We start from the raw sequence: 72,089 nt of genomic DNA on the forward strand, positions 1-72,089 counted from the left end.
CATGGACAAGGAAGGCTCTGAATTGGTGGGGAGCTATATTATATCTGCTTTTTTCATGACATGATAGAAAATGTAGTGCTGGACTAGGTGCCTGAGCTGTGTTGCTTGTCTATGCAACCCACAGCTATAGATTGTGTATGCTTCGGTATGTAAGTACACATTATAGACAGAAAATGCAAGACAATTAAACTGAGCGCTGCATCACTATGCATTTCCATACCAGCTGCAGCTCAGGTTACATCTCTAAACAAGTCACTCACCCGTCTCCCACAACAACGCATTTGATGGCCTGCATCTCCCGAACAGGAAAAGAAAGAGGGGCAGTTAGCAATAAAACCTTAATCCAGGGAAAACAGCCGATGAATAGTTAGTTTAGGTGCCATATGTTAGCAAATGTAGGGGGGAAGGAGGGTACCCCCAAAAAAACATTTACAATCTTTTTCAGTCTATCATCCTGAAAAAGTAAGAGTTTTTTGGGACTTAGAAAAATGTTAAGCTTTTTTTTGAGGAACTCCTATCTACTCTATTGCACTTCGCCTGGTCTGAGGTGGTGAAGGCAAGTCTGGCAATAGAGGTAACAGTCAGTAAAAAAAAAAAAACGTAGTGAATTTGATTAGTAAAGCTCTTTTGCTAGACTGAAAATTCGCCTGGCGTTAGAGTGCGAAGTTGCGCGAGAGTCTATCTACTTGGCGAAATTACGCTACCATTAGTAAATCGGCGAAGTGCCGAAATGACGTCACGCTGGCGACGCCAGCGTTAGCCACTTCACCCTTTAGTAAATATCCCCCTTGTTGTTTTTGGCTAGGCTGCATAATGGTTCTGATCCTTGCAGCCCACCAAGGATGCCTGTCCATATTTTTGCTAATCTCAGCTTGTTCCATCTCAATCCACAATCATATTATTACGATAAGAGCTAGTGACTAAAAGGGACACCTCATACAGTTGAAGCTGGATTTATCAGACCAGATATTTTTTTCTTCCAGAGTGAGAGGTCCCTTGTGGAGAACATAGATAAAAATACAAAATGGAATGTGTGGTTCTATGAATGTTTTTGAAATACAGCGGTGAATATCCCAAACACAGCTGAATACTCTGGATAATGAGAGTTGTAGCTCAGTATCAGCAGGACATTAAGTATTTTTTTTCTGTCCGCAGTTGATGGCTGTGTTGTGAAAATTCAAATACCGGACCAAAGTTTATTTCACACAAGCTCTGTGTATTCTGAATTTACAAAGAGACAGAACCCCAAACAAAGGAATTACAGAGTTCTTATAGACTTGGGAATGCATGACATGAGAACATACACATACAGGAAGAAAAGGGAGTTACTGGTGGGAGAGCATAGAGATATTGCTCAACAGCACAAAAAAAACAAATAACTAATTGTGGAGGCCAATTTATTGAAGGTCGATTTTTAGTGTTTTAGAGGTTTTTGAAACCACGACTAAACTCACTCTAAAACCACCAATGTCATTAACATTCTTTAAAAAAATCACATTTAAAAAGCACAGAAGAAAAAAAACACTGAACACTGTACTTAAAAATACAAATACCTATAACAATTCCTAGCAAAAAAACTCTAAAAACATCTAAAAGCCAGAATTTATTATTTTCAATTTATATACACTACAAATAAACAGGATCTGTGTATCGCTCTGATCCTCAAATTCGTATTTGGTGCACTAAACAAGTCATGATCTAATATGAATTTTCTCATTTGTTTCCAGAAACGATATGTGACTGCTATTGCATGACTTTCTTGCAGATATAAATAAATGTACATGAGTAATTATTATGCAAGCTAATAGCTATGTGTACTGTATATGATTGTAATGATATATATGAGAATAAACTCAGAAAAATTGAAATTGCAAACATTAGTAAGGACACTATACAACCCTCTATACTGGGCAAACTGGTCTTCTTCCCCCTATTGTTAACTCATTAATACTTAAAATAACCAAAGAAGAATGTCTCAACCGAGGTAAGACATTTGACGGCATTCAATGAGTTGTGAGATAACTTTATAAAAAATATGTAAGCATTATTTTCTCTCAGTTTGAAAAACTAACTAAAAAAAACCAAGTGGAAGATAAGATTGAATATTTAACAAGAGATATTTACTGCATATATTATTGATGATTTGAGGGTCTTGATTATACAAGAAGATGTATTGTGCAAAGAGTATTTTCTATTGCTGTACCCCTTAATATTACCAAAATCTAAACCTTGTTGAGCACAGTTTGGCTACCTTCCTGTGAGGTGCACAGAAAATTATAAGGAGTCCTGCACTTATCTGCTTCTGAAGCATATATTGGCTACAGTCACCCCCTGTAATTTCTAAGCCTTCCACAATGGGTTTGTGACATACATAGTAGCTTTAGAAGGTTACCAATATGATTTAAATATCTAAGTAGTTGCATAACAGAACCCAGTGGTACGTATCCCCAGTATAATTGTATTATCCAAATTATACTGGGCATAATGGACCCTAGGTTTGGCAACATTTTATTTCCCATGCGCAATGGCAAATTATAATAGATATCTGATACTGGTAAATGCTCACATGCATCAGGGTAACTTGAGTATTGATTTCTCATAGACTGCTATAATGCAGTACAGGTATGGGACCAGTTATCTGGAGACCCATTATCCAGAAAGTTCAGAATTACAGGAAGGCTTTCTCCCTAGATTCTACTTTATCCAGATAATCAACATTTTTAAAAATGATTTCCTTGATACAAACTAAGATCTAATTAATCCTTATTGGAAGCAAAACCAGCCGTTTGGGTTTATTTAATGTTTACATGATTTTCTAGTGGACTTAAAGGGATTCTGTCATGATTTTTATAATTTTTATTTTTACATTACACTGTTTACACTTCAAATAATTCATTCTACAATATAAAATTTAATTCCTAAACAAGCAAGTGTATTTTTTTTTAGTTGTAATATAGTGTATGCAGTCATATCAGGTAATTTTGCCAGATCATATGCTTTCAGAAAGAGCCAGCCCTTTAGGATGGAACGGCTTTCTGGCAGGCTGTTGTTTCTCCTACTGAAAGTAACTGAATGTGTCGCAGTGGGACCAGGATTTTACTATTGAGTGCTGTTCTTAGATCTACCAGGCAGCTGTTATCTTGTGTTAAGGAGCGCTATCTGGTTTCCTTCCCATTGTTCTGTTGTTAGGCTGCTGGGGGGAGGAAGTGGTGATATCACTCCAACTTGCAGTACAGCAGTAAAGAGTGACTGACGTTTTTCAGAGCACAAGTCACATGTGGGGGCAGCTGGGAAACTGAAAAAAATGTCTAGGCCCATGTCAGATTTCAACATTAAATATAAAAAAAAATCTGTTTGCTCTTTTGAGAAATGGATTTCATTGCAGAATTCTGCTGGAGCAGCACTATTAATGCATTTTGAAAGTTCGCTATGAAATGTTCACGCTGACGAATTCACGCAAGTGTGGCGAAGCCTTCCAGACAAAAATTCTCCCTTTATTGAATTTGCCCCCTAGAGTGTACTGTTACGGGAGCTATACCTGCCACTATCTAATGCATCAATCACGCTGTCTCTGCTCCCCGACTTATCTCCAAAGGTACCGGCCCCTCTAGGGCAGAATGGCTTTACTGTAACATACAATAGTTCAAAAGACTGCAGCTGTATCGCTGTGGTGCTCTATCCAGAAACCTTGCTGCTCAACTGGGTACCAATATCCATACGTTAGAGAAGTAGGATGGCACACAAATTTGCAAACGTGCTTAAGTGCTCAGATCTCAGAATCAGAATAAAAGCACTTTAACTTTAGCATGTTTGCAAATGTGTGTGCCATCCTACTTCTCTAACGTACAGAATGGCTTTACTGTGCCTTGTTGTACCCAGGCTCCCTGGAACACATCCAGCTGGATCAGCAACCAGAAGCCAAAGATCCACCCCTTCTCAATCATTATATCAAAGTGTAACATGAAGTGGTCACAACTCCTCTTGGCCAATACTACAACTATGCAAAATACAACTAGCTACAGCAACTAGGGAGATCAGGAAGTGTAGGGATTTAAAGCCATAGGGGCACATTAACCCTATGAGTCCAACGATGTTTCACTCATCTTATATTGCATAGTTACATAGTTACTTAGTTAAATCGGGTTGAAAAAAGACAAAGTCCATCAAGTCCAACCCCTCCAAATGAAAACCCAGCATCCATACACACACCCCTCCCTAATTTCACACAAATTATATATACCCATACCTATACTAACTATAGAGCTTAGTATCACAATAGCCTTTGATATTCTGTCTGTCCAAAAAATCATCCAAGTCATTCTTAAAGGCATTAACTGAATCAGCCATTACAACGTCACCTGGCAGTGCATTCCACAACCTCACCGTGAAGAACCCCCTACGTTGCTTCAAATTATAGTTCTTTTCTTCTAGTCTTCTAGTTCTTTTCTTCTTTTCTTCTAGTCTGGTACGGTGATCCTCTTTATGGGTAAAAAGGTCCCCTGCTATTTGTCTATAATGTCCTCTAATGTACTTGTAAAGTATAATCATGTCCCCTCACAAGCACCTTTTTTCCAGAGAAAACAACCCCAACCTTGACAGTCTACCCTCATAATTTAAGTCTTTCACACCTCTAACCAGTTTAGTTGGACGTCTCTGCACTCCCTCCAGCTCATTTATATCCCTCTTAAGGACTGGAGTCCAAAACTGCACTGCATACTCCAGATGAGGCCTTACCACGGACCTATAAAGAGGCATAATTATGTTTTCATCCCTTGAGTTAATGCCCTTTTTTATGCAGTTTGCTGCCCAGTTTTCCAACTTACACAAATCACTCTGCCAAGTGGCAGCATCCTGCATGGAACCTATAGCTCTGCACAATTTAGTATCATCTGCAAAAATAGAAACAGTACTTTCAATGCCCACCTCAAGGTCATTAATAAACAAGTTGAAAAGCAAGGGACCTAGTACAGAGCCCTGTGGTACTCCACTAACAACACTGGTCCAATTAGAAAATGTTCCATTTACCACCACTCTTTGTAGTCTATCTTTTAGCCACTTCATTATCCAGGTACAAATACTATATTCCAGGCTTACATTCCTAAATTTAACCAGTAACCTTTGGTGTGGCACTGTATCAAATGCTTTTGCAAAGTCTAAGTAAATCACATCCACTGCCATCCCAGAATCGAGGTTCCTGCTTACCTTCTCATAAAAAGAAATTAAGTTAGTCTGGTACGCATAAAACCATGCTGGCATACACTCATAGTATTATGATTTGCTATAAAGTCCAGTATCTTATCCTTTAATAAACCTTCAAAAAGCTTTCCTACTACTGACGTCAGACTAACTGGCCTATTATTTTGAGGCTGAGAACGGGATCCTTTTTTGAATAGAGGCACCACATTAGCAATTCGACCAGTCTCTTGGCACTATGCCAGACTTTAATGAATCGTAAAAAATTAAGTAAAGAGGTTTGGCAATCACAGAGCTAAGCTCGCTAAGTACCCTGGGATGAAAACCATCTGGCCCAGGACCTTTGTTTATCTTAACATGTTCTAGTCTCTTTTGAATTTCCTCATGTGTGAACCATGCATCATTAGTTTTATTACTAGAATTTGGACTATTAAGAAAGAAACCTTCAATAGCTGGTTCCTCATTTGTGTAGACAGACGAAAAATATGAATTCAGAATCTGCGCTTTTAATTTGTTTTCATCAACCAGCTGACCCCCCTCTGAAACTAAAGGTCACACTCCTTCCTGCTTAATTTTTTTTACTATTAACATATTTAAAAAATAATTTTGGATTCTTTTTACTGCTTGCTGCAATATCCTTTTCCATATCAATTTTAGCTTGCTTTATAGCTTCTTTGCATGATTTATTGAACTCCTTGTACCTTATCATCATCATTTATTTATATAGCGCTGTCAAGATACGCAGTGCTTTACTGCAGTTATAGCAAACAGGGAATAAATGGTGGATAACAAACAAGGATTACAGAGTACAATAGGGTTAGAAGGACCTAGAGATTAGAGTTTACAAACTAAAGGTTAGGGTACAATTGAGACATTAGGATTATATAAACACTTTTTCATTTTTGACACAGCAATGATTAATTAAGGTTCATCGAATAAGCCTCTTTAAACAGGTGGGTCTTTAAGGAGAGCTTGAAAGTTTGGAAAGAAGGAGAAAGTCTGACAGCTTGTGGCAGAGAGTTACAGAGAAAAGCAGAAGCCCGAGAGAAGTCTTGTAGACGAGAATGGGCAGAAGTGATCAGAGGAGAAGTGAGGCGAAGATCAGAAGCAGAGCGAAGGTTTCGTGAAGGAGTGTATTTGGAGATTAGAGATGAAATATAGGGAGGGGTTTCATTATTAAGGGCCTTGAATGTGAGTGTAAGTAATTTGATTCTAGAAGAGATTGGGAGCCAGTGAAGGGACATGCATATGGGAGCAGCTGATGTTGAGCGGCGAGCTAGATGAATGAGTCTAGCGGCCGCATTTAGATTGGAGTTGTGAAAGGTGACTTGTTGGAATACCTGTGAGGAGTAAGTTGCAGTAATCAAGGCAGGAGATGATGAGAGACTGAATCAGTGTTTTAGTTGATTCTGAACTGAGATATGGTCATAATCGAGCAATGTCGCGCAGTTGAATACGGCAAGATTTTGCAAGTCTCTGAATGTGTGGTGAAAAAGACAGATGTGAGTCTAAGATAACTCCTAGGCAGCGTGCCTGTGTGGTGGAATGAAAGGTGGTGTTGTTTACGGTGAGTGATATCTGAGGGATAGGGGAAGATCTTGGAGGAAATATAATGAGTTCTGTTTTTGAAAGGTTCAGTTTCAGGTGGCGTTGTGACATCCAGGAGGAGACAGCAGAGAGAAAGTCTGTGACTTGGGAAAGGACAGAATTACAAAGATCAGGAGTAGACAAGTAGAGTTGGGTGTCATCAGCATAAAGGTGATACTGAAGTCCAAATGACTGAATAGGTTTTCCTAGTGAAGTTGTATAGAGTGAGAACAGCAGGGGGCAAGAACAGAGCCTTGAGGAACTCCAACAGAGAGTGGGAAAGTAGTAGAGTTAGAGAAGGAAACTTTAAAGGAACGGTCAGACAGATAAGATGAAACCATGAAAGAGCAGTGTCCCGAATGCCAGATGAGTGTAGAATGTCAAGGAGGAGTGTGTGGTCAACTGTGTCAAAGGCTGCAGAGAGATCTAGAAGGATTAGAATGGAATAATGACCTTTAGACTTTGCCAATAGAAGATCATTGGTTACTTTGGTGAGTGCAGTTTCAGTCGAGTGTGATGGGCGGAAGCCAGATTGCAAGGTCGAGGAGGGAGTTGTGAGTGAGATGCTGGATCAGGCGTTTGTAAACAAGCCTTTCTAGTAATTTGGATGCGAATGGAAGAAGGGAGACCGGTCGATAGTTAGTGGGAGAGCTGGGATCAAGGGAAGGTTTTTTGAGGATAGGAGTGATTAGCGCTTGTTTGCATAATGATGGAAAGGTACCAGTAGACAGTGAAAGGTTAAATAGGTGGGTAAGTGGAGGAGAGAGTGTATCAGAGATTGGGTGGAGGAGGCAAGAGGGTATGGGGAGGGAACAGGTCGTGGGTTTTGAGCAGGCTAGAAGTTTGCTGACTTCATCTAGAGTTGCAGGGGTGAAGGAGTGCAAAGTAGATGTGAGTGGACTGCACGTTCGTCTGAGATTGTTGTCGGACGGTATGCTCAGCCTAATGAGATTGATTTTTTTATTAAAGAAATGAGCCAGGTCTTGGGCGGTAACATTAATAGGTGGAGGGGGCATAGGAGTGAGTTAAATGTGGCAAACAGCTGCTGTGGTTTGGAGGACATAGTAGATATTAGAGAAGAGAAGTATTGTTCTTTGGCTAATGATAGAGCTTGGTTATAGCAGGAGAGCATGAATTTGAAGTGGATGAAGTCAGGATCAGTTTGTGACTTTCTCCACCTTCGCTCAGCTGATCTACTATATCTTCTGAGGTACCGTGTTACACTAGTGTGCCAGTGTTGGGGTTTAGCTGGCCGGCTGTGACTGGTGGTAGAAGGTGCAAGGGAGTCAAGTGCTGTTGAAAGGGCATCGTTGTAGAGAGAAGCTGCCATATTGGGACAGGAAAGAGTATTAATATGAGATATGGATTGTGCTGATACTGTTGATAATTGTTGTGGTTCAAAGGCATTAAGGTTTCTATACGTGTGGGTAGAGAGAGATGGTTGTGAAGGTGCAGATGAAAGTAGTATCTGAAAGGAGAGTAGATGATGGTCAGACAGAGGGTAGGGAGAGTTAATTAAGTAGGATGGGCAGCATGAGTGGCAGAATATAAGATCAAGAGCATGACCCTCGGTGAGTCGGTCCACTGAGAGAGACCAAATGAAGCTGTTAGAGAGAGAAGTTGATAAATTATTTGGCTGTCCCAGCTAACTTGAAAGCCTTAAAAGCATGCCTTTTCATACCCACCTCAACACCAACACTTCTATTGAACCAAAAAGGTTTTGCTTTGCAACGTCCTAAAAAACAACCAAAAAAAGAAGGGTCAGGTTGGCTAAAGAAAAATGGGAGTTACAGATGTGGAAGTAGCAGATGCAAGGTGTGTAAACATATACTTGTACAGACCACATTCAAAAGTAACATAACGAGATATTTTCCCAATAAAAAGTTATATTAACTGTAATTTTAGAGGGATTGTATATCTAGCCATATGTACCTGTGGCAAACAATATGTTGGGGAGAACCTACAGATCTCTCAAAGAACGAGCCAGAGAGCATCTCACACCTATTGACAAAGAAAAACTGGAACAGGTATACTGGATTTTTACCCTCAAAACACAATTTCCATTGGGATTAAATAATGATTGGGAGGTATCCTGTTTTCTCTATGCCATTAACAATGTGTATAAATGTATTGCAGTATGGCTTGAATTTATATTACCTGTTTGTATACAGAAAGAGTGTTTTTATGCTTAATTGATGTTTTTACATAGTCATAAAAGGCTAGAGTAACTGCTGACATCACCTCTGATGAAGTGCCAGAACGAGTTCTGTGGGTATTTAACATAACACTTTTTTCTGCATCTACTTGCAGTTAAATATTTTAAACATTAAATATGTTACTAATGATATGATATAACACTGATTAGACTGACAATGACAGTGTGTATATAGAGAAGTCTTTCAAAAGAGAGGAGGGGTTGCAAACCCAAACTTCTGCAGTTGGCTATGCAGTGAGATTGTCTGCAGTCACCACAGCATCAGTCCAAGCATATGCTGCTCATAAGGTCTCCAATTGGCACTTTAGTGGGTTTTAATGGCTTGAAGTGTCTTTTTAATGACACTAAAGGTATGACTATGAAGATTTTCATTCATCCAGGTCATGGTATATCTAGTATAGGTAAATCTAAAAACAACTGGACTTTCTGAGTAATCAATGAAGACGTTTCACTACTCATCCGAGCAGCTTCTCGGCATATAAACTCTTCCACTAATCCAATCACAATGGCACATTTTATCTCTTCAAAGAGGTGACATCTAAAGAAATTCACAGAGGTGTAGATTATGTGTAGTTACTGTGATAGGATTATCCAAGTGTGTCATGCAACTCCTAGAAAGAGGTGTTACTTGTGAGAGTTGCATGAATGGACAGGGTACAGATGTTAGAACAGCTTTGTATGTAGCAGACAGGTGGTGTTGAAGGCCCCCGCCTCTGTTTAATGATGGTTTCTCCACCTTGACATGAAACGCCTCTTTCGCGCCTCGTTCAAACCAGCGGTTTTCTTTATCCAATATTTGGACCTTGCTATCTTCAAAGGAATGTCCCATGTCTTTTAAGTGTACAAATACAGCTGAGTTTTGCCCTGTAGAGTCCACCCTCTTATGCTGAGCCATTTGTTTGGTGAGCAGTTGTTTTGTCTCCCCAATGTATAGATCTGTGCACTCCTCGCTACACTGGACTCCATATACCACATTGCTTTGTTTTTCTTTAGGGGTTGGATCCTTTGGGTGTACCAGTTTTTGTCTCAGTGTGTTGCTAGGTTTGAAAAACACAGGGACGTGGTGTTTGTTAAAAATCCTGAGTTTCTCAGACACTCCAGCTACATATGGGATGACTATGTTTCGCCTACTATGTGTATCCGGGAGGTTATTTCTATTGGTGTTCCTGTTGGGCTTGGTTGCTGCTGTTTTGACAAAGGCCCAGTCTGGGTAGCCACACGCTTTCAAAGCTCCTCTTAGATGTTTTTGCTCTTTGTCTTTCGACTCTGTATCAGTTGCCACAACTTATGACACCCAGTTTGTGTTCCAGTGGATGGTGGGAATCAAACAACATATATTGATCCGTATGAGTGGGTTTCCTGATTACTTCCGTCTTCAAGTTACTCCCCTCTTGGATGCATATCAAACAGTCCAAAAAGGCAAGTTTGTTCTCGTGGACATCTTCCCTTGTGAACTTGATGTTACTGTCCACTGAGTTAATGTGTTCTGTAAAGGCCGCCACTTCATTGGATCTGATTTTAACCCAAGTGTCATCCACATACCTGAACCAGTGACTTAGTGTAGTTCCCTGGAAAGTAAGTAAGGCCCTCCTTTCCACTTCCTCCATGTACAGGTTTGCTACAATAGGAGAGACTGGAGAACCCATTGCACAGCCATGTTTCTGTCTGTAAAAAAGGTTCTTGTACATGAAGCATGTGGTGTTAAGACACAAATCTAGCAACAAACATTCTTGGTTGGGACTGAGCTTCGTTCTGCTGCTGAGGGTGTTATCTTGTTGCAGTCGATTTCTTACAGTCTCAATTGCCTCTGTAGTAGGTATACATGTGAACAAATAAGTGATATCATATGATACCATTGTGTAAGGAACGTACCTGGTGGTCTAGTGGGGGGACGGCAGGGACGCCCGCCGCAACGAGCAGCTTCCTTTAGGCCGCAGACGCCGGCGTCTTAGGGCGCATGCGACACGCTCTTGTGTAATTTAAAGGCGCAGGCGCGCTGACGTAGTGACGTCAGCACGCAATGGCGCGTAATTCAAACCCTATTTAAAGCCCATTAGGGCTGTGGGACCTTGCCCGTGATAGGATATTGTTTCCTGGTGCTTCTGAGCCTTGTGCTATTCATTGCTATTTTCTGAACCTGTTTGATTCCTGTTTTTGACCCCTGCCTGGCTATTTTTGACTATTCTGGCTTCTGGATTCTGACCCTTGCCTGATTACCGACTACCTCTTCTGATTAACCCTCTGATTGACTTCCTGGTTTGACCCTTGCCTGCCTGATAACGTTTATTCTCTGCCTGCCTCGACCCGGCCTGATCTGACTACTCTTTTGCTTAACGCCTTGTACTACGATCTTCTGTCCAAAGACTTTGCTTTACAGTCGTGCCCCTCTGCCTATCCAGAACCCTCATCTTGCACCTCTCGTTTAAGTCCAGGTGGCATCCAAGTAAGCCGAGGGTTCCTCCCAAGGCCCAAAGGCGGTCACACTACTGGTGAAGCACAAACCGAGACCAGGGTACCTGGTGTTTGTTCTGGTGTTGGGTGCCGACCGTGACACATTGTTTCTTCTGTCTCTAGAGTAACGCCGTGAATCTTGGTTACAAACTCTTTGGCATTCTGGATATGATGCACTGTATTGCCTACCAACGGGGCTAAGATGTAAGCCAAGAATTTTGCAATGTTGTATGTCACTGAATTTATGCTGCTGACAATGGGTCTTAGTGGGGCTCCTTCTTTGTGTATCTTGGGGAGTCCGTATAAACATGGTGTGGCTTCTCTGGGGTATAAAGCTCGATCAATGGCTTTCTCCTTTTCAAGTTGTTGACAACCTATTACCTTTTTCTTGTAACCGCTGGTTGGGTCTTTCCTTAAGGGTCCTTAAGGGTTCATATGTATTGCTATCACTGAGTAGAGTGGTTATCTTGCAGTCGTAGTCAGTTGTGTTGAGCACAACTGTGCTTCTCCCTTTATCTGCTGGCAGGATAGTGATGTTCGGGTCCTTACTCAGAGAACTGAGCGCTCTCCTCGCTTGTGTACTAAGGTTAGAGGGATGTGTTCTGGCACTTGCCAAAGCAGCTGACACTTTTAGCCAGAGTTGTTCTGCTTCTTCCTTGTTCAAGTGATTATTTTTTATAGCAGATTCTGTGGCTGTAATGAGTTCAACTACTGGGATGTGTTGTGGTGTCACTGCATAGTTTAACCCCTTGGCTAGCACGTCCTTTTCCGGCTGAGTTAGTACCCTATCTGATCTGGTTCCCTATCTGATCTGGTTCCTAACCCACGTGTCTTTGGTGTTCTTTGCTGTTCTTTGCTGTCTCATCTTTCTGCCTCCAGGTTAGTTCTTCAGTCCTTTTCCAACTGCTGCTTTGTGACAGTAACCTGGTGAATTTGCTTATTTGTCGCTCCTTACTCTTAATGTGTTGGGCAATCTGTGCACGTTCAACAAACACAACCACCCATTCCAGGGTTCCATCAGGCAGTTCTTTTGCCAGACTCAGTTTCAGATGTTAAACTTTCTGCTTAAGGGCATCAATGGTAAAGTTGATCTGTCTGACCCGTTCATTTAGTAGATGTTTTTGGGCTTTTTGTAGAATCTTGTTGGCTCTGTGACTTTTCACGCTCTGTGACTTTTTACGGTGGAACCCAGGCGTAGGGTACAAGGGGTGAGTCCCTGATGTCGGCATCTGAGATTAAAGTGTAGATGGTTTCGATAGTCCGACACTTTTCTTGCTGTTCTTTCATATTCCCGATGAAAGGTCATGGTATATCTAGTATAGTTAAATCTAAAAACAACTGGACTTTCTGAGTAATCAATGAAGACATTTCACTACTCATCCAAGCAGCTTCTTCAGTATACAGGAAACCCACTCATACGGATCAATATCTGTTCTTTGATTCCCAACATCTGCTGGAACACAAATTGGATGTCATTAGAACTCTGCACCACAGGGCGGAAGTTGTGGCAACTGATACAGAGTCCAAAGACAAAGAGCAAAAACATCTAAGAGGAGCTTTGAAAGCGTGTGGCTACCCAGACTGGGCCTTTGTCAAAACAGCAGCAACCAAGCCCAACAGGAACACCAATAGAAATAACCACCCGGATAGTCATCCCATATGTAGCTGGAGAAACTCAGGAGGATTTTTAACAAACACCACGTCCCTGTGTTTTTCAAACCTAGCAACACACTGAGACAAAAACTGGTACACCCAAAGGATCCAACCCCTAAAGAAAAACAAAGCAATGTGGTATATGGAGTCCAGTGTAGCGAGGAGTGCACAGATCTATACATTGGGGAGACAAAACAACTGCTCACCAAACGAATGGCTCAGCATAGGAGGGTGAACTCTACAGGGCAATACTCAGCTGTCTTTGTACACTTAAAAGACAAGGGACACTCCTTTGAAGATAGCAAGGTCCAAATATTGGATAAAGAAGGCCGCTGGTTTGAACGAGGCGTGAAATAGGCGATTCATGTCAAGGTGGAGAAACCATCACTAAACAGAGGCGGGGGCCTTCGACACCACCTGTCTGCTACATACAAAGCTGTTCTAACATCTGTACCCCGGCGGTTTCAGAACACTTCACACGTCCATTCATACAACTCTCACAAGTAACACCTCTTTCTAGGAGTTGCATGACACATTGGATAATCCTATCACAGTAACTACACAGAATCTACACCTCTGTGAATTTCTTCAGATGTCACCTCTTTGAAGAGTTACAATGTGCCATTGTGATTGGATTAGTGGAAGAGTTTATATGCCGAGAATTTCCCACACCAGTCAGTTGAACTGAAGCTGCTCGGATGAGTAGTGAAACGTCTTCATTGATTACTCAGAAAGTCCAGTTGTTTTTAGATTTACCTATACTAGATACACTAAATGTAGGGACTTGCTTGCATGTACAAAAAAAGTTTCTGTCAACAGGCTTTGCCGCTGCAGCTATAATGATAAAGATACCTGGAGTGGGCAAAGGCTGATAACTATGTAAACATTTGTGTTTGGGAAAGGCAGCCAGAGCAGACATTCACCTCTAATAAAATCAAAACAATTATTTGGTCTCTATTTTCAGTTTTTAATGTATTTTGAGACTTTCATATAGGGCAAAGCACTTTTACTGCTTGGAACCATTTCTGCACCAGTTGGTCAAAAAAACTATTCTTTCCTTCTAATGTACAGCTGATTTCCTTTCCCTACATAATAGCATAGAAGAAATGCTTTTTTGAAACTTTTACTTGGGCCATCATACTTAAGAATAAATAAAATCTATCTTACTAGGCATGCCAAGCAAATACCAGGCCCTATGGGGCCAAATACATTCTGTTTAAAAAACTATCCCTAGTACAGAGAATGAATGTCTCTCATGGTACATAAGCATTTGTGACCATATACACACAAAACAAAAGACTTATTTCTATAAAGAATTAGAACAGTATCTGATTTTTGCACAAAAGGATATCATTATGTTACAAACTCCATTCTGTAAACGTATCAAGCATCTATCTCACAAATGTATAACATCCATGTAACAGGTCACTTATGTGTAAAGTTACTCTGCCCTACAGAGTATTGATTGGGGCATTAAGTTTTCAGATAAAAACACAGAACAGAAATGGTTGTCATTTAAAATGATATTAAATCATTACTGTTCTCAATTTATTCCCTTAAGGAGTAAATGTAGAAGCTCTAAGAATCATCCTATGTGGCTTAATACAGAAGTAAAGAAGTAAGTAAAGAAGTTAATAGGAAAGAAGAGAAAGGCATTTAAAAACTACAAATCTGTTGGGACAGAAGCTACATCAATGAATATAAACACTGTAATAAATGTTGTAAATCAGCAATGCGGAACGCAAAAAAATGAAGAGTTATTTGGGGTGGAGGTGAAAACTAACCAAACTAACTAAAAAAGTTTTTTAAATATACTAATAGTAAAAAGATGCAGGTTGAGAGCATTGCTCCATTAAATAATGGTACCAGTATGGTTGTAACAGATACAGAAAAGGCAAATGTGCTAAATCAGTTATTTTCTTCGGTGTATACAATAGAGGAGTCTGAGTTCCCAGGCTCACTTTATAGCTGCACTAATGGGTCAGCTCAATCTAGTCATTGGCTGACTCAGGATATGATTCATAAAGCTTTAATAAAAATTAATGTAAACAAGGCTCCAGGGCCTGATGGCGTACACCCCCAGGTTCTAAAAGAGATTAGTTCAGCCCCTATTTCTGATTTTCTCAGATTCGCTTTCATCTGGTATGGTGCCTATGGATTGGAGAAAAGATGATGTTATTCCAATATTTAAAAAGAGATTACGACCTCAGCCTTTCAATTATAGGCCAGTAAATTTGACATCTGTGGTGGGCAAATTATTTGAAGTCTTGATAATAGATCACATTCAAAATTTTGTCCAAGTGAATGGCATTATGAGCAGCAATCAGCATGGCTTTATGAAGGATAGACTATTTTAGTCAAATTGGAAGTAGAAGCCAGTAAACATTCATTGTAAGCATGCTGGAGACCTCTAGTGACCAAGCAGATGTATAACCATATACTTAACAAATTCTCCAAAGCATGCTAATAAGTAAAAAAATATACTTTATTTACATCAGTTATTAAAATACATAAGAGATAACCCCTCTAGCGCCTAATGCGTTTCATGCTTACCCAGCACTTAGTCATAGGCAGAATCTAACTAGTTTCTTTTCCTTTGTTCCTTAAATACTAGCTCTCATTGTCCCTCCCCTCAATAAAACCAATTACAATCCAAAACATGTGTTACAACTGCCATATATCATCCATAGGGCTAATGGCTTTGTTCAAATACAATGATCTATGTGTTAGATAATTCATGTTACAGGGCATTTGTAAAAGTATAATTATACAATATAAAAAATAGTATACATATAGTCAAATATAACAAGTCACATCAAACATATAATTGAGACCGAGTGGCAACCTAGTTTGTAGGTGAAAAATCCAATAAACCTCTCTTTTCTTTAGTTTCGTCAGGAGATCTCCCCCTCTAATGCCTGTCTTAATTTGTTCAATTCCCTGTATGGAAAAATACTGTAAATTACTATTATTGCATTCTTGAAAATGTCTAGTGACATTGGTTTTGCTACTTAGTTTAGTATTACTTACTTGATTGATATGTTCCCTAATACGTTCTTTCAATGATCTAATGGTGCAGCCTACATATTGCTTACCGCACTTTGTACAAGTAATGCAGTAAACAATCCCCTTACTGCAACAATTGATATTTTAATTTTGATGTTTAATTTTGTATATATTTGTTGTCACAGTTGACTTGAAAGTCTCTAAAGAATTCAATTCAACTGTGACAACAAATATATACAAAATTAAACAATATATCAATTATATTACTATCAATAATAGTAATTTAACAAAAGTTTCGGGATAAAGGCCTGCTCAGTTCTCTAAGCGGACAGGGGAGGGAAGGGACAAGTTGGGAAGTTATGAGAATTTAATGTTTTATATGTTATGTTTATAGTTATGTATGCAAAAATGTGTTTGGCAATCATCTTAGTACACACATGTGGCCCTGAGTAGCTTCAACACAGTTATTACTTAATAATATGGCTATCTGCTCCTGGAATGTACAGGACTTTGGCAGACATTCCAGCCTTAAGGTGAATTGGGATAAATCACTTATAATGCCAATCGATAACATTCCCCTACAACAGCATACAACAGGCAATATCGTAGTCTGGGCTTCCCAAATAAAATATTTAGGAGTTAGAGTGGCACCAAATGTATCTGAGTTCCAAGATCTCAATTTAAACCCACTGCTGGCTAAATTTACAGCAACAACTGCTAAATGGCAAAACTTGCCTCTCTCACAATGGGGGAAAATTAACATTTTTAAAATGGTCTTTCTTCCAAAATTTCTGTATTTCTTTAGAAATACACCAAGTACAATACAGAAAGGGTTTTTTCGGAAAATCAACACAGTGTTGTTATCATTTATATGGGCAGGGAATCAGGCCAGAATCACCTGGGAATCTCTTACAGCCCCACTATCATGTGGGGGCTTAGGTCTCCCAAACCTGTGGCTGTATTATATTGCGGCCCAGCTGTCCCACATCCAGGACCGCCATCAGAAATCACAGGGCCCCATACAACAAAATTTCCTGGGCCCCCTGGGCTGCGCCCACCGCAAGCCCCACCTACAGGTCTGCATTCCCCACCCCACAGGTCCGCCCCCCACCACACAGTAAAAAAACAAAAAAAATATTGGTGGCTAGGGTTCCCACACGTTAATAAAAATTAAAAAGATATTGGTGGTCAGGGCCCCCATTAAAAAATATTGGTGGCCAGCCCCCCCACATTATAAGAAAATTGGTGGCCAGGGCCCCTTAAGCGTCCATGCCTTCCCGAAGTCAGCAGCTCTCACAAACATGGGGGGCCCGGCTAATCCAGTAAGTGTGGCGTGGCCGGGCCCCCTTACCCTCGGGGCCCCCTACAACTCTCCCCCCTGTCCCCCCCTAATGGCTGCCCTGCCCACATCCATGAATGGTACAATCCCAACCCTGAGAATCCAAATATGCTGCTGCATGCACTAATTCTGGGCTCATTTGAGGCTTTACCGCATTGTCCAATGTGCAAATTGAAGGACTTACCCCCGCTGCCCCCTGTTCTATACGCACCATACATGGCCTGGCAGACGGCTCTACGAGTGTGCAAGGTGTCCCCATATTTGATCACCCATCACACCCCACTCTGGGGCAATTCTAACCTTCCGCATCACTGTTACCTCACAGATTTCATATACTGGCCCAATGAACAGGTTAAAAAACTTGCGACCTAATGAGCGAAGGGGCCTCATCCTCCCCCAATTACAAGAGATACCCCCATAGACCCCTTCAGATACATGCAATTAAAGCATGCATTCAAAGCTCAGTTTAATGGGTATAGCCCAATTTATCACAAATTTGATGTCAACACTACGCTGCACACAGAAAATCCATATAAACTGGTATCACTCCTCTAAAAGAATCTGCAAGGGGTTCTCCCTTCCAGGCAGCCCATCGGAAGTGGAAAAGGGCAATATCTGAGTATATGGATAGAGCCTACAGTTACCTTATCTCCACAAGGGATATACTATTACTCCCCTCTTAGACTCAATAGGGTTTTCCCTAGTAAATCTTCAGCTTGTCCAAGATGTATTCAAGCAAATGCGGATTTTATACATATATTGTGGGAATGCCCAGTAATTTTCAAATTTTGGAGGAGAGTGGTCGGTTTGCTCAGCGATACTCTAGATCTACCTCAGGTGGTCTCCCCTGAAGCCTGTCTATTGGGGGTAATAGACGATCTAGTCCCCTATAATTGTACTAGAGTACTGTACTGGTCTCTATTATTATTATGCTCGGAAAGCAATTATCATACACTGGCTCCAACCAAAGCCTCCTTCAATTAACCAATGGCTTAACCTGGTAAACCATATGCTCCCATTAATAAAGCTGACATATGAAGCGCAAGGCCTCCCTGACAAGTTTGAAAAGGTTAGTGTCATTGGGTAGACATCTACCTATAGTATCAGATAATGAGTTAGTCAACCGATTTGTAAGGAATGTGTAATTTTATCTTATTAAAGTTGTAAAGTGTTGTCTGTGAAGATGTGTGAAACTATGTGACACTACACTGTCCAATGATAATGGATGTATTGCCAATTTGTAAATAAAATACTTTAAAAAAATATATATTGTGCTGCTTTTAAAACAGCCTACTGCTTAATATATTACTTTTCAATATACTCAATGTATTAAAGCAGCTTTAGAAAGTATTAATGTATACATTTCTGCCTTATTTACAAAGAGATTTAAAAACAATCACTAAACAATATGACCCTTATTTATGACTGAAATCTTTATTCCAATATGTTACTGACAACAGAATAGTCCTTTTATTGAATAAATAATCTTTTTGGCCTGAAATGCCATTTATTTTCCTTTTTGGCTCTCATAATAGAGCAGGTGCTAAATGGTAGTGAGGAGGTTGTTTTAGACTAATAAAATGTTGTTTAAAAAATCACAAGGGAGATGGGAAATAATTAAGAGAAAAAAACGGTAGTTTGGGCATTTTGAATATCATTAAAAGTGAAATATGCAAACTAAGCAAAAGCGTAACTAAACGATAATTTGTATCCTAATAAGTGACCTATTAAAGAATCATATCTAGTTGGTAAAAGATAATTTGTATTCTAACAAGTGACCTATTAAAGAATCATATCCAGTTGGTATAGATAATCACTAAACATTGCCCTATTACATCTTTATTTTAAGCTACTATTTTGTGATGTTCTGGATGCCACTTACTAAACACCTGAATGCAGATTCAAACTGTAACAGGAAGTAGCATGGGAATAAAAGACATGTCTCTGTCCATTCATTGGCTGATGCAACCCAGCATGCATGTGTGCCTTTGGTTTGTGTAAGTACAGAGCCTCATATTAACCAAAAGGTCAGACTTTAGACTGAAATAGCAGTGTGTCAATATGTGATTATACAATAGCACCTACTATTAGAAAATATTGCTCAAAATTTGCGCATGCACACAAGTAAAGTGAAGGTCCAGGAAGCAGTGGTGTAGGAGCATAAGTCCAATGGCCTGGACTGGTAATCTGTGGGTTCTGGCAAATGCCAGAGGGGCTGCTGTAAGTTGCCATAGACAGTCACTATATACTGGGCTGGTGGGAGTCTGTTTGGGCTGCTGTGTAGGGATGTAGCGAACTGCCGATTTGGTGTTCGCGAACGCCACTCGCGAACACCGGCAAAAAATGCGAACGTTCGCGAACAGTTCGCGAACTTCGAACACCCGCTAAAATCGTTCGATTCGAACGATCGAAGGATTTTAATCGTTCGATCGAACGATTTTCATTCGAATCGAACGATCGAAGCATTCGATCGAATGCTTTTCATTCGATCGAATGCTTACAATCGTTCGAACGAATGGAAATCGTTCGATTTTTAGCGGTCGAAGGAATTCGAATGGTCGAACGATTTGTATTCGAATCGAACGCGAACTCAAAATGCGAACGTCGCGCGACGTTCGCGAACATTCGGCGGACGCGAACGGTCGAAGTTCGCGCGAACAAGTTTGCCGGCGAACAGTTCGCTACATCCCTACTGCTGTGTGGCCTGTTTGGGCCTCTGTGTACCTGAAATGCCAGGGCCTATTTTGAATCTCAGTCCTGGCCTACCAACCTTGTAAATGCTTCAAATTCCGTGGTAGAGAAACTCTATATAATACACATACAAAGTATTGTAATGGTTATATGCTATAAATCATTATGCAGCTTATGTTTTTGTTCAGTCTGGTGCTTTCTTTCCTTCAACTACAGAGCTGCCTCTTTTATAGCCAGTAGTTGTTTCCCTGCTCTGGCATACTTTTCCTTACCGAAAAGCCCTTTACAGAATACAGATCCATGCAAAGTGGGGCCACTATTTTTTCCTTTATTTCCCGCCTGTAGATTTTGCCTGGAAATATTCCTAGTTTTGACCAAGTACCAGTGCTTGAATTGAGGTGAAAGAGGTGGAAGAGTTGGCCACCAAAGGAGTCGATTGACAAGATCAAAGGTCTTTTAGCTTACTTGGAACAGTGGCTTTGCTGAAGGATTGGAATGCGGAACTCAGGTGGCACGTATATCATACCTATGGGATATCAGCAGGAGCGGAGGACTGGACAGATAGGATCTGGCTGGCCAGTTGAGGAAATAAGGAAGCAATGATTTTCGCAGGAGGAACAATTGGTTCTTGATCTTCATTGATGCGCCCCTCTGAAACAATGCTTCTGGATAGGGCATCTGCCTTCCGATTTCTGGAGCCAGGGCGATATGTAAGGACAAAGTTGAATTGTGCAAAGAAGAGTGCCCATCTTGGATTGCCGTGACTTTAGAAGAACCCATCTCAAATCCCTCACTAATTAATCTAGTTGTTTGCACACTCAAAATCAAAGCAGAAACAGTTCAACGTATGAGTGGTTTGAAAAAAATAATTTTTACTTTTTGTTCAGAAACATTTTACATAGACAACGCCTTACAGCATATGGCATAATTTATACAATTAAAAAAATAGCATAGAATATCAACCACCCATTAGTTATATGTAGCAAGCAAGAAATCAGCAAGGGAGCGGATACACCTATACTTTATAGCATCATAATTCATATGGCTTGAAAGTGTTAGAGTGCAATAAACAAGTGTAGGCAGTGTGCCATATCGTATTAAATTATTTAAAAACATTAAAACACACACATTCAAGGTCAAATGACATCCCCTATTGTTTTATATACCATGACCCATCTAGTGACCATATCCATAAATAAAATTATAAATTAAAGATAATATATAGTTAATCATGTGTAAAAAATTCCTAAAGGTCTACCTTATGTATCATATATGCATATTTACATGAGAATAGTGTGCAATCAATCATATCTGAAAATTCATAGACCCATCATATATATATACATAAAAACTAAGATGATTACATGCTCCATAAGGCGCTTAATATTTAATTATTATACATATCTATATAAATATGAATGTGCAATATATTTAAAGTGACAGTGCCCATTTTACTCATATTGTGAAATCTTCATGCCATACTTTGCGAAGGTTAGCATCTGTGCATGAAAAAATTAATTTCAATTGATATTGTCCCATAAGATCTGTAAAAATAGTGACATAAGAGAAAATTAAAAACATAATTAAAAACATCAGACAACAAACAACGTATACTCATTTCACCACAGGCTGAGGTCATTTAACCCTAAGCAGGAAATCCTGAAGAGAAATACTTCCCAAAGGAAGTCTCTGCTATCTCCTCTAATTCACCAAAAGATTATTATATACAATAAATATCAAAAGAACAGGGACAACTCCCTGTCTTCATTGAGGCCATTGGGGGAAAGAGCCTGCAGCTTATATATCCACTTCAGTTCCCGCTGTTTAAGTAATGTTTCTCTGTTTCCCCCCCGAATTGGCATTTTCACTTTTTCAATCCCCATGAATCTCAATTGATTTACTTGGTGGTGCGCTTCCACAAAGTGTCTCGATAAGGGAGATGCAATTTTCCCAAGTCTCACATCACTTCTATGTTCTCCAATACTAACAGTTAAGGATCTGGTGGTTTCACCTATATAAATTTTGCCACACGGGCACTTCACCATATACACAACATGGTCAGATTGACAATTGATATAGACCATCACCTCAAAGCCTCTGCCAGTCATCGGATGATAAAACTTATCCGTTCGCACCACAAAGTTGCAATTGACACAATGCCCACACCTATACATTCCTTTGGTATTACTCAACCAAGTACCTTGTTTCTTTTGGGGTTCACTTAGTGCATGGACCAATTGATCCCTCAGATTGGATGCTCTTTTGTACGCCATCATTGGTGGTTCAGCTACCCATGGTTCCAATTTCCGATCCATCTGCAATAAATGCCAATGGCGGTTTATAACTCCTTTCACATATCCTGATCGCCTCGAGTATGTGGTGACAAAGGGTAATCTTTCTGATTTTTTACAAACTTTTTTGGATAAAAGGTTGTTTCTCGGTATCTTCTCACTTTCTCCCTTACTCCTTCCAATAAGTTGGTTTCATAACCTCTACTAGAAAAATGAGCCACCATTTCCTCAGACCTTTCGTCAAATTTAGCTTCCTCACTGACAATACGTCTAACTCGTAAAAGTTGGCTATATGGTAATCCCCTAATCGTAGAAGGTGGATGGAAGCTATTCGGGTCCAAATACGTAACCCTGTCAGTTGGTTTTCTATAAATATCGGTCATCAGTTTCCCTTCAGTCAGTCCAACTATAACATCTAGAAAGTGTATCTGGTTTTTGTCATATTCAAGGGTAAATTTAATTATCGGAATTCTAGAATTCAGATATTCCGCAAACATTAATAGTGAACTCTCAGATCCCTGCCAGATAAAAAATAGATCGTCTATGTAGCGAAGCCACATCAATGTACAAGGCCAAAACTCCTGATTGCTATATATGAACGTGTCCTCAAAATGTGCCATAAATAAATTAGCATAGGCTGGAGCGACATTTGACCCCATTGATGTGCCTTGGCTTTGTTCATAAAATTTACCTTCAAAGAGAAAATAGTTATTTTTAAGGACCCATCCCAGGAATTGCAGGAGCAGGTTCATCACCCCATCTGGAAGTTCAAGGTTTCCAATTACAGCCGTAATAACCTCAATTCCCTGTTTTAATGTTTTTAAATAATTTAATACGATATGGCACACTGCCTACACTTGTTTATTGCACTCTAGCACTTTCAAGCCATATGAATTATAATGCTATAAAGTACATCGAATGATTTTGTCCTGATCTGTAAATCTTCTGGGCGCCTTGTGTATCTGTGTGGAGCGATGTAAACAATAGGGTCACATGTAGCTGAAGTTGCTTAGCAACAGGGTAAACAGATGCGCATGCTTCCTTTTTGAATACTGCGCAGTATAGCGCCACGTCACCAAGCCAGATGACTCATCGGCGGAAATGACGTAGGCGGAAGTGACGGCACATACCCGGAAGTACAGGAAGCGCACGAACGAAGCGTCCAGTTAGTGATTGAATATTGATTGAATAGGGTATTTATACCTCAACTAAACTCAGTCAGCATCAGAATCCCCTTGACAAAGGCCTTGGTGCCGAAATGTTGGGGCCATTCTCATTTTTCTGGTAGGTGTATCCGCTCCCTTGCTGATTTCTTGCTTGCTACATATAACTAATGGGTGGTTGATATTCTATGCTATTTTTTAAATTGTATAAATTATGCTATATGCTGTAAGGCGTTGTCTATGTAAAATGTTTCTGAACAAAAAGTAAAAATTATTTTTTTCAAACCACTCATACGTTGAACTGTTTCTGCTTTGATTTTGAGTGTGCAAACAACTAGATTAATTATAGATACTGGTTACCTTTAGTAGGGGTAACATTTGTTTCTGCACCTCTCGCTAATCTTTGAAAGTTTTGGTGTGCCCTCCATTCATTTCTAATTGCAAATCCCTCACTAACCCAGGAAAGGAATCTTAGGCACCTCAAAGACACACTTCTCCAGCTTGGCAAAAAGGGAGATAACTTCTTTCACCCGGGTACTGGTAACTTTCCAAGTCTTTGGAGAAGATTAAAATGTCGTCCAAGTACATGTCTATGAATTTCCCCAGACGATGCAGGGGCATTGCAAAGGCTGAAGAGCATTACCAGGTATTCATAATGCCCATCTCTGGTGTTGAATGCTGTCTTACATTCGTCGACCTCTCAGATGCTGGTAAGGTTGTATGCTCCCCGAGAAGATCTTAGCCCCTCTGAGTTGATCGAAGAGCTCAGAGATGAGAGGCAGAAGGTATTGGTTTTTAACCGTAATGTTGTTCAAGCCCCTGTAGTCTATACAGGGATGCAATCCACAATCCTTCTTCTCCACAAGCAGAACTACACCCCTGCTGAAGGTCTAATGAATCCTCGCTGAAGGTTATCTTGGATATATTTCTTCATTGCGGAAGTTTTGGCAGGTGACATATGATGACATAACACCTGATGTATTGTTCCAAAGACTGATTTGTTTTTATGTCTGACTGTTTGTCCGTGGAGGGTATGTAGGTGAGAAAGATAAATCAATCCCCATGAGAGAACAGAATGCCCGCCAAAACTTAGATACAAACTGAACCTTCTGTCCGAAAAAATGTTCAATGGGGCCCCATGCAACTTAAATATATTAGACAGAAAGAGTTCACTAAGAGGCTCGGCTGAAGGGAGGGTGGGAAGGTAGACATTTTACTAAAGCAATCCACCACCACCCAAATGACAGTATTCCCTCTAGAAGGAGGCAATTCCACAATGAAATCCATGGCAATATGTGTCATGGCCTATCAGGAATAGGAAGTGACTGTAATAGGCCCTGAGGTAAAGACCAGGAAGATTTAGAACGTTGGCAAACTATGAATGAATCAATAAAATTACCAACATCCTGTCTCAGCCACCACAAATAGCGAGACAGAAGGGAACAGATCTTACTGCGGCCTGTATATCTGGCAATTTTAGAGTCATGAGTCTCTGCCAAAACTGCCTCACGTGGGTTTTCTGGAACAAAGAGTTTACCAGGAAGCACAATAGGAGGAGAATTGGAGCAGAGGTGAATGCCACTTTCAACAGATGATAGGCTTCTATAGCTTCAGCAGAAGAGCTCAGAGATGAGAGGCAGATGGTATTGGTTTTTAACCGTAATGTTGTTCAAGCCCCTGTAGTCTATACAGGGATGCAATCCACAATCCTTCTTCTCCACAAGAAGAACTCCACCCCTGCTGAAGGTCTAATGAATCCTCGCTGAAGGTTATCTTGGATATATTTCTTCATTGCGGAAGTTTTGGCAGGTGACATATGAGGACATAACACCTGATGTATTGTTCCAAAGACTGATTTGTTTTTATGTCTGACTGTTTGTCTGTGGAGGGTATGTAGGTGAGAAAGATAAATCAATCCCCATGAGAGAACAGAATGCCCGCCAAAACTTAGATACAAACTGAACCTTCTGTCCGAAAAAATGTTCAATGGGGCCCCATGAAACTTAAATATATTAGACAGAAAGAGTTCAGTAAGAGACTCGGCTGAGGGGAGGGTGGGAAGGTAGACATTTTACTAAAGCAATCCACCACCACCCAAATGACAGTATTCCCTCTAGAAGGAGGCAATTCCACAATGAAATCCATGGCAATATGTGTCATGGCCTATCAGGAATAGGAAGTGACTGTAATAGGCCCTGAGGTAAAGACCAGGAAGATTTAGAACGTTGGCAAACTATGAATGAATCAATAAAATTACCAACATCCTGTCTCAGTATTGGCCACCACAAAGAGCGAGACAGTAGGGAACAGATCTTACTGCGGCCTGTATGTCTGGCAATTTTAGAGTCATGAGTCTCTGCCAAAACTGCCTCACGTGGGTTTAATGGAACAAAGAGTTTACCAGGAAGCACAATAGGAGAAGAATTGGAGCAGAGGTGAATGCTACTTTCAACAGATGATAGGCTTCTATAGCTTCAGCAGAACAAATATTAGTATCGGCCCCTTTCTTAGTAAGAGCTGCTGATAATAATTGGTGAACCCCTAAAAGCTTTGGATGGCCCTTAATGAAAGGGGTTGTGCCTAATCTAGGCCTGAACCTTAGTTGGATCCTCTCCAGGTTTTCTTTAATATATCCCTCCATGGCCTGGGACTCTGGAAGAAAGAGAGGGTAAAATCTACTCTTAGTAGGAGAAGAACCTGGAGTCAAATCTATAGCACAGTCATAGGGTCTGTGCAGAGGCAGGGTTTCAGCTGCTCTTTTAGAGAAAACATCAGAGTAGGAGGAATAAACAGAAGGTAACCCCTCAAGAGAGGTAGCAGCCAGTACTTGGGGAGACTTAGGAATGAAGGCTTACAGCCAATACCCCAATGTAACAGCTTGCCTGTGACCCAATAAATTTGAGGGTTGTATTCCCGTAGCCAGGGAAGCCCTAGAATCTCCAGAGTGTGAAAGCAATGGATGATATTGGAGAAAATCCCCTCAGAGTGATCCCCCACATATAAAAGAAGTCTTTCAGTTAGGGAAGAAACCAACCCATCCCCTAGGGGATTACCATCTATTGCCACCAGTTTGACTGGCGAGTCTAAGCATTTAGTAGGTATTCCATGCCTTAGCACAAAGCTGAAATCCAAAAAGTTCCCAGCTGCGCGGAATCTAGAAAAGCGGAGCACTCAATGCAACCCAACTCAGGAGTAGCAGGAGAAATAATTGAGAGGATAGTTGTTGGGGAGTTCATACAGCATGACCCAAACAGGACTACCTAGATCTGTTTAGGTTCTGATGTTTCCTGGCCCCTTGGGACAGGAATTGCAGAGATGCCCTTTTCCCTACAATAGAGGCACAAGCCATTAGCAATTAGACATTAGCCTGTGAGCCCTTTCTTCAGTGGTTATCCTGGTAGGGCCCAGTTGCATGGTTTCCTCTCGGGATCTAGGTGTAGATAGGAGAGGTTTAAAATGAGGAGGAACTGAAGGGATATCATTGGGGTATCTTCCTGGCGTCCTATGCCTCCTATCATTTTGTATAGCCAAGTCTAGGGAGGATGGAAATGGAAAATTAACCAAGCTATCTTTGATAGCCGCAGACAGTCCCACCCTAAACTGGCTTTTCAGAGTGGTGTCATTACAGCCCGTATCTACCATCCAACGGCGTAACCCAGTGCAATAGTCCTCGGCCCTCCACTTGCCTTGCTTGTGATTACATATATCTGCATCGGCAGATCTGGATCATTATAAAAAATGGCCATAGCTTGGAAAAGTTTTCTAGGGAAAGACAGGGTGGATCACTAGGGCTGAATGCTCAGAGCTAGGGATCCCCTTGTAACAAGGCCGTGACAAAAATAACCCTAGATTCATCGGTAGGGAAGGAATAGGGTAAAAATTCAAAATGGAGTTTACATGCCTTCTGGAAGGCAAAGAACTTGCGGCAATCCCCAGAAAATTTCTCAGGAAAGGGGATATTGGGTTCCACAAAGGGGCTACCAGAGGGGAGTGGTAGTGGTCTACTTGTCGAACCTGGGTGGGTGAAGCAGGAACGACTGGTTGCTGTTGGAGCATCTGCACGATGACGCCACACGGTGCTCCGGTTAAAGCTGGAAACACCCAAGCGCTGTGCAATGCAGAAGTGGCCGAAGAAATAGTACATTTATTACACAAACATTCTATAACCTGTCAAATTTAGTAAAATGGATGTGTTATTTAGGGGGTATTGCCACAAAATGGCCATGGTCAAAAATCTGATTATTTTGATCATTATTCAGTCAAAATAGCAAAAGTCTAACCCTGATTAGTAACACCTAATTACAACTGAGAACATAATAGTCATTTGTCATTCTTATTATTGTTTTTTTTCCCTTTATTCTCTAACTCTGTTTTTAATAATTATGTTTTATTGTTTTCAAGATTCAGTTTCAAACACTCCTGATTAATGACTCATTGATTTCTTACCCTTATTTTCTCGATTTTCGACACTTAACTCTCTGCCTCTTAAAGGGACAATAAAACACTACATTTTCATTGCTTAATGATCCAGAAGAATGCAACAACTAGACTTAGCTTTTTAGTAACAAGCATAGGCAGGTGTTATGTTTACTTTGGACACACTCCAGTAATATTATTTTATGCCTAGCCACAGGGTTGGACCAGTTGAAATGACACCCCAGGCACTGTGGCCACAACCCCCTCCCTACGAGTACCCTTTTTCCCTGCTTGCGCCAACGACTGGGGGCCCAGGAGGGAGGTCAGGGTCAGAAGCAATAATGGGTCTGTGCTGGCAGGGTCCACAAACGCTGGGGGCCCACTTAGCCCAGTCCAACCATGCCTAGCCATAAAAGTATAGTAGTAGTAATAGTTACTCTAATCTGTCAGGATTTACACATGTGACTGACAAGGGGCTTCAGTGTTATTCTGAGGAAGAACAGTGAAAAAGGCAGCAGGTAAAGGTCATGCAAAAGATAAGAGAGAATGTCCAAGCAGGTCAAGGGGGACCCTGCACGGCTCTGTTTCATTGGTAGCCGTTGCAATTTTGTGCAGGGGGTGGTGCTGGCTGATGTGTTTTTGCTCCTGTCACAGGTTACCTACACTTTTGTGCGTGGGGGGGCGCTGGTGACCCTCAACTTTGCTCTCATTGAGGCATGGCATGGGCCCCCAAACATACATCCGTGCAGTCTGAAAAGGACTTCATCAATATTGCCCTTACCCACTGGGGTTTTCAAAACGACCCGACAGATATTATCCAAACTGTTGGGAGGCTCCCAACATACAGTACATATTTTTGATTTGTCTTCCTTATTAAGGTCACATGGTTTTAAAGGTTTGACTTGTATACAGCCAAACACTAACAATACATCAAAATCTGAGACTTTCAGAAAGTGTTGGAATTTGGCTGAATCCTGTATTTAGTGCATCCTTGCTTCATTTTTCCACTAGAATAATGGGAACTGAAAAAGAAGGTTTAGTGACTTTATCTCTTCCTGTACAATTATTTAAACACTCTTTTCAGTCATTCACACCATTTCAACCTCCTTTTCTTCCTGACATCTCTTTATCGTGGCTTCATGCTCTCTAACAGTTTACCATATTTCCACCATTTTACCAAACATTTTGGCTTATTTGCTTTACCCTTTGTTCTCTATGGTTTTGCCATTAGAAGATGGCAATAACAGAGTGAACATTCATTATTTTGCTTTATGACCTACAGAAAAGAGGAGATGACAAGTTGGGCTGCTAGGAAGAGACAGTGATTCTTTTTTGGAATATGATAGCCTTTAAATTTAGGTCTTGCAATAATTGTGTTTAGGAAAGCAATAACCCAGAACTGCCCTGCTGTTTTGTCACTTAATTAAAATGAAACACTGTAGAGAGAAGTTTATACTGGTTGAATACACCCTTCACAGCATTTATTCAATTGCTGCCATGGGTGCAATGCAGAGATAAAAAAAATATTTTATCACGAAAGACCACATTCATATCCATCGAAGGGGGGAATTAAACGGTTTGACAGGGCATTGTGCCCAGAAGTGATGCAGTTGTACAGAATCCATGGAGATTCATTTAATGTAATACAACTGCACAGCAACAAAAGTAATTTATTAGTGTATCAATTTAAAGTAAAAAAAGTACCCTTTTCATATGTAGGCGTTACCTTCTTTCTTCTTAAAGGAATATGGACATCTAATAGCTTATACTGTACCTAAAAACAGTATAACATTATTCAAATGATGTCGTTTTTTTTAATTGCATAACTATAATCCAGTTAACATTCAATGATAGGATTATAGTAATTAACCCTCCTAATATAAATTAGTAATGCAAATTTGAACCCTGACTGTAAGATTGTGAGTTGCCTGTCCCAACTGAATTAATTCATGCATGGATTTCCTCCACTCATGTGGAAGACAAAAAAACAAGGCATAAGAAAACACATCAGACCTGATTTTTAAGCCACACTTATTTAGTAAGTTACAGTGCAAGAGACAAGAACAAGAAGCGAAAGGGATGGTATGAGAGAAAGAAAGCCGAAGAAGGAATGCGAACTGTGCAATGAATAAAGTTGGACCTCCCCAGCAGGCTGTGTAATCTTTGCATTAAGAACACAGACTGACACAGACATGACAACTGGTGATGGGGAAAGGAAGATGATATGAGAGTGAAAGCAGAGAAAGTAATGAGAACTGTAGAATGAATAAAGTTGGATCTCCCCTGCAGGCTGGATGTGTAATCTCTGCATTAAGCACAAACTGAGTGGTGCAGACATAACAACCACTATGCAAATCTTGGGTTGTATTATCCAGGAAATGGAAATTGTGCATTAATCAAGACCTGTTCTCTGCTGCCTCTGTTGTTATACACCTGGTTCAACAGGTCTAGGTGATAGTGGTTAGGCTTAGACTTCTTCAATGCCAATGTTGCTAAACCTGTGAAATTCAGAGAGTTCAACACTCAGCTACAGCAATTAAATTCCAACAAATTCCTTTAGTAATTGTGGTTAGCCCATTGCAGGGTGGGATAGCCTTCAACACAAACATGTAATTATAAAGTGCCAACATACTGTATTTTGCAGTATACATTGAGGGGCATATTTATTATGTGTTTTTTTTACTGGATTTTGTAACTTACTTGCAAAGGTCTGAAGTAATGTAAAATAACTGCGGAAAATCTCATGGTGTAAAATATAACACACCTCGATAACTTCGCCATTTATGTTACACAGCTTTTTACACAGAGCAATACCGAAGGTAAAGATGGCCATGCCCAGAAGATATTGGGCAAGGCCCTCTTAACCTTTGTTATTGCTCATTGTCACGAACACGGTACTTCCAACCGCACGTGACTTTAGTTGTGACTATCAGGGGTCACTCACTCAGTCACTCACCCACCTTGCACACAGGCTAGACCAGTGATCCCCAACCAGTAGCTCATGAGCAACATGTTGCTCTCCAACCCCTTGGATGTTGCTCCCAGTGGCCTCAAAGCAGGTGCTTATTTTTGAATTCCAGGCTTGGAGGCAAGTGTTGGTTGCATAAAAACCAGGTGCACTGCCAAACAGAGCCTTAATGTAGGTTAACAATACACATAGGGGCTACCAAATGGCCAATCACAGCACTTATTTGGCACCCCAAGAACATTTTTCATGCTAGCGTTGCTCCCCAACTCCTTTAACTTCTTGATGTTGCTCACAAGTTCAAAAGGTTGGGGATCCCTGGGCTAGACTAACACAAAAGCACCCCAAACACCAACCAACACCCACAAAACTCATTCACTGCCACCATCTATCATTCACAGGCGATAGAAACCTAATGTGACTATTCCCCTGTTCTCTCTAACAGGTAATAACTCACAATACACCAATGCATTAAACACTCTCTCACTATAGTCAGTTAGTTCCTACTGATTCAACAAGTACTTCAGTAGGGATGTAGCGAACGTCGGAAAAAAAGTTTGCGAACATATTCGCGAACTTGCGCAAAAATGCGAGCGGTTCGCGAACGGTTCGCGAACCCCATAGACTTCAATGGGAAGGCGAACTTTAACATCTAGAAAAGACATTTCTGGCCAGAAAAATGATTTTAAAGTTGTTTAAAGGGTGCAACGACCTGGACAGTGGCATGCCAGAGGGGGATCAAGGGCAAAAATGTATCTGAAAAATCTGCCTGTGTGTGCTTGGAAGAGATAGTGTAGGGGGAGAGCTGTTAGTGATTTCAGGGACAGATGATAGTAAGCTTGCTGGCTAGTAATCTGCTTGATACTGCTCTGTATTGGAGGGACAGAAGTCTGCAGGGATTTGAGGGACATTTTAGCTTAGGTAGCTTTGCTGGCTAGTAATCTACTGTTCTCTTTAAACAACTGCCATACGTTGACCTTGTAGGCATTGTTTGCCCAGTTTTTTTGGACGCAGCCACTGAAGCACAGTTGCCAGAAAAAATATGCCATATAAATGCTGAAAATAGTAATTTTTCGCCATACGTTGACCTTGTAGACATTGTTTGCCCAGTTTTTTTGGACGCAGCCACTGAAGCACAGTTGCCAGAAAAATTATGCCATATAAATGCTGAAAATATAAATTTTTTTGGTTGCAGCCACTGAAGCACAGAGGCCAGAAAAATTATGCCATATAAATGCAGAAAATATGCATTTTTTTGGTCGCAGCCACTGAAGCACAGTTGACAGAAAAATTATGCCATATAAATGCTGAAAATATAAATTTTTTTGGTTGCAGCCACTGAAGCACAGAGGCCAGAAAAATTATGCCATATAAATGCAGAAAATATGCATTTTTTTGGTCGCAGCCACTGAAGCACAGTTGCCAGAAAAAAATATGCCATATAAATGCTGAAAATAGTCATTTTTTGCCATATACGTTGAGTCAACGTATGGCAAAAAATTACTATTTTCAGCATTTATATGGCATATTTTTTCTGGCCTCTGTGCTTCAGTGGCTGCGGCCAAAAAAACTGGGCAAACAATGCCTACAAGGTCAACGTCGTTGACCTTGTAGGCATTGTTTGCCCAGTTTTTTTGGCCGCAGCCACTGAAGCACAGAGGCCAGAAAAAATATGCCATATAAATGCTGAAAATAGTAATTTTTTTGGTCGCAGCCACTGAAGCACAGTTGCCAGAAAAATTATGCCATATAAATGCTGAAAATATAAATTTTTTTGGTTGCAGCCACTGAAGCACAGAGGCCAGAAAAATTATGCCATATAAATGCTGAAAATATAAATTTTTTTGGTTGCAGCCACTGAAGCACAGAGGCCAGAAAAATTATGCCATATAAATGCAGAAAATATGCATTTTTTTGGTCGCAGCCACTGAAGCACAGTTGCCAGAAAAATTATGCCATATAAATGCAGAAAATATGCATTTTTTGGACGCAGCCACTGAAGCACAGTTGCCAGAAAAAAATATGCCATATAAATGCTGAAAATAGTCATTTTTTGCCATACGTTGACCTTGTAGACATTGTTTGCCCAGTTTTTTTGGTTGCAGCCACTGAAGCACAGAGGCCAGAAAAAATTAAACCAGTAGGGTTTGCACCCTAGTTTGTAACGGTGGCGGAGGGAGGAGGAGGACGCTAAAGGACAGCTGTGTGTGGAGTCATGAGGCTTGAAGAGAAGGACAGCTGCATAGAAGTCAGAACAAGTCTTCCGGCGTGCAGTAACCCTCCGAGATCCACCCCTCATTCATTTTAATAAAGGTCAGGTAATCGACACTTTTGTGACCTAGGCGAGTTCTCTTCTCAGTTACAATCCCTCCTGCTGCACTGAAGGTCCTTTCTGAGAGCACACTTGAGGCTGGGCAAGACAAGAGGTTCATGGCAAATTGTGACAGCTCTGGCCACAGATCAAGCCTGCGCACCCAGTAGTCCAGGGGTTCATCGCTCCTCAGAGTGTCGATATCTGCAGTTAATGCCAGGTAGTCCGCTACCTGCCGGTCGAGGCGTTCTTTGAGGGTGGATCCAGAAGGGTTGTGGCGCTGCCTTGGACAGAAAAACATTTGCATGTCTGACGTTACAGACTGGCCAAAGGGCTTTGTCCTTGCAGGTGTGCTCGTGGCAGGATTACTGGCACCTCTGCCCCTGGAATGTTGATGAGTTCCTGAAGTGACATCACCCTTAAAAGCATTGTACAACATGTTTTGCAGGCTGGTTTGTAAATGCCGCATCTTTTCGGACTTGTGGTATGTTGGTAACATTTCTGACACTTTATGCTTGTACCGAGGGTCTAGTAGCGTTGCGACCCAGTACAGGTCCTTCTCCTTAAGCCTCTTGATACGGGGGTCCTTCAACAGGCATGACAGCATGAAAGACCCCATTCTCACAAGGTTGGATGCAGAGCTATCCATCTCCGCTTCCTCATTATCAAGGACTGCATCATCCACGGTCTCCTCCCCCCAGCCACGTACAAGACCAGGGGTCCCCAAAAGGTCACCACTAGCCCCCTGGGAAGCCTGCTCCTGTTGGTCCTCCTCCTCCTCCTCCACAAAGCCACCTTCCTCCTCTGACTCCACTTCTGGCACCTCTCCCTGCGTTGCAGCAGGTGCCTGGGTTCGTTCTGGTGATTCCGACCAGAAATCGTGCGCTTCCAGCTCCTCGTCACGCTGGTCTACAGCCTCATCTGTCACTCGTCGCACGGCACGCTCCAGGAATAAAGCGAAGGGTATTAGGTCGCTGATGGTGCCTTCGGTGCGACTGACCATATTTGTCACCTCTTCAAAAGGTCGCATGAGCCTGCAGGCATCGCGCATAAGCACCCAGTAATGGGGGGAAAAAATCCCCAGCTGTGCAGATCCAGTCCTACCACCCAGTTCAAAAAGGTACTCGTTGACGGCCCTTTGTTGTTGCAGCAGACGTTCCAACATAAGGAGCGTTGAATTCCAGCGAGTCTGGCTGTCAGAAATCAAACGCCTGACTGGCATGTTGTAGCGCTGCTGAATGTCAGCAAGGCGTGCCATGGCTGTGTAGGAACGTCTGAAATGGGCCGACACCTTTCTGGACTGGGTGAGAACGTCCTGGAATCCTGGGTACTTGGAGACAAAACGTTGGACTATTAAATTTAACACATGTGCCATGCAGGGCACATGTGTTAAATTGCCTAGTCTCAACGCTGCCAACAGATTGCTTCCATTGTCACACACCACTTTTCCGATCTGCAGTTGGTGTGGGGTCAGCCACCGATCGGCCTGTGACTGCAGAGATGACAGGAGTACAGATCCGGTATGGTTTTGCTTTCCAGGCACGTCATCCCCAAGACAGCGTGACAACGGCGTACCTGGCACGTCGAATAGCCTAGGGGGAGCTGGGGGTGCACAGGTGTGGAGGAGGAGAAGGAGGACCCAGCAGCAGAGTAAGAAGAAGAAGAAGACAAGGTAGAGAGCGATGGAGGAGTAGAGGTGGTGGCAGAATCGCGTGCAATCCGTGGCGGTGACACCAACTCCACTGTTGTTGTTGAGCTACCCATTCCCTGCTTCCCAGCCATTACCAAGTTCACCCAGTGGGCAGTGTAGGTGACATACCTGCCCTGACCATGCTTGGAGGACCATGCGTCAGTAGTCATATGGACCTTTGGCCCAACACTAAGTGACAGAGATGCGGTAACTTGGCTCTGCACATGTTGGTACAGGTGTGGTATTCCCTTTTTAGAAAAAAAATTGCGGCTGGGTACCTTCCACTGCGGTGTCCCAATTGCTACAAATTTGCGGAAGGCCTCAGAGTCCACCAGCTGGTATGGTAAAAGCTGGCGGGCTAAGAGTGCAGACAAGCCAGCTGTCAGACGCCGGGCAAGGGGGTGACAGTCAGACATTGGCTTCTTACGCTCAAACATGGCCTTCACAGAAACTTGGCTGGTGGCAGATGACTGGGAATGGGAACAGGTGGTCAAGGTGGAAGGCGGAGTGGAGGGTGGTTCAGACGGGTCAAGGAGAGCAGAGGTAGAGCAGTAAGATGCTGGACCAGAAGGAGTGTGGTTTTTAGTTTGCCTGTTGCCTTTGAGGTGTTGCTCCCAAAGTGCTTTGTGCTTGCCGCTCATGTGCCTTCGCATAGAAGTTGTACCTATGTGGCTGTTGGGCTTACCAAGGCTCAGTTTCTGACTGCACTCATTGCAAATTACAATGCTTTTGTCAGAGGCACACACATTAAAAAAATCCCACACTGCTGACTTTTTGGAAGTGTGCGATCTGGCGGTAACAGTAGAAGTTGGCGGCATTGGCGGCAATGGCGGGTGCGTTGGCCGGCTGAACACAGGTGCCGATACATGTTGTTGCCCTACTGATCCCTGCGGGCTGTCCTCCCTGCTTCTTCTAAGTCTTATTCTCCTACTGCCTCTCTGACTCTCCGTCTCTCCATCTGAACTACCCTCCTCTTGCTCTCTTCTACTAGGCACCCACAAAACATCAATCTCCTCATCATCATTCTCCTCAGATGCATCAATTTCTTCTGACACATCACAGAAGGAAGCAGCAGCGGGGACCTCCTCCTCATCACTCATTATGTCCATCTCTGTCGTGTTCTCTGCCAGAATTAAATCTGGTGTAAGGTCCTCATCTCCTTCATCTTCTTCTGGCAATAATGGTTGCGCATTACTCAGTTCAAGAAACTCATGGGAAAATAACTCCTCTGACCCCAGTGAAGAAGGGGCACCGGTGGTGGAGGAAGTGTTACGTGGGGTGGCCATAGCAGTGGAGGATGAGGAGGATGTTGTGGTAAAGTTAGAAACGGTAGAGGATGGGGTGTGCTGTGTAAGCCAGTCAACTACCTCTTCAGCATTTTGGGAGTTCAGGGTCATTGGCTTTTTAAAACTGGGCAATTTGCTAGGGCCACAGGATTGCATAGCAGCACGGCCCCTAGCACGGCCTCTGCGTGGCGGCCTGCCTTTGCCTGGCATTATTTTTTAAAAAACAACAACAACAACAAAACTCAGTTGGTTTTTCTGGAAACGATAATACACACAGCTAGATGGCGGGTTGAAGAAAACAGTGTGCAAATAATGCCTACAAGGTCAACGTATACACTACTACAGCGGTGGATACGGATTACGTAAAATATATTATGGCTGCTTGAAAAAAGTCACTCCGGTGTTTTTTCTGGAGACGGTAATATTATGGATATTTAGACAGAATGTGAACAAGGTCACACAGCTAGATGGCGGGTTGAAGAAAACAGTGTGCAAATAATGCCTACAAGGTCAACGTATACACTACTACAGCGGTGGATACGGATTACGTAAAATATATTATGGCTGCTTGAAAAAAGTCACTCCGGTGTTTTTTCTGGAGACGGTAATATTATGGATATTTAGACAGAATGTGAACAAGGTCACACAGCTAGATGGCGGGTTGAAGAAAACACTGTGCAAATAATGCCTACAAGGTCAACGTATACACTACTACAGCGGTGGATACGGATTACGTAAAATATATTATGGCTGCTTGAAAAAGTCACTCCGGTGTTTTTTCTGGAGACGGTAATATTATGGATATTTAGACAGAATGTGAACAAGGTCACACAGCTAGATGGCGGGTTGAAGAAAACAGTGTGCAAATAATGCCTACAAGGTCAACGTATACACTACTACAGCGGTGGATACGGATTACGTAAAATATATTATGGCTGCTTGAAAAAAGTCACTCCGGTGTTTTTTCTGGAGACGGTAATATTATGGATATTTAGACAGAATGTGAACAAGGTCACACAGCTAGATGGCGGGTTGAAGAAAACACTGTGCAAATAATGCCTACAGGGCAAATAATGCCTAAAAGGTCAACTTATACACTACTACAGCGGTAGTAAAATAAAAAAAAGTAAAATAAAAAAAATGAATATTAAAAAAAAAAAAATTAAAGTTGGTGCTGCTGAACTACTAGGAGCAGCAGATTAGCACACCAGTCCCACTCCCCAACACTGCTAGACTAATAGCACTGGGCTCTTATAGTAGTAGTAGTAGTAGTAGTAAAACAACAAAAAAATAAATAAAAGCAGTCCTTACAAGGACTACTGTTATTGCAGCAGTCAGCAGATGAGATCAGAAGCAGGACAGCTGCCACTGCAGCTACATACAGAGCACTGCAGTAGAAGGTAGATTACTAGCCAGCAAAGCTACCTAAGCTAAAATGTCCCTCAAACCCCTGCAGACTTCTGTCCCTCCAATAACAGAGCAGTATCAAAACGATTACTAGCCAGCAAACTTTCAACTGTCCCTGAAATCACCAACAGGCAGCAGCTCTCTCCCTACACTATCTCTTCAGCACACACAGGCAGAGTGAAAAAACGCTGCAGGGCTTCGGTTTTTATAGGGAAGGGGAGTGGTCCAGGGGAGAGCTTCCTGATTGGCTGCCATGTACCTGCTGGTCTGGGGTGAGAGGGCAAAAAAAAGCGCCAACAATGGCGAACCCAAAATGGCGAACGTCGCGCGACGTTCGCGAACTTCTGGCGAGCGCGAACACCCGATGTTCGCGCGAACAAGTTCGCCGGCGAACAGTTCGCGACATCTCTACTGATTAGTACGTAATTCGGATTATTGGTACATAGCAGCACAGAAACCAGCACAATTAGCATCATAATTTATTCACCAGCTTCGTAATATCAGTTAACAGTCTTACCTATTTTCTGATTTGTGAAAACTCCTACGTTTAGCTTCTAAACAGCTGCTCAAAGCTCACTGAGCATGTGCGTGTAAAAGACTTTTAACAAAATCAAAGATAGGGAGTTCCTGTGACAAGTTTGAAATCACTGCTATAGAGATGCTGAACTTTTAGGCTGGTTCAATAAGTTCAGCATATAAAATATGGCATTTTTAGCCATATTTTGTTTTAGGGTTCAGTTCTCTTTTAAGCACTGTGGCTTGTTCACTGGGAGGGACCTCCTGGTATGGAAGGCCTCATTGGGGCACACACATTTTCTTAATAAGGTGACTATAGCACTCTATAGGGGACTTTGCTTTAAAAAATGCTATTGTTTCCCCCAACTGCTCTGAAGGCCTGCACCTCCGGTAGGTGAAATTTTTTTTGCTGATCTTTGATTAGCCTTCCCAAACTCAAAAGTCACCCTCCGCCTATGATCCACTTGTCTCTTTTCTAAAAGTTTGGGTTTAAATAGGACCCTGTAATGTGGCGTACGAGTGGCTTTGATAACAGGCACCTCCTCTTCCTCGAGCTCCCTCTGGTGGCCATGCAGGCAATAAGGTGCGGGAGTTCTTTTGGAGAAAGATATAACCTTTTCAGCACTGGATTCCAAAGCCTCCTCACGCTTTCGTTTTTTTCCCTGTGACAGGTTGAAGGGTTTTGGGATTGTGTATCCTCGTTTAGGAATCTGAACCTGTGGGTACAGCCCAAGTAAATTACATTTGTGCTCCCACACAACAAATCCAATGATAACCCCCACACTGCTAAACTCACCGATAGCGGTTGGTGTCTCCTTAGTGATGCAACAAATTTCACCATGTTACAGTCATTTCTCTCAGGTTGATTGGAACCATGCTCAAGTTGATCATTGGTTTTACAGAGAAAATCCACTGGTTTTGTGACTGGAGGGTCACCATTATTCCAAGACTGACCTGAGACACAGAAGGGGGGGGGTGAAGCCATGCAATAGACACAGAGCCAATTAGTTATACCCTCATATTGTACTGTCTAAAACACTGTGGTACAGAGGCCCTAAGTTTTACCAGTGTTTAATCCATATCCACTTTAAATCACACCCATGTTACCACAAGAATTTTTAAGACCATATCCAAGTTCAGGGTGGTAGCACATCAAAGAACAAAAAAACAAAACGATTGGTGCTCACTGCAGGGATATCACTCATCACGAATATGTGAAACATTAAAGTCATTTTAAGACATACCCTTAAATCCATATGCCTCCTCCCCTGTGGATAACACAGTACATGATTAAATACCTTAGGGGCCCTTAATAACTTCCAAATGCTAACAAACCCCCAGAACAAATGCTACCAGGCTCATGTCCCACAAGTAGCATAGGGCAGGCAGAGTATGGCACACACAGGGAGCATGGGGCAGGCAGAGTATGGCACACACAGGGAACATAGGGCAGGCAGAGTATGGCACACACAAGGATCATAGAGCATGAAGAGTATGGCCGACACAGGGAGCATGGGGAAGGCAGAATACTGCAGGAGACAGAAACCTATCAGGACCACTTTAAAATGAACAGTTAATACAGTGCTTCACAGTACTGGAGGCCCTCCAGCAGTTTGAATGAGATGTGAACAGTGCAGGGCTTTACAGGTGTGAACAGTACCGGACTGTGAACAAAAGAGGTGTTACAGATGTGAACAATACAGGGGGATTACACCAGTTAGACAGCATTGGTCAAATGAGAAAAAATATGGCTCCTGCCTACCATATGTACAAATACAAAAGGAATGTTCTGAGTACAGTATGAGGGTATATCTTATTTTGTACACAGTCAGGAAAATATAGTCGCTCCCACCAACAGGTACACACCTGCTCTAGTTATGGCAGCTTTCATGGAATGCTCATTTTTCTTGAGATTCTTTTGAAGTTCTTGTATCTTCTCAAGCTCTTGCTGTTCTGCAATTTTAGGCTTCACCAGCACATTCCTACTCCTGAAAAGAAACTTGTATGACATATGTAAATAGGCAATGACACATATCTACTGGGAACCAATCCATTAGGCTCCAGCACTGTACAACTTGGTGGTTATTTTACAGTAATAATCATGTAGTCAGGAGCAGTGCTGAACTAATGTTCCCCTCAACTTGGATGGAGACAGCTGTAATATATTCTCCACAAAGGTATAATAGGATCAGAGAAGATATATGGATTTATTTAGGGTAATATAGATAGACAAGGCTGTGACTCACATGAGCCTTTCAAAAGGGCGATTCTTTATTTGCATCCAAGTTAACAGCCCAGCAGCCTTTTCCCATAAAGGGCAATATGGATCTTGATATCAGTGGTTTGTAGCTTTGCTGAGCATGAAACCCCCACCGCACCATACATGCATGAGACAGATATTCTTTCCTGAGCAGGTTGAGTTACTGGGCCCCAGCAGAGAATGGTAACAAATCATTTCTACAGACTTCAGCAGGAAGGAAAGTGGTCAGTCACTGGGGCTGATGAAGTTTCAGTAGCCATACATACCCCTTTAGTTTGCACAGCGGGGAGTCAGCCTGTGGTGGCTCATTCTCAAGATCTGACTCTCTCATTTTTATGAGAAGCTTTTCCCGATGCTTCCTGGACATGAGCCTTGGATGGAGAAAAATCCGTATGTTGGCGCTATATAAATACATGTTAATAATAATAATAATAATGAGCCTGGTTGATCTGTTGGAGGGAGAAATGAGGATAGGTGAGAAAAGCAAGATAACATGGCATAGCAGAAATCGGATTTCACTGTATTGAAAGGAAACAACCCCTTAAACATTACAGGTTTCAAAACATAAAAACAAAATATATGTAAAAACGCTGCTTTATCTAAAGGAAAAAAAAATAGGGTACAGATGGATAAATAATGGCATAGCAGAACCTATATGAAGAGGGAGTGTGTTAAAAAACATGGGACAGAAAGAGGAAAGAAAAAATCAAAAGCAGAGAAAACGCCAAAGGAAAATTAGTCCTTTAAAAGAGAAGTAAACAACAGAAGGAGCAGCAAAATGAGAAGTGCTTGTGTGCCAGTACCACTGCTTCTCATTGTATAATCTTTTTAGTGCAGGAACACTTTAAGTGTTTGAAATGTAGGCCTTTAAGTAACACCAAAAAATGTAAGTGTTTTAAAGTAATGAAAATATCGTGTACTGTTGCCCTGCACTGGTAAAACTGATCTGTTTGCTTCAGAAACACTACTATAGTTTATATAAACTAACTGCTGGGGTGGAGATTGAAAAAAGGCTATATGGCACAGGTTAAATAGTGGATAACAGATAACACCATTATGTTCTACAGCAGGGGTAGGCAACCCCAGGCTCCGGAGCCTCATGCGGCTCTTTATCCTGCGGCTTTGCTTGACATGTCATCTATACAGCCCTCACACCTGCTGGCGGCTTCTTGAGTGTGCGACCGCGGTAAGCTAGCGGTCAGCTTATCGCGGTAGCACACTCAGGAAGCCGCCAGCAGGTGCGAGGGCTGTACAGACGACCCTGGAGTGACAGGCAAGACCGAGCCGCAGCAATATGATTCATCATGGTCCTTACCACGGTCACACACTCAAGACAAGACACGCAAGACAACAGAGGGAAAATCATCATGGAGCTTCAGAAACAGAAGTCACATTAAACAGATGAGAACAGTAGCATTTAATAGGGCTATTCAGTGTTTAATTTATTTCAAAGTAGGCCTACACATACACACTGCACTTCTGTTTGTTGTATTCTGTTGTTGTAACAGTTAACATTAAAAAAAAGGTTACAACTTTTAAAAGTTTATAAACTGTGTTATGTTTTGCGGCTCCAGACTATTTTTCTTTAGTGGAAGAGGGGGCAAAATGGCTCTTTTGATAGTAAAGGTTGCTGACCCCTGTTCTACAGAGTATATTAGCTATCTGTTGTGTAACCTGAGCCTTTTCTCAGGTTACTCCCCCATTGCTACACAGCAGCTTATTTGTATTAGGGATGCACCGAATCCACTATTTTGGATTCGGCCGAACCCCCAAATCCTTCGCGATAGATTCGGCCGAATACGAATCCTGCTGAAAAAGGCAGAATCCCAAACTCAATCCTGGATTTGGTGCCTCCCTAATTTATATAAACTATAGTAGTGGTTCTGAAGCAAACACAGCAGTGTTACCAGTGCAGGGCAACACTGCATTATATTTGTATTACTTTAAAACACTTTTTTGATGTTACTGTTCCTTTAAACAGGTTTAGTCTTATAATCTTAATCAAGATCAAAAACATCTGCTGCTTATTCTATTCATCCAGTGTCTAGTGTTTCTAATGAATCTGTAAAATATGACAGATAAAGCAAACTACTGTGACACAGGTACACAGCATTGTCCCCAAGCCCAAAAAAAAAAAAAACAACTTACCGCATTGACGGAGATTTCACATCACAAAAATGTATAGTACTCTTGGAGACTGCCTCCTTTGAAAGGGTTGTCAACACCTTGCGCTTGTGTTCTGTTAAAGGAAACAGACTTGTTTAACTGGAGCAGCCTAATGCCCCCTGCCAATTGTAAGGCTGCTTCTTTAGAACATGCTAATATATTCATGCTGCACTGTATCAGCATTGGGGTCCCTTACACTCCCAGCAGAAACACATTTATTTGTCACTTACCAGAATTCACAGCAGAAGTTTCAAAGCGTGGCCTCTGGTTTGGGGGAGTATTAAGTGCATTGGTCACTCTGTCTGCAGAACAAAAATTGGCAACAGATTACATATGTGGTATAAACTGGTCCTCAGGCCAAGTCCACCAAGCCACTTGGATAGATGTCCAGTTAGGGGGTGAATGCCCATTTGATTTTATGCTTCCAGGAATATCTAGAAGATCAGAGAGTGGGGTCTGGAAGTGAGCACTTATGTTGCTGGAACTATGGGCGAATTCCCAATTCACCAATGTTTTATATATCAAATCTTATGTCCAAAGGGCCCTGACCTCCAAGTGGGGCTTGAACCTAAAAGTCAGACAACTACTATTAGCGAAGTAGCCCAGGAGTCCATGCCACTGACACTCAATTACATCATGCATTTGGAGCTAGGTTACAATAAAGACATTAGGGGTGACCCTTATATCCTTGGTAACCAATCAGAATGGGCAGACTATAGAGTAGATGTTCCCACACTGTAGGACATGGAAACAACCTTGGAAGGCATCATCAATTGAATGAAGATAATTTCTCAGTGGCTGTGTCAGTTTTTTTTAACTTAATTTCTTGGTTCAGGGCTATTTTTGTATTGGTAGCTCTTCCTACACAAGTAAGTCCTATATGCAGGCAGCAGTACTGTAAAGAGAAGACATGGAAAGAGCATAAGGATTGGAGAGTAGGGTAGAGCAAGTGGGGATTATTAGAGAAAACCAACAGAGATCAAGAGGGCCTAAATGTACAAATGAAAATGGCAGAAGAGGGGAAGCAACAGAATGAGATGAGGGGCCCAGATGTGTTTAGGTAGAGAGAGAGGTACAGCTATGCACCTAGCAATGCTCCTATTAGAAAATAAAGGGCACACGTGGGCACTGGAAATCAGAAACAAAGGACATGGCACACACAGGAGTTAACAGCTAAAAGGATCTACAATACAGGTGCGCATAGAGTCCCTCCTTACAACATATAAGTATGTTGGTGTAGGGAGCCTGCCCAAATGTTAAGCAACTCAGGGAGTCTGAGCAAAGAAAATCTGAGCTATGCAAATGTGAGGGAGGAGTCAAGGCACTAGAGAGGCTGCCACACGGAGAGTTCTAACCCAAAGAATGAAACAAGGGTGCACTCAAACAGCCAGGGGAAGGCTCACCCAGGGGATAGTCTGCACCTCCAGCAGCACTCATGCCAAACACTTCATCACATTCAATATACAGATCCCCCCAACCCAATTCCCAGCCAATACTTGACTCTACGCCCCTCCCATTCTAGATCCCCAAGGAATCTCACCTAACCAGGAGTCAGCATTGTGATCCTCATGGAAAGAACTAAAGTTAATGTATGTAGAAGGGGCATCAAAGGTGTAGGGATCCAGCATGTCTGCCATAGCAACTGGGCCACTTACAGGAAACTGTCTCACCATTGCACTGTACCTGTGAGAAGATGATGCCAAACCGGGCATTACTGGGACTGACAGGGGATTATACCAGCAATTCTACTATTCCCTCCGCACATCCCTGAAATAGCCCTCGTACGTGTTTACTCTAAATATCCCACCCAGAATACCATATCCCTGTATTATCCAGTCGGCACCCCATATTTATGTATATGCCAGTAAGCAGCCCATATGCTTGTATATTCCAGTCAGCATCCCATTTGCTTATATAACCCAGTCAGCACCCCATATCATTATATATATCCTAGTCAGAACCCCATATCCGTACGGAACACAGTCTGCATCCCATATCCTTATATAACCGAGTCAGTACTATCCTTATATAACCCAGTCAGCACCCTTTATCATTATATGTCCCAAGCAGCAACCCATATCCTTAAATAACCCAGTCAGCACCACATATCCTTAAATAACCCAGTCTGCATCCCATATTCTTACAGAACCAAGTCAGCACCCCCTATCCTTATATTACCCATTCAACACTATCCTTATGTAACCCAGTCAGCAGCCCCTATCCTTCTATAACCCACTCTGCACCCCATATCCTTATATAAGCCAGTCTGCATCCCATATGCTTACAGAACCCAGTCAGCAGCCCGTATCCTTATATAACCCAGTCAACACCCCATATCCTTAAATATATACTAGTCAGAACCCCATATCCTTACAGAACCCAGGCTGCATCCCATATCCTTAGATAACCGAGTCAGCAACCCATATCATTAAATGTCCCAATCAGCAACCCATATCCTTAAATAACCCAGTCAGTACCCCATATACTTATATAACCCAGTCTGTATCCCATATGCTTACAGGACCCAGTCAGCACCCCATATACTTATATGTATATCCTAGTCAGAACCCTATATCTTAACAGAACCCAGTCTGCATCCCCTATCCTTATATAACCCAGTCAGCAACCCATACCCTTAAATAACCCAGTCAGTACCCCATATACTTATATAACCCAGTCTGCATCTCATATGCTTACAGAACCCAGTCAGCACCCTCTATCCTTATATATATCCTAGTCACAACACCATATCCTTATAGTACTCAGTCTGCATCCCCTATCCTTATATAACCCAGTCAGCAACCCATATCATTAAATGTCCCAATCAGCACCCCCTATCCTTATATAAGCCAGTCAGCACCCCATATCATTATATATATCCTAGTCAGAACCCCATATCTTTACAGAACCCAGGCTGCATCCCATATCCTTAGATAACCCATTCAACACTGTCCTTCTATAACCCAGTCTGCATCCTATATCCTTACAGGACCCAGTCAGCACCCACTATCCCCTGCACCACATATCCTTCTATAGTCAGCATCCCGGATGAGGAAACAAACCCAACCCACGCAGCATAACACAAACACTCCATACCTTCGTTACCAGGTTAAATAGAGAACGCCGTCAAACAGACCAATCGCCCCACTTGACGTCACCGAACGCTCCGATTGGATGCAATTGGACGAATTGGAGGGCACGCACACAGGTTGCTAGGAAATGTAAAACAACTAGATAGCCGGATAAACATCTCTCGTGGTTCATTAGAAGATTGTGGTCGTTAGCTATATTGTATATAGAGCTATATTACATTAAAATTACTTGTGGAGGATGGGAAAATGTAGTAAGGAAGTTTCCGCAACCCTAAAAGATTGTTTTTGTTTTTTTTCCTTTTGATCCTGATCATGATAAAAGTTGGGATCTTGGATTTTGTTAGAAGTGTCAGTGGCCCAGCACATGCTCCCTGTGCTTTGGGCAACTGTAGGGAAGACAGTGTTGGACTGGGATGCCAGAGGACCACCAGAAAGCCTTAGACCTTGGGCTCACCGAAAAACCTAAGACAGTGGACCGTTCCAAACTATTATTCCTCCTCTCCTCACTCAACCTCTTTATTTTCCTACTTTTTTATATATACTTACAATATTGTCCCATTATTAAGCATTTTCCCCCAAAAAGAAATAGGGAATGACCATGAAATAGGCCAAATGTTTAGAAACAAGAGGGCCCACTAACACCTGGACCCCCCGGGAGTTTTCCTGGTATCCCGGTGGGCCAGTTCGACACTGGCTGAGGCAGTTGTACATAAAAAAAAGTGTTCAGTGGGTATCATTTGTGAATCTGCCACTATGCCATTCTACTATTAATTCTGGGGGGTATTATACATGGAATTGACTCTGTGCCATTTTACTATGAATTCTGAGGGTATTATACATGGAATTGCCTCTTTTTCATTCCAATATGAATTCTGGGGGGTATTATACATGGAATTGCCTCTGTGCCATTCTAATATTAATTCTGGGGGGTATTATACATAGGATTGCCTCTGTGCCATTCTAATATGAATTCTGGGGGTATTATACATGGAATTGCCTCTATGCCATTCTAATATGAATTCTGGGGGTATTATACATGGAATTGCCTCTGTGCCATTCTAATATTAATTCTGGGGGTATTATACATAGAATTGCCTCTGTGCCATTCTAATATGAATTCTGGGGGGTATTATACATGGAATTGCCTCTGTGCCATTCTAATATGAATTCTGGGGGTATTATACATGGAATTGCCTCTTTGCCATTCTAATGTGAATTCTGGGGGTATTATACATGGAATTGCCTCTGTGCCATTCTACTATGAATTCTGGGGCTATTATACATGGAATTGCCACTGTGCCATTCTAATATTAATTCTGGGGTATAATACATGGAATTGCCTCAGTGCCATTCTACTATGAATTCTGGGCTATTATACATGGGAATTGCCACTGTGCCATTTTAATATGAATTCTGGGGGGTATTATACATATAATTGTCTCTGTGCCATTTTAACATGAATTCTGGGGGTTTTATACATAAAATTGCCTATGTGCCATGATTCTTCTATGAATTCTGGGGGTATTATACATGGAGTTGCCTCCGTGCCATTCTAATGTGAATTCTGGGGGTATTATACATGGAATTGTCTCTTTAACAAACAAGGGAAAGTTGTGCTCACCACTATTTTTTAAAACTATTAGGCGGGGGGTGCAATGAGGCTGTGACCACAAAATACATATAGAAAAATACAAGAGTCCTCTGCACTCAACCCATTATCAATATATTTAAGACAGAGACATTTTGTACATACTGCTACTGAAAAATGCCTTACCCTTTAAACAAAACAGGGATTGTTTGTCCTTATATTGCAATATATATAAGCTGGCCAACTACGTCAAAGTCATCCCATATCCGGCCAGTCCTGTGCTCAATTTTATCTGATTCATTAAGAATTCTATTGCTTCATTATACATTTTACAAAGGGACTAAGTTTTACCTGCAACTTACTAGCTGCTTTCAAAGTAAAACTCCCAAACTTGGCTGCCCTTTTATTAGACACCAGTGGGATCACCTGACTATAGCTGGGAAGGGTGGGAGCTACAACATGGAGCTGGTCACTGCTCCGGTATAACTATAACAAACAAGGGAAAGTTGTGCTCACCACTATTTTTTAAAACCATTAGGCGGGGGGCAATGAGGCTGTGACCACAAAATACATATAGACAAATACAAGAGTCCTCTGCACTCAACCCATTATCAATATATTTAAGACAAGAGACATTTTGTGCATACTGCTACTGAAAAATGCCTTACCCTTTAGACAAAACAGCTCCCACCCTTCCCAGCTATAGTCAGGTGATTCCACTGGTGTCTAATAAAAGGGCAGCCAAGTATGGGAGTTTTACTTTGAAAGCAGCTAGTAAGTAAAAACTTCACTTTGTAAAATGAAGCAATAGAATTCTTAATGAATCAGATAAAATTGAGCGTAGGACTGGCCAGATATGGGATGACTTTGACGTAGTTGGCCAGCTTACATATATTGCAATATATGGACAAACAATCCTTGTTTTGTTTAAAGGGTAAGGCATTTTTCAGTAGCAGAATGCACAAAATGTCTCTTGTCTTAAATATATTGATAATGGGTTGAGTGCAGAGGACTCTTGTATTTGTGGAATTGTCTCTTTGCCATTCTACCATGAATTCTGGGGGTATTATACATGGAATTGCCTCTGTGCCATTCTAAAATGAATTATGGGGGTTATTATACATGGAATTGCCTCTGTGCCATTCTACTATGAATTCTGGGGTATTATACATGGAATTGCCTCTGTGCCATTCAACTATGAATTCTGGGGTATTATACATGGAATTGCCTCTGTGCCATTCTAATATGAATTCTGGGGGGTATTATACTTAGAATTGTCTCTGTGCCATTCTACCATGAATTCTGGTGGTATTATACATGAAATTGCCTTTGTGCCATTCTTCTATGAATTCTGGGGGTATTATACATGGAATTGCCTCTTTGCCATTCTACTATGAATTCTGGGGGGTATTATACATGGAATTGCCTCTTTGCCATTCTACCATGAATTCTGGGGTATTATACATGGAATTGCCTCTTTGCCATTCTACCATGAATTCTGGGGTATTATACATGGAATTGCCTCTTTGCCATTCTACCATGAATTCTGGGGTATTATACATGGAATTGCCTTTGTGCCATTCTACCATGAATTCTGGGGTATTATACATGGAATTGCCTTGTTGCCATTCTACCATGACGATGATCATCAGGCCCTAATCTGGGATATTCAGCAGATGCCAAGATCCATTGAGGGTCCCATATTGGCATACACAGCAGAGAAAGAAATCAATGTGCAGTGGACAAGCACCCAGCTTGACTGGATTGCTGTTTATTACAAAGGGTCTGGAGATCCTGCATGTGTGACTCTATTTATTCCTTACTCTTTTAGCCCACTCCGCCTGCCCCTTTCCTACAGGATCTTCCGCTTCTCAAGGCCTACAGTTTTTATACATCCAGACTTTCCCATCTTTGGTCTAAGCCAGAAGATCCTCATTCTACTCCCAGAGCCTTTCACTACTAAACATTATTGTCCAGATAAACCAAGTCTTTCTGTCTGGTTTGACAGTATATGACACAACTCTGTTACATGGAGGAATTAGTGCTACTTAGTAGATCAGGCCCTGTTTTTTAACCTGCAACATTAAAAGGGATTCCTTTCCCTGGTCAGTCCCCTGTACTTAGCCTTGAGTGTATTTCAGTTGTGGATTATGTGGGTGGGATGGTAACTATTGTACTGTAAAGTGGGAAAGAGGCCCCTTAGTGGGGCCGAATGAATTTAGGCTGGGGCCCCCTCCCCCTGGTTGTACGGGTTTAGGCACTCCTCACTCCTACCCCTCCCACCCCCCTTTTGGCTAGAACAATGGGCTAGTAAGTCTCGGCGGGAAAAAGGGGGGCGGGAGGAGGGAGCTGAGGGGAGTGCCGTGGGGGTGGTTTAGGGGTTAAAAGGAGAAGCAGAGCAGGAGAGCGGGCATTAACTGTTGTTTTTTGTCTCTACCTACTAGGTGCGCGATGGAGCTGAATCAGGTTCGTCCAGCTGGAGGGAAGAGGAGGATTCTCAGGCCCCACAGGTTCAGGGAAGATCCAGGAGCAGCAGGGGAGCCTTCGCTAGGAGAAGAGAGCGGGGTAAGAGCTTTCCTTTCGCAGCCGAAGAAGAGGCGACTGTTCGTCAGCGGTGAAGATGCGGAAGTGATCGGTTGGTCCGAAACATCGCGAGATCGGGAGCGGGATTTCGACGACGGAAGCGACAGTGAGGAAGATTCGGCTAGCAGTCGGCGGCAAGTCAGCGAAGAGGCAGGAGTTCCCGGCGAGAGTCTGGTGAGTGTTGAAGAGGGTTTAGGGGGGGGGAACGGGAGCGGACCCGGCAGCGGGGAACGGGGGGGCGGAGCAGCGGGAACCGGAGGGGGGAGGAACCGGGTAAGCCCAGCGCAAGCCCCCCCAGCAGGCACAAGCCACTAGGGAGGCCCAAACTCCCAGGTAAGCCCAAATCCGTAGGTAGGCCTAAACCCCTAGGCAGGCCCAAACCCCCAGGTGGGCCCAAACCGCTCAAGGGGCCCAAGGCATCCAGAGGGCCCAACCTCCATAATAGGCCAAAAAACACCATTAGGCCCACGCCTACCAACAGGCCCTCGGCCCACAGCAGTCCCACGGCCACTAGTAGGACCCCATCCACCAGCAGGCCCACGGCCCCTAGCAGGCCCATAACCCCCAGCAGGCAAAAGGCCCCCAGCAGGATTGGGTGCTCCAGCAGGACCACGGCCCATAGCAGGCACAAGGCACCCAGCAAACTTAAGGTTTTAGAGGGTCGTTCAGGCCCCAACATAAGGGAGCCGGAGTTCGGCAACCCCGGTTCACTAAGGGAGGGACTGGCATTCGAGGAAAGGGATTGCGAGTGGGTGGAGGAGGGGGAGGGACGCAGCTGGGGAGGGTACATTAGGGACCAGGGGGAATGGGGGATGGAGGCAGCAACCACCAGCAGCAGCATGGCCCACAGTGGGATGGGTCCAGCAGTAAGAGGTGGGGGGAGCTCCAGGCTCAGGGGGTGCAGACCGGGGGGCAATGGGGGTTTCGGGATGGGGACAGTCCCAATGTTCCGTGAAATGGTCTCAGCCAGGGATGGTTATGGTTTGGGGGGTTGGGAAAGGGATTATGATTTTTATGGTGGGCAATATGAACAGGCATATGCGAATGACATGCAATTTTTCCCCATGAGCAGGCAATGGGTAAGGGGAGGGAGGTCTAGTCAGTGGGAGGATTATAGGCACAATGGTAATGGGATGCCGAGTTTCTATTTCAGAAATAGAGAAGAGGAGGAGAGCTGGCGGCAATGGAGGAAGGAAAAAGAAATGAGGATGGAAGAAGCAGGACCTTCTCGGAGACCTGGAAGTGGAACGGGACAATCGGCACAGAAGGAGGTGGCGGTTTCACAGGAAGTGAGAGCGGCAGGAGGCGTCAGAGATGCATCTGTTGGTGAGTTGAATGAGCAAAATGTTTTTGATTCTGAAACAGATTCAGATGACTCAGAGAATGGGACAGAGAGTGAGAATTTTTTAGCAGTCATGAAGCGGTATTTTAGAAAGAGTATGGGGGGGAAGATAGTACAAGAAAGCGGAGTAGTAGGTTCGGTTATGGGGGCAGCAGACACATATGCTTGTGCTTTAACGGACACATCTGCTCATTTGCCAAGAAAGGTAGTGAGAAATATAGAAGCAGGGAAATTTGTGGATATATATGAGATAACGAGGGAGGCAGTGCAGTCCAAAGAAGAAGGCGAAAAAACAGTTGAAAAGGGCAGAAAGAAGTCTATTTTTGATTGGTTGAAAGGGTTTTTCGTTTTTGCTAGCGTGTATTTAAAGAAGCAACCAGAGCAGGGCTTGAACGTGATAAAATATATGGATACGATAGTGGATACATATTTGTTTTACAAGGGGTCATCCTGGTTTGATTATGACAGAGCTTTTAGGAAGAAGATGGTCAGTTGTAAGATGTTGTCTTTTGGGCAGAAGGATATTGATTTGTGGACTAGATGGGTGTCCAGGGAAGGTAACGCAGTTGGCAGTGTCAAAGTGGGATCTGCATTTAAACAGAGGAATGTATGTTTTGCGTACAATGAGAGGAGATGTAGTAGGGGATTTGCGTGCAAATTTAAGCATGCATGTTTATCATGTGGAGCTTCGCATGTGGTAGGTAATTGTTTGTTTGAAGAAGGGGGATAATCAGGGATTTAGGCAGCCTTTTCGAGCAGCTACACAGAAGAGCGGAAACGCCAATTCAGACGGAAAGGCTAAGTGAGGCTTTGGCAAATTATCCAGACAGGAAGACAGCAGAATTTTTGGAAAAAGGTTTTATAGAAGGTTTTAGGATACCAGTGTTAACCCCCCCCGCCAAACGAGAAAGTAAAAAATTTGAAATCAGCTAGTAATCATCCAGAGGCACTGAAACAGAAGATAGAGAAGGAAGTGAGCTTGGGTAGGATGGCAGGCCCATTTAGGGAGAAGCCTATTGCAGATTTGGTGGTGTCACCATTGGGAATAGTACCGAAAAAGGAGACGGGGAAGTTCAGAATGATACAACATTTGTCATACCCAGAAGGGGGATCGGTCAATGATGCTTTGGATAAGGAACAGTGTAGGGTACAATATCAATCATTTGATGAGGCATTGGAGGAAGTGAAGAAGTTAGGGGGAGGGGCATTGTTAGCAAAAGTGGATATTGAATCTGCATTCAGGTTGTTACCTTTGCATCCAGACAGCTTTAAATTAACCGGTTGTTGTTTTCAAGGAGAATTTTACGTTGATCTTTGCTTGCCAATGGGTTGTGCCATTTCTTGCTCTTATTTTGAGATGTTTAGCACGTACTTGAATTGGATAGAAGGACAAGGAACGGAGCTACAGCACACTATTTGGATGATTTCTTGATTATGGGACCTAGCAAATCTGATATCTGTAAGAATAATTTGAGGATATTTTTGCAGTTGCTAAGGGAGCTGGGAGTGCCTGTGGCGGAGGAAAAAACAGTAGAGCCAACCACAAGACTGATGTATTTGGGAATTGAAATAGACACAGAGGCTAAAGAGTGCAGGTTGCCTAAGGACAAGGTTAAAAAGATGAGACAGGAGGTCAGGAAGGTGTTATCGGCAAATAAGGTAGCCTTGAGGGACATGCAGAAGGTCCTGGGCTTGTTGAACTTCGCCTGTAGGATCATACCAATGGGCCGTGTTTTTAATAGGAGGCTAGAGAAATCTACAGCAGGAGTTAAGAAGCCTTTTCACAAAATAAGGGTTACAAAGGAGTTGAGGGAAGATTTGGTCGTATGGGATAGTTTCTTAGAGAATTTTAATGGAATTCGTTTTTGGAGAAAGGAGGTTCAGGCTAATCAGGAAATAAAGTTGCTTACGGATGCGGCAGGCAGTATTGGATTTGGTGCTTACTTGGCAGGGCAATGGTGTGCGGCAAGGTGGCCGCGGGCTTGGCAGGAGAGCGGTTTGACAAAAAACTTAACTTTGCTGGAATTATTCCCCATTTTGGTAGCGCTAGAATTATGGTCGAAAGAGTTGGAAAATAAGGCAATTAAGTTTCTTTCTGATAATATGTGAGTAGTTTATGCGGTAAACAACTTGTCGTCAGATTCCATGCCTGTTATTCGCTTATTGAGGCATTTGGTGCTGGTGTGCATGAAATTTAATATATCTTTTAGAGCACAGCATGTCCCAGGGGTGCAAAACACATTAGCAGATGCACTGTCAAGGGAAAAGTGGGATATTTTCTTTAAACTGGCACCGAATGCGTCAAAAATAGCTCATGCATGCCCTGATAATCTGTGGCAGTTGGTGACCCAATCCTAGAAGATCTATTTGAAAGGTCGGTATCAGAAAAAACTGTTTCTACCTACAAAAGGGAATGGAAAGATGGCAGCTATTCTGCAAGGATGGTAAGAACGACGAAAATGTGAATGTATTGTTAGCATTTCTAACAGAGTTAAGAAAAGAAGGAAGGTCAAAAGCGGGGGCAAGTACAGCATTAGCAGCAATTGCTCATTTTTCTATAGCGCACGGGAAGATAGACATAACGCATTCCCCAGTAGTAAGAAAAATAATGAAAGGATGGGCAAGGATGGAAGGAACAAGAGTAGATAAAAGGGAACCAATAATAGAGAGTAGGTTACAGCTGATATTGAGGTCATTAGAAACAGTTTGTTTGAACAAATTTGAGTGTATATTGTTTAGAGCAACTTTTGCGTTAGCATTTGGGGGGGCATTTAGGATAAGTGAACTAGTGCCTCCTTCTAAGAAGACACTGGGGAAGGGTTTAATGCTTAAGCATGTTTTGGTACAGGAGGAAGAGGTTTTAGTATACATTGCTAAGTCAAAAACGGATCAGTTGGGCAGGGGAAAATGGGTTAGGATTGAAAAAACAGAAGGGGTAGCGTGCCCAGTGAGAGCAGTAAAAGAGTACATGAGAGTAAGGCCAGCGGGATTTCAGTGGTTTTTGATACACGAGGATTTATCCCCTATTTCAGCTTTCCAGTTTAGCCAAGTGTTAAAGAAGGCAGTGGTGGCCAATGGTTGGGACCCAAGTAAGTTCGGGTCGCATTCTTTCAGGATAGGGGCGGCAACGGAGGCCGCAATGAGGGGAGATAGTGAGGAAAGAATAAAAGACCTAGGGAGATGGAGGTCGAGAGTGTTTAAGAAATATATTCGACAGGTAAAAGGGAAAGAGTAGGAGTATAATTGTGGTTGATGTCTGTTAATTCATGTTTTTCAGCAGGGGGTACAACTCCTTGCAGAATCGTGATCATAGGCCATTCATTTGTTTATTGGGCAAGCAAACATGCAGCAGGGCAAGAATGGGGGTTACCGGAGGAAAACATGAAGACTGCATGGCTGGGCTGGAGAGGTATGAGGTGGGAACAATTGAAAGGTAGGTTGGTCTCTACCCTCCGGCAATGTGAATTTGTTGATCTGCTAGTGATACATGCAGGAGGAAATGACTTGACAGTGGGAAAGACTCCAGCACTAATAGAGGCCATGAGACAAGATATGGAGGAGGTGATAGGAAACCCGAAGGTGAGGAAGATAGCATGGTCGGACATTATACAAAGGGGAGAATGGAGAGGAGCAATTGACCCTAAAGGTGTGGAGAAAGCAAGGAAGAAAGTAAACAGAGCCATGCACAAAATCATGTATTCCTCCGGTAATGGGATAATAAGGCATGAGAATATAAAATACAAGCAAAGAGGTCTTTATAGATACGATAGAGTGCATTTATCACGAGAGGGTTTGGATTTGTTTTTGAAAAACATTGGTAATTTTGTGGAGGACTGGTGGAGGTCACAGGCCAGATAGGTGGGCCATGGAAAAAGGGATAGTAGGCACCCTTCCCTATTTTTCCAGTGGGTGGCGTCAGCACGGCTCCGGAAATGGTGAGATTTACAGTGCAGGCCTACCTTTGGAGAGTCACTAGCGTGGATCAGACTGAGACTGCACGGTCTTGTCTGAGTTCAGCTGAGAGGCTGGGTTAGCGCCACTATTGCACATGATAGGGAGCAAGAGGATGGGTAACCGTAGGTCACAGAGTGCGTTTTGCCCTGAATCTCTGCTCCCTGTAAGTCGGTAAAGGTATGGGCGGAGGCCCAGAGGAAATGATAGGAGCCGCAGCTGTGGGTCAGGGGTGCCTAGTCCTTTTGTGAATTTGTAAATAAAGAACGTGACCTCCACAGATTTTGCCACTATTCATGTGTTTGTGTTTTTATTTAATTGAAATGTTATGATTCAGTTAAGGTAAAGTTAAAAGTAGGGAGTAGGGGGATCCTTAGCCTAGTGGGAAAGAGGCCCCTTAGTGGGGCCGAATGAATTTAGGCTGGGGCCCCCTCCCCCTGGTTGTACGGGTTTAGGCACTCCTCACTCCTACCCCTCCCACCCCCCTTTTGGCTAGAACAATGGGCTAGTAAGTCTCGGCGGGAAAAAGGGGGGCGGGAGGAGGGAGCTGAGGGGAGTGCCGTGGGGTGGTTTAGGGGTTAAAAGGAGAAGCAGAGCAGGAGAGCGGGCATTAACTGTTGTTTTTTGTCTCCCACCCTCCCACCCTAGGAGAAGATGGAAGCGAAGTATGGTACTCCAGGGTTCTTGGAACCGATCGCCTTAGAGGGGTCAGGAAGGAATTTTTCATCAGGATGCAAATTGGCTATAGGCTCCTGAGTTTTTTGCCTTCCTCTGGAATGCCATTATCTGTGTAGGTCAAAGATAGTTGTTCCCCTGACGCAGCTGCGGTTCCACATTGGGCGTCAGCACGGCTCCGGAAATGGTGATATTTACAGTGCAGGCCTACCTTTGGAGAGTCACTAGCGTGGATCAGACTGAGACTGCACGGTCTTGTCTGAGTTCAGCTGAGAGGCTGGGTTAGCGCCACTATTGCACATGATAGGGAGCAAGAGGATGGGTCACAGAGTGCGTTTTGCCCTGAATCTCTGCTCCCTGTAAGTCGGTAAAGGTATGGGCGGAGGTTACAGTTAAGGTAAAGTTAAAAGTAGGGAGTAGGGGGATCCTTAGCCTAATGACTTGTGCCTACTATCCACATATTTGTGTGTATTTGTAGTGCTAACATGTTATTTCTATTTATTGTCTGACGTTAAATGAGTATCAGGTTCCCTCCATTGATTAGCAGCAATGATTTCACATATTGCTTTTTTAGATATGGACTCTGTACTACTGGTTGCTCTTTGGATGCTTCTCTCCTGTGTCTCACTTGCAGCTTGTATTTTGGGCAAGACATATCCCTAATGAATGATAGACCCTATGAAAACCAGGAGAAAAGATTAAAGGGGAACTATTGCAAGTGGGAGAAAAGGGGGCCTGCATTTAGTAGTCTGATATGCAGATTTTCTCTTTATCCAGGGTCCATGGTCCCATTTTCTTATTGGTTGCTAAAAAGTAGCTAAAGGGCTGTATGGACATATACATTAGATGTTCCCCCACATTAGGGATCCCTCCATCTCTATTCCTACTGCAGCTTCCCAGATAAGTACTGCAGTATTTTTGCACTTGGCTTTCATTGAAGTACAGTAACAACTACAAATTGTATTGCATTAAAGATGTAGTGAGAAGCATGTTAGATGGGAACAGGGGCCTCTAGAGGAACAGAAATCGTCGCCTTCATTTTGGCTGAAAGAGCTTTGGTGACTTGTCAATCAACTAAGCAATCCGAGAAAGGGAGGCACCCAAGCTACAAAGAAGAGTGAGGGGTTTGGCAGAGAACTTAAAGGACCAGTAACATCAAAAAAAATTTTCAAAAATTCGTTAGTACATAACGAAAAAATAACACCAACACAAATTAAAATTTAAAATAGCAAAGCCTTTATTAAGAAATAACCTTACAGAAACTCCACTTCCTGTCCTCTTCAGAAAAGGCGACCATCCTTCCTGCAGCGCTCGATTTGTCCTCCCTGGCTAGCTCCAATATTCTACTGACAGTGTGTGAAGTGAGGTGAAGAGAGTTGAAGCTGCGGATCAAGACCCTGCGGGACCGACACATGAAGACCTTTCTGCTGTGACACGACGGGGAACATGTAGAGGAGACGCGTATAGAGCCAGTCGAAGTGTTTTTGTAGCGGCGGTGAACCTGTAGCCCCGTGTGACTGGGGAGGAGTCGGTACGAGATGTATCTCTTTATGCCCTTGAACTTGGTCTGCTTCGTGGGCTTGTCTATGTTACAGCGGAACGGGTAGGGATTCTCCTGCCACTCAGGCCCGTCCGGCCCTGCACCAGACACAGCTTGTCCCCGTCATGCACGAACCCCGCCGCCTCCCCCAGTACGAAAGCCTCCCTGCCGCTCTTCACGAAGGCCGAGAAGCGGTTGAGGTTGCGGCTGACCGTGGCTGAGCCTTTGCCCGGGGCTTGTGAGGAGGCGATGGAGGTGGAGTAAGGGCTGGGCGGCAGGTCGGAGCGGGTGGATAAGCGGAATCTGCTGCTGCCGGAGCCTTCGTAGTCATGGTAACCGCCCGAGTAACTGCCACACGTCGGACCAGCTGGTTCCTCGGCCGCAGTGGAGCTACTGTCGTCCCATTCGTCGTCCCATACTGGGATCAACTGTGTGCAACCGGGAGGGCATGGGGACAGAGATCCGGAATCAGGACTGCGTCTCTCAACCGGAACCTGAGTTTTTCCTGAAGTCGCTCTGCCAGGTTCTCTTCTCAGTCAGCCGGGTGACACCTTAGCGATCCGCTGCCTGTGGAGGGTGAACCGCTTGCTCCCAGGAAACTGTCTGCATCTTTGGCTGCCTGCACCAGTTGGTTTTCTTGCACTCGTACAGCAGAAAGGTCTTCATGTGTCGGTTGCCACAGGGTCTTGATCCGCAGCTTCAACTCTCTTCACCTCACTTCACACGCTGTCAGTAGAATATTGGAGCTAGCCAGGGAGGACAAATCGAGCGCTGCAGGAAGGATGGTCGCCTTTTCGCCGTTTCTGAAGAGGACAGGAAGTGGAGTTTCTGTAAGTTATTTCTCAATAAAGGCTTTGCTATTTTAAATTTTAATTTGTGTTGGTGTTATTTTTTCGTTATGTACTAACGAATTTTTGAAAAAAAAATTTGATGTTACTGGTCCTTTAAAAAAGACTCTTGCCTGAGAACTGGAAATCCAGCTCTGTTTAATCAGTGCCTGTGATAAAAATGACCAATCACAATTTTTTTTGTTACATTTCAAAACACCAATGCTAAACGCAGTTACAATAGGAACCAGATGAAGGCTCCCTAAGTGCTACATGATCCAGAAGGAGGTTAAAACCAAATGTCCAGAGCCATTTTTATTTCCAGTCGAGAGAGAATTAAATTCCTTCTTGGTTCCAATGGGGTTATGTAATAAAAGGCATTACGTTTGCCCAGGGCAGTAACCCATAGCAACCAATCAGCAGGTAGAGTTTACTGCTCCTGGGAAAACTTAGTGAATTTTTACATATGGGGGCAATCGGACCAGTCCCTGGATCAACCTGTACTGAGCTAATGTCAGTAACCTTACATTTTCTCACTTGCTAAAAAGTCATCCCACCCTTTCTCAAAGCTATCTGATAAATCTGCCATTACAACTGATTCTGGGAGAGAATTCCACAACTTCACAGCTCTCACAGTAACAAACCCTTCCCAAATGTTAAGATGGAATCTCCTTTCATCTAATCTCAGTGGGTCCCTTGTGTCTGCTGGAAGGATATACTGGTGAATAAAGCATCAGAGAGTTTATTGTATGGTCCCCCTAGTAAATTTATACATAGTTATCATGTAACTATGAACAACCCCCAATTTGGCCACACCGGATACCATCCATTCTCTTCATCAGCTTAGTTCTAGTTCTACTGCCAATAATATCCCTTTAGGAGCTCTAAAACTGTCACTAGGTGGCACAGTGTGGCCCCTGTCCCATTGTTCCTGTTACAAGACTCTGCATGATATATTTTATTGCTGCTATATTAATATTTGCTTTGTTACTATAAGCTGTTATAGATGGCCTGGGCAAGGAGTTCTTACTCCCAGCAACTCCCTAATCCTAAACTCTGCCTAATCTTGAGCCTAACCTTTCAGTTCCCCTCTGGGAAAAAAGGTCCTACTCTGGGGAAAAAAGGACCCAGCCTAGCTGGCCAACTCAATCCCTGGGGTTTAGAAAAACCTCACCTACATATGCATACCTCCAAAATGTCCCATTTTTAGAGGGATAGTCCCTCTTTTGACAGCTCAACCTGCAGTCCCTCATTTGTACTGGAAAGACCCGTTTTTCTCTGCACTGAACAGCCAGAAAAATAAACAAAGATTCTACCTTAATCGGCTTTTGGCAGAGAGCCCAGAACAACCACAGCAGAAGATAAGATACTTTTGTAACAATTTCTAGATAAGCAAATAAGCAATTGTAATATAAGATAACAGGTCCCTTGGGAAAAGTTAGACTCACAGCTTAAAGGGCAATTCACCTTCATTAGCAAAACTATAATAACTGTAAAAATTGAAAATTTTCGTAACCTGGCAAATTTTGTAAAATGAACATGGTAATTAGGGGCGTGGCCACAAAAACAGGCGTGGTCAAACACAATTTTGCCATGTTACATGCGCCAACTTTTTTGTCCCTCTTTTTATTTCCAAAATGTTGGGAGGTATGCATATGTCTAAGTATCGGCTATGAGCAAACCTAGAAAATAGCTGCTTCTATACCAGTATGTAGCTCATCTAGCTGGGGTATATCTTGCTTGTGAGCTTAACCCTGTCCCCTGACATCATGAATCAGAAATGAATATAGTGTATATGAGGAGCACTGCTGCCCTGCAGAACTGGGGTTGAAGGCTCAATTCCATCCAGAAAATGATCTGCAACCTCCTGTTCTAGACTTCTAACCTCAACCTGGGTAAACCAATCAGTTTATACCTATACCACTTTTATATTTCCCATTCTCTGTATTTAGTTCATGCATTTCAAAAGGTTTTCTGCCATTGATGCTTTTAACTGTGCTTCTGATTGGGGCTCCTAGTGGGCGGGACTGTTACTGTTGGCAACCCCAGCTTTTCACTGTGAGCAGTGAGAGTTGGGAGAGACAGATCAGCTAGTGATTTAGTTTTCAGGAGATTTTTCAGTGACCCAGGCAGCCATTTATTGGAGTAAGTTAAGGGTATATCATGTGGGGCAATCTTATTAATATTCCATTAACACAGCTATCTAAATTAATAGGTTTCCATCCACTGCTTGTTTTAACTGTCCCTCTGAGTTCTTAACCAATAATCTGCTTGGGGCTCCTAGTGGGCGGGACTGTTACTATTAGCAACCTCAGCATTTCACTTCCTGAGGATCAGACATCAGTGACAGTTTGGAGATTTGGAGAGACAGAGCAGCTAGTGATTTAGAGAGAGAGAGTTTGCAGGAGATTTTTCAGTGACCCAGGCAGCTATTTATTGGAGTAAGTTGGGGGTATATCATGGGGGAGCTTTTCTATGAGATATTAAAGGGGACAATGTTATTAATGTTATCAGGGGACTTTATTTACAAAGTGTAGGTACCAAGCACAGACATACAGACTAACAGCAACATCTGCCCATGGATAGAGATATGAGTTGGCATGAATAACACACAATACAGAGGTTGGCAGCTACATGCTTCAGCTTGTGGGAGCCAGAGATAGAATGAATGCCGGGGAGAAGTAGACAGTTTCATATTTGTGTGTGTGTGTGGGGGGGGGGGATAAAAGTTCCAAAAGTATGTTGCAGATTCTCTTTATTCCATTAATTGAACACACTTATCTAAATGTATTAAGTTTCAATACACTGCTTCTTTTAACTGCGTTCTGATATATTTGGGGCTCCTAGTGAGTGGGACTGTTACTGTTGGCAACCCCAGCATTTCACTCCCTGAGTAACAGACAGCAGTGACAGTTGGGACAGTTGACTGTTGGAGAGACAGAGAGTAGCTACAAGTTTAGAGAGAGAGAGAATTTTCAGCTGACCCAGGCAGGAATTTATTGGAGTAAGTTAGGGGTATATCATGGGGGGCTTTTCTATTGGATATTAAAGGGGACAAAGTTATTAACATTCCATTAATTGAACAAAGCTATCTAAATTTATTAGGTTTCCATCCACTGCTTTTTTTAACTGTCCCTCTGAGTTCTTAACCAATAATATGCTTGGGGCTCCTAGTGGGCGGGACTGTTACTATTAGTAACCCCCAGCATTTCACTCCCTGAGGATCAGACAGCAGTGACAGTTGGGAGATTTGGAGAGACAGAGGAGCTAGTGATTTAGAGAGAGAGTTTGCAGGAGATTTTTCAGTGACCCAGGCAACTATTTATTGGAGTAAGTTGGGGGTATATCATGGGGGGGCTTTTCTATGGGATATTAGGGGACAATTTATTAATGTTATCAGGGGATACTTACAAAGTGTAGGTACCAAGCACAGGACATACAGACTACATCTGCCCATGGATAGAGATATGAGTTGGCATGTATATCACACAATACAGAGGTTGGCAGCCTCATGTTTCAGCTTGATGGGAGCTAGGGTTGCCACCTGGCCAGTAAAAATGATGATCGATCTCAATGTTATTAATAGGGAAAAAAGATAAATATGTAGGAAGGCTCGTAATTTTTTCCAGAAAAGGTGGCAACCCTAATGGGAGCCAGAGATAGTATGAATGCCGGGGAAAAGTAGACAGTTTTACATTTGGGTGTGTGTGCGGGGGGATAAAAGTTCCAAAAGTATGTTGTAGATTCTCTTTATTCCATTAATTGAACACACTTATCTAAATGTATTAAGTTTCAATACACTGTTCTGATATATTTGGGGCTCCTAGTGGGCGGGACTGTTACTGTTGGCAACCCCAGCATTTCACTCCCTGAGGAGCAGACAGCAGTGACAGTTGGGACAGTTGACTGTTGGAGAGACAGAGAGTAGCTACAAGTTTAGAGAAAGATTTTGTAAGAGATTTTTCAGTGACCCAGACAGGAATTTATTGGAGTAAGTTGGGGGTATATCATGGGGGACTTTTTATGGGATATTAAAGGGGACAATGTTATTAATATTGTCATCAGGGGACTTTATTTACAATGTGCAGGTACCAAGTGCAGACATACAGATTATCAGCAACATCTGTCCATCAATAGAGATATGCATCTTGTATCAGTTTTTGGTAACTTTGTATCTAAACCTGTATCAATCTGTTGGTGCTTTATAAAAGGGGTGGTTCACCGTTAAAGTAACTTTTATTATGTCATAGAATGGTGAATTCTAAGCAACTTTTCAATTGGTTTTCAATATTTATTTTTTATAGTTTTAGAATTATTTGGCTTTTTCTTCCCCCTTTTTGCAGCTTTCAAATGGGGGTCGCTGACTCCCTTCTAAAAAACCAATGCTCTGTAAGGTTACTAATTTATTGTTATTGTTACTTTTTATTACTGATCCTTCTATTCAGGCCCTCTCCTATTCATATTCCAGTCTCTTATTCAAATAAAGGCAGGTTGCTAGGGTAATTTGGACCCTAGTTACCAGATTGCTTAAGATGCAAATTGAGCTGCTGAATAAAATGCTAAATAAATCAAAAACCTTCAATAATAAAAAATGACTAAAGTTACAGTAGAAGTAATTCCACCTTCTTCCTTTCTCTTTCTAGGAGAGCCAACCTTGCTTGTATATATTCCATCTGTACAGGCTGTGCTGGTAAGTAGGAATAGTGGGAGAGAAGGGGGCGAGGAGAGTGGGGGAGTGGTTTGTGGAGAGTAGATAGTGTAGAGAGTAGGTGAGTGGGGAGTAGGGAGTGGAGTGTAGAGAGTGGGGAGTTGAGATGGCCCTCCATAAGGTGGACAGGGTAGAGGACATGGATGTAGACGTAGTGGATGAGGTGGAGGACATGGAGGTGGATGTAGTGGATGAGGTGGAGGACATGGAGGTGGATGTAGTGGATGAGGTAGAGGACATGGATGTGACGTAGTGGATGAGGTGGAGGACATGGAGGTGGATGTAGTGGATGAGATAGAAGACACGGAGGTAGAGGAGATAGTGGACATTGATTTTGTAACATGGTTTCATGGATTAAAATTGTTAGCATGTATTGTTGCCCTTCTTCTAAACCCCCCTTACCCATGCATCCTCCCTCACTGCCACCCCACAGCTTACCCTTGCTCTTACCCCTCCTCTCACCCACCTACCCCTAACTTTCACCACTCTCCTCTCACCCCTTATACTTGCTCTCAGCCCTCCTCTTACCCCCCACCTCTTATCCTTGCTCCCACCTTTTTACACCAACTCACCCCTTACCTTTGCTTTCACCATCCTCCCCTGACCTCCCCACTCCTTACCCTCGCTCTCACACCTTCTCTCAAACCTGTACCTCTTTCGCTTGCTCTCTCACCCCCCCTTAGCCTGGCTCTCATCTCCCTCCTCTCGCGTCCCCCACCACTTACCCTCACTCTCACCCACTCCTCTCACCCCTCCACCCCTTTCCCTCGCTTTCAACCGCCCGATTCTTACCCCCCCTTTGCTTTCACCCCCTCCCCATACTCTCTCTTTCACCCCCACCCCTTACCCTCGCTTCACCCCCTCTCACCCCCTCCAAATACCCTCTCTTTCACCCCTCCTCTAACCCACTACCCCTTACCCTCGCTTTCACTCCCCTACTTTTACCCCCTTTCCCTCGCTTTCACCCCTCCTCTCACCCTCCACCCCTTGCCCTGGCTTTCACCCCTCCACCCCTTACCCTCACTTTCTCCCCCCTCCTCTCACCCCCACCCCTTACTCTTACTTTAACCCGTCTCCTCTCACCCCCTCACCTTACCCTTGCTTACACCCCCTACTCTCACCCCCAACCCTTACCCTCACTTTAACCCACCCTCCTCTCACCCCTCCTCCCCTTACCCTCACTTTCACCACCTCCTCTCACCCCCACCCCTTACTCTTACTTTAAACCCGTCTCCTCTCACCCTCTCACCTTACCCTTGCTTTCACCCCCTACTCTCACCCCCAACCCTTACCCTCACTTTAACACACCCTCCTCTCACCCCCCACCCCTTACCCTTGCTTTAACCCGATCCTCTCACCCCCCCACCCCTTACCCTCGCTTGAACTCCCTCTTCTCACCCCCCACCCTCGCTTGAACTCCCTCTTCTCACCCCCCACCCCTTACCCTTGCTTTCACCCACCCTCTTCTTACCCCCACCCCTTGCCCTCACTCTCACCCCCCCTTACCCTTGCACCCACCCCTACCCGCTTATCATGCACCCACATTAGTACTCACATAAGCACTCACACATGCACATACATGCACCCTCCCTCTCAAACATACATATAAAGCCATGATCCAGGGAGCAATACGATTGCCATTTGGAGTCAGGAAGGAATTTTTCCCTTTAGTGCAGATTGCCGAAGCACTCTATGGTTTTTGCCTTCTTCTGGGATCATCAGCTGTTAAGGATGCCCGAACCCAATTGACTTTTAATTTGAATAAATCCTGTTCCCACGAACTGGTTTCCCCATAAATATGTCTCTGTGTTTTTCTTGAATCTCTATGGCAAATATTGAGGGAGGGAAGGTGCTCCTGTGCCTCATTCTGATCAAGGTAACGGACCAATAGTGTGATTTAATACTGTGGAGGGGCTGCTGAAATGTGCAGGTGCAGGGCAGGGTGGGATATAACTCAGCAGTGGTATTGATAGAGTCTTAAAGATCTGTATGGTTTTATATCTATGCAGGTTTTTTTAGAATAGGTACTGCTCTGGGAATTCATTGGTTAATATGAACATCATGGGGCTGAAATACACGGGGTCAATATTTGTGCAGGGGGTTTGTTAGAATGGGTAATGATATGCAATTTCATTGGTTAATAATTAAGTGATGGGGCTGATAGACACAGGGTCAATATCTTTTCAGGGTTTCTATGCAATATAATAGAAGGGGTGATGTTCACATCTTTCTTCTTTCTGTGCCACCCCCAGAGCTCTGGGCATCAAGCATGATTGTACCACGAAAGTCACAGGACAAGCTCATGTTATCTATTAAGGTGAAAGGCCCATCCTAAAGCTTGACATGGGTAAGAAAGCCCAGGATGGAAAAAACAAACAAAATTAATCCTAGCACCCACACAGTGCCCTCGAAATATACCACAGGCAAAACACCGTGCCCCTATACCCATCACTGACAAAACAAATCATATATAGCGAAGTTACCCTTAAAGCTTCACCTACACTAAATATCTGATTTAGTGGATCTGATAGGGGATATTTTCCAGGCAGCGTCTCTCCAACTGTTGTTTGACTACCACTCCCAGCATCCCCAGGCACACAGCTACAGGGCTGCACACTGGATATCTCTGCTATACCTGCAATAGAGATATAATAAAGATCCGTTATCCAATAAAACCCCAGTTCCCGAGCATTCTGGATAACAGGTCCCATACCTGTATTTCCATTAGGTAACCACAAAGGATAAAGAGAGGGATTACAAAAGAAAACATTCAGTTTCAGCGGAGCCCAATATTAATACTATAAGCCCCTCCCCTATTTATTGTTCAGAAGGGGCCCAAATACCCTGGGAAATGAAAAGATCAAGGATTTGTATGATCCAGATTGGTAAAAAACACCAGCATTATAATGGAGTAGAGGCGCCCTCTAGTTTGTGGTAAAAATGCCTACATCTCAGAGCTCACAACAGACAAGCAGATTATTATAGATACTAACAATGTCTAAGGATACAGTGTCCCTGCAAAAGGGTGGGTCACCTTTAAGTATGTTATAGAATACCTAATTCTAAGCCAACTTTTCAATTGGTTGTCATTATTTATTTTTGCATAGCTTTTGAAATATTCACTCACTGTCGTTCATAGCATTATTTGGGCCCTGGTGGGGTGCCAGGCTGGCTGCAGTAGGAACATCCTGGGTGCCATCTGTGAGACCTCATGGCTTTTCATGATCTCTGAAGGTGCCACTGGCTGGATTTCCTTGGCTTGGAGGGGGCTTGGGGCACAGGAGAATCCCCATCCCCACAGACATCCCCATTCATCATAGTAACATAGTAAGTAAGGTTGAAAAAAAGACACATGCCCATCGAGTTCAACTTTTTTTTAATTTTTTTATTAACTACCTATCTGCCAGTTGATCCAGAGGAAGGCAAAAAAAACCCATCTGAAGCCTCTCCAATTTGCCTTAGAGGGGGAAAAATTCCTTCCTGACTCCAAAATGGCAATTAGACTAGTCCCTGGATCAACTTGGACTATGAGCTATTTTCCATAACTGTGTATTCCCTTACTTGCTAAAAAGCCATCCAACCCCTTCTTAAAAGCTATCTAATGTATCAGCCTGTACAACTGATTCAGGGAGAGAATTCCATATCTTCACAGCTCTCAGCGGAAGGGTTTGCATGGGAGGAGCCTTGAGTTTGGGATTCCCCTGGTGACAAAGCTGCAAATAAAACACAAATATAATGATTAGCAACTCTAATAGGTTATATTTGCCAGAATTCTAATCTCCGGGCTCTGATTGGCTGCAAGTTGATCTAGCTCTATTGCTCTAATTGAAAGTAGATATGAATAGAGAATGGGCCAGGCACAAGTAATACCTACCTTTCTCTCCTGGAACAGCTATATGCGTTCTATCCAAGGCAAGGGGTTGGTAAATGTCTTCCCCCATTTGTTGTTCCAGGTGCCCCAGGAGGTGGATAGGGTGTGGGCCCTAGAGGTGAGGGGTAAGCAGAGCTTGGAGGACCAGCAAGGGATGAAAGTCTCTGCATGGCTACCATCTCCAGACTGTCCATCATGGAGCCAAACGTATCCTCCCATTGTACACTGAGTCTGGTGGTCTCACCATGCGAGGGTCCATAGGCAGTGCAAAGTGTCGGGGCCTTGGAGGATGGCTGCTCAATTTAAATGGGAAAGAGAAAGTTTCCGGAGGGATAATCCTACCATCTGGGAGGCCAGGTCTCATCTGGGGCATGTACCCCATGGGGTATTGTCCTTGGGGGTACAGACACTCACCCTCCTGTGATGGGGTGCTCATTCTGGCAAAGTGGGGTGGGATATGGGGACCCTGGGAATGTCTGAAATTGGCTGTGTTACTGTTCGATGCTTCAGGAACACAGCACCGGGGATGGTAAGTGGGGCATCTTTACCTCAGCTCTCCAACCATATAACATCAACGTCTGTATAGTAAAGAGGAGGTTCCCGGTTCTGCTCTATCTGAGTTCTGTAGCTTTGGGTTTGCTGTACAGGATCTCCAAGTTGCAGTTCTGGAAATCGAAGTGCTCCATAACCAAGACCAGGCTACGAACTCCTCAGAGGCACATGCATCCCTGGGGCCGACCCTACCCTACATAGACCCCCGTCCCTCGTCCCCCCCCAGCCTAGCTGCTACCCCAGGGCAAATGCCCCTAACTTTTTACTTACCCCATAGTGCAGATTCACAGCATCGGAGTTCATGGCAGCCATCTTCTTCTCTTCGGTATTCATCGGGAAGCAAGTTCCGTATCGGCGCATGCGCAGTTGGAGCAGTCTTCGGGTTTTTGTCAGCTGTGCATGTGCCGAAAGTCACGGAAATTGCCGAAGTGCCAGAAGAAGACCCAATGAAGACCGAAGAAGAAGAAAACTTAGGGGCATTTGCCCAGGGTAGCAGCTAGGTTGGGGGGGGGGATGTAGATGAGCCTATGTAGGGTAGGGGAGTAGGGTTTTTTAATAAGGGGTTTACTTCCCCTTTAAGTGCTAAAAGTAGTGCATACTGTAAAAGGCTCACATTAGCCTATCTAGCAAGCTGAGCAGTTTCCCTTTCAGTCATTAACATAATAGGTTGGACTAATCAGTTGCTTGAGGCTACACAGTTGCTAGAGGGGGGGGCACAGCCCCTCTCCCCCCTCCCCGTGTGCACTGAGAGAACTGACCGTAAGTGAGCCTGCCCAGATATGCAGGCAGGGTTAGAACGCTGTTATTTAAGCTTTTTATTTTCCAGTAAATGGACTGTCCCTAAGCCTTTACCGTGAGTAAGGATGGTAGCCCTTAAAGAGTTGGCAATTAGCCTGCGAGACATTGCTTACCATAGCCCTTGGATGTAGATATTGCCGGGGCATGCCCCCATAGTGCAGCTGGTGAGGGTATGATGATGCCATAGCAGAAGGATCATAATGCCTCTCCAGCGCAGATTCTAATTAATGCACCGCCTGAGGCGGTTCCTTCAATGCCGCCCCCCCTCGCTGGCAGGACCACTATTGAGACAAGCGCAATTGCGCTCTTTCACAATAGAAATGCCGAATTTCTGGTTTAAAAACTGGAAATTGGGCTCTTAAAGGTACAAGGAGCGGCTTTTTGCCGCCCCTGGATACCTCTCCTGCGTTGCCGCCTGTGCCTCTCACTCTCCTCTGGTTTCGGTATGGAAGGACTGTCCCTGCTGCTTTCGCTTGATTGCCTTTTCCTCCCACTATCCTCTCTGCTTTTCCACCAGCCCCCCACCTTTGAGCAGCCCTCTCCTCTTTTATGTGAATACTGGTTTCTCTGTCAGATTCCCCCTCATCCTAAGGAAGGTACATAATGAGTCATGTGTATAGGGAACCCCAATGTGTACTGTGTCTAAGGGAAACAATATGGCAGTTCCCAGAGAAGGAATGTTCTGTGCGTTCTTTTGAAAATTGGTCTCCTAAGATAATATTCGGAAGAAATATTTCCCTTAAGGAAAAAAAACTGGTTACAATATATTTGATGTGAGCTGGAATTCTGGTCTAATCCTCTTGTCTTACCACCTCTTCCATCTTCCTTCTGTTCTAAGGGGCCGTGGGTTTGTGGCTTTTTAGGGCTATTTAGCCTCTTTTAATTGATAGGGCAAGTTAAGTTACAAGGCCACAGCTCCGGTTACCCTGTCCTGCCTTTACTTTGTGGTGTCCCAGGCCTTAAAAACAAAAATAGGCAGTTAGATTTTGGGACAACTCCACCCTCTATATTTTCAATTTTCTATGAACTCTATCTATGGATTGTGAACGGATGACTTTTTAACCCATATGGAATTTTTGGTCAATTTTTAATTACTCCTTTTTAACTAGTTAATTAATTAACCAAGTCTCATTTTTTAGCCTATTTATTGCACTGCACTTTACTGGTGGAACTTAATTGCAATATTAATTTGCTAATTCTATTTGAATAATTGCCCCTTACTAATTAATTAATGAATGAATTGATTGATTAAGGGGTGGTATTGGAATCTATTGGTGGGTTAATATACCCTTTTGATTTAGCAGTAATCAATTATTTTTTATCATCAGTCTTTGTGGCTGATTGATTTCACACTATTTATTTGCACTAGCACTTTACTTAAGTTATTAGACAGCACCTCTTTATTAATTATTATTATCAATATTAATTACCTGAGTTTTGCATTTTAAGGTTTTAGTTAACTTGGTATAGATACAGTATTAACTATTTGGTGGGGTTTCTTTTTCTTAGAAAACTGGATTCTATCCCTTGTTAGGATCCAGACTTACCTTGAGGGTTTTTTTATTGGACAGTGTTTAGCTTTATCTTTAGAGATTGGACTCATTTCTATCTTTTCCTTGTACTTCATCAAACACCACTAGAGGTTACTAGGTCATTTCCTTAGAAACCAGCTCACTACCAAATTATCATTTTTTTTCCACTACAGAGACGGTCCTTTCAGAGGATAGGAACTGTCTTGCATTACACCATAATGCCTCTCCAGCGCAGTGAGCACCAACCATTTGGATTTTTGGTGCTACCAACGTTAATGTGGATATGATCTTAAACGTTCTTGTGGTAACATGGGTGTGGTTTACTGTGGGTGTGGTTTAAAAGGGGAGTGGCCAACACTGACATATTATCAGCCCTCCACCACATACGCCAGTAACATTTTTGACCTCGGTACCACAGAAGGTGGGGGGGGGGCACCTTGCAGGGTGAAGTAAAGCAAGGCACTTGTTGGGGGAAGGGGTTATAGGAGAACATTTGGAGTTTGCACACACAAAGCACCGTGAAGTGTCAAAAAAAGCATCTAATTCAATCCAGGTGAAAACAGAACTGAGCAGACTGCTGCCTAATGTAGAGGAATTGCCAGTGGATGGATATCAGTTTTGCCTGCCATCTAGAATTCTGAGTACATTTTGGAATATTCTGCAACTGTATTATTGAACCCTGGTGCAGTCCGATGTACAGAGATCTGCTATATTCTGTAATCTCCTGCTGGTTCCTCCAATCTCTGCGTCCAGTGTAACCCCCGGCACATCTCCATGTATAGTGATTTAATAGATTCTAAATTTGAACTCCTGGTTCCCCAACTGTAGGGTCTACTTTAACCGTGCAAAGCTTAATGAACAGAGCTAAACTTGTTGTATCCTGTGACCCACTGCTGCCGTACCCAAATGTTCAATGAGTGTGACCCTGATAGTTTCTGTTCTGCAGCTGCAAGAAAGTCTCCAGCTGAGCACGGGTTCTCTGCTTGTAGGGTCTGCAATTGTGTCACTTCTAAATTGGTACCCCCAGCTAGCAAGAAATATACTGCAAGAAAATAAATTTGCTCAGAGACTTCTGGGATATACTTAGATAAGAACCCAATTTGTGCAAAGGTGCAGAATTAGATTGAGCTTTATAAATCGTTAGCAGTTGTAGTAACTGTGTAGTCTGTGCTGTTATTGTAAGGCCGACTAATTCACAGGCACTTTAGGGGTGATCAGTATGGGGGTTCCCATTGGGATAGTCGGGCCTCTCTCTCACCCTCCCCGCACAGTTTCCTTCCTGGGAGAGACAGACTGATACATCCCTGATTCCCTCGTATCACTTGTCTGGTCCCAATTCTACTAAATGGACATTCGCACACAATTCTGATGGGGGGGTGCACTTTTTTCCTATACGCTGCAATATTGATTCTCATAACATATACTGATATGAACGTTTTTAGTAACTAGACCAGTGGCTGTGTTGGCCTTTGTGCTCTCTACATTACCAATAAAGATTTACACTTTCCTCTTTATGCTGTGGGGCATTTCCTGAGGGCAAATAAATAATTTATATCCATACCTGCTGTATTAGACAAACAACTTCCCTATGAAGCCTATTAATACGCAGAGGTGGAGTTGCACTGGGAAATCCGAGTATCACTGATAGGGATAATGTAACACCCTACTGTAAATTATAAAGATATTCGAGGGGTTCTGTGACAATATAAAGGCACAAGGCTGCAGTTCAGTTGCTTAATGTGATATTTGTACCCTGAACCCATCATTCGGCCCATAGGATAAATACTACGGATAGGGTTGCCACCTTTTCTGGAAAAAAAAATACCACCCTTCCTATTTTTTCTCGTTTTTTCCTATAAATAACATTGGCATCAAGCATCATTTTTACCGGCCAGGTGGCAACCCTAACTACGGAGCATTTCATGGCAAACACAATGGAGCCATTTTGATGATTTGGCTATTTTTTTTCTAGTAAACAGGTCTTGTTCCACTCTCCTTATCCACCCCTCACCAATATAGTGCAACTGATTGCCTGTCACTGTTGTTTAACTGGAGCAGAGATAAGACCACAAGTAGTTTGTGTGGGGACTAACTAACCAGTACAAGTGCCCAGGAAAAGGGGCAATGGATTGAACTCAGGGCTTGGGCAGGCTAAAAGAGGTTGCATCAGAAATGACAAGCAGCTGGAATGTGTGTGGGACCCCTGATTGGAGTCCATCATCTGGGAATGTACAGTTGCCCATCACCCCGAGATTTATTTACAGATTAGTTCCCCGTGGGATTAAAGACTGCACACAAGTGAAGCACAATGGAGGCTAGGATAATATTGGCGTCTTACTGGGAGCTCTTATACTTTGATTTGAAACCACTTGAGATATTTCAGCTGTCCATAGAGAAGATATGCATTCCCTACTTGAAATAATC

At 42.9% G+C, this 72,089-nt stretch overlaps 1 protein-coding gene across 6 annotated transcripts; it reads right to left on the reverse strand.

Annotated features, from left to right (window-relative positions):
- Nucleotides 1-38,130: 38,130 nt before the first annotated feature.
- Nucleotides 38,131-47,682, reverse strand: LOC121398120 (targeting protein for Xklp2-B-like). Of its 6 annotated transcripts, none has more exons than XM_041576717.1 (9): nt 47,638-47,682; nt 45,703-45,818; nt 44,147-44,289; nt 42,837-42,908; nt 42,589-42,679; nt 40,707-40,841; nt 40,047-40,168; nt 38,977-39,134; nt 38,131-38,896 (listed from the first exon to the last, which is right to left on the reverse strand). In XM_041576717.1, the coding sequence occupies exons 3-9, from the start codon at nt 44,277-44,279 to the stop codon at nt 38,531-38,533; spliced, it is 1,077 nt and encodes a 358-aa protein (XP_041432651.1). In that variant the 5' UTR covers nt 44,280-44,289; nt 45,703-45,818; nt 47,638-47,682; the 3' UTR covers nt 38,131-38,530. The 6 variants fall into 6 exon arrangements, with proteins under 6 accessions (XP_041432651.1, XP_041432655.1, XP_041432652.1 ...); XM_041576721.1 differs by lacking the exon at nt 47,638-47,682 and having other exon boundaries at nt 38,131-38,735; nt 38,768-38,896; nt 45,703-46,262; XM_041576718.1 differs by lacking the exon at nt 47,638-47,682 and adding an exon at nt 40,881-40,889 and having other exon boundaries at nt 40,707-40,811; nt 45,703-46,260.
- Between the last annotated feature and the right edge of the window lie 24,407 nt (nt 47,683-72,089).

The sequence above is a fragment of the Xenopus laevis genome, chromosome 9_10L (assembly GCF_017654675.1).
Source record: "Xenopus laevis strain J_2021 chromosome 9_10L, Xenopus_laevis_v10.1, whole genome shotgun sequence".
NCBI classification, from domain to species: domain Eukaryota; kingdom Metazoa; phylum Chordata; class Amphibia; order Anura; family Pipidae; genus Xenopus; species Xenopus laevis.

Bases quoted from the DNA above. Each gene is read 5' to 3' on its own strand.
- LOC121398120 (XM_041576717.1), bottom strand. From the start codon at position 44,279: ATGGTGAGACAGTTTCCTGTAAGTGGCCCAGTTGCTATGGCAGACATG. The intron at 40,842-42,588 runs GTAAGTTGTTTT...GTATTTATATAG, and splicing joins GTGAAATCTCCGTCAATGCG to CGCCAACATACGGATTTTTC. The intron at 39,135-40,046 runs GTGTGTACCTGT...TCTGTGTCTCAG, and splicing joins AGCTGCCATAACTAGAGCAG to GTCAGTCTTGGAATAATGGT.